At 34.0% G+C, this 72,089-nt stretch overlaps 4 protein-coding genes across 4 annotated transcripts in view; 3 read left to right on the forward strand and 1 right to left on the reverse strand.

The window, feature by feature from the left end:
- Window positions 1-7,281: 7,281 nt before the first annotated feature.
- On the reverse strand, window positions 7,282-11,933 carry LOC108982507 (aspartic proteinase-like). The gene is made up of 14 exons (XM_018953907.2): window positions 11,602-11,933; window positions 10,282-10,644; window positions 10,144-10,204; window positions 9,888-9,982; window positions 9,684-9,796; window positions 9,382-9,550; window positions 9,229-9,268; window positions 8,728-8,792; window positions 8,489-8,602; window positions 8,343-8,410; window positions 8,097-8,253; window positions 7,882-7,998; window positions 7,697-7,788; window positions 7,282-7,585 (listed from the first exon to the last, which is right to left on the reverse strand). The coding sequence occupies exons 2-14, from the start codon at window positions 10,624-10,626 to the stop codon at window positions 7,501-7,503; spliced, it is 1,521 nt and encodes a 506-aa protein (XP_018809452.1). The 5' UTR covers window positions 10,627-10,644; window positions 11,602-11,933; the 3' UTR covers window positions 7,282-7,500.
- Window positions 11,934-30,102: 18,169 nt separating this feature from the next.
- LOC108982508 (5'-nucleotidase domain-containing protein 4-like) lies at window positions 30,103-47,675 on the forward strand. The gene is made up of 17 exons (XM_018953908.2): window positions 30,103-30,642; window positions 31,177-31,274; window positions 31,955-32,074; window positions 32,544-32,633; window positions 32,753-32,868; window positions 33,289-33,388; window positions 42,776-42,850; window positions 42,932-42,979; window positions 43,103-43,180; window positions 43,263-43,382; window positions 43,721-43,826; window positions 44,939-45,102; window positions 45,385-45,519; window positions 45,857-45,987; window positions 46,921-46,983; window positions 47,120-47,198; window positions 47,319-47,675. The coding sequence occupies exons 1-17, from the start codon at window positions 30,342-30,344 to the stop codon at window positions 47,382-47,384; spliced, it is 1,890 nt and encodes a 629-aa protein (XP_018809453.2). The 5' UTR covers window positions 30,103-30,341; the 3' UTR covers window positions 47,385-47,675.
- An 870-nt stretch (window positions 47,676-48,545) lies between these two features.
- LOC108982509 (protein TRIGALACTOSYLDIACYLGLYCEROL 4, chloroplastic-like) lies at window positions 48,546-52,242 on the forward strand. Its single transcript, XM_018953909.2, has 4 exons — window positions 48,546-49,309; window positions 49,538-49,895; window positions 50,385-50,710; window positions 51,307-52,242. Exons 1-4 carry the CDS (start codon window positions 48,761-48,763, stop codon window positions 51,502-51,504), a joined length of 1,431 nt encoding a protein of 476 aa, XP_018809454.2. The 5' UTR covers window positions 48,546-48,760; the 3' UTR covers window positions 51,505-52,242.
- A 15,086-nt stretch (window positions 52,243-67,328) lies between these two features.
- The window catches only part of LOC108979896 (CBL-interacting serine/threonine-protein kinase 1-like), a 6,397-nt gene continuing 1,636 nt past the window's right edge, over window positions 67,329-72,089 (forward strand). The window contains exons 1-7 of the mRNA XM_018950668.2: window positions 67,329-67,752; window positions 67,905-67,967; window positions 70,819-70,890; window positions 71,368-71,475; window positions 71,574-71,654; window positions 71,743-71,922; window positions 72,045-72,089. The exon at window positions 72,045-72,089 is cut by the window's right edge and continues 165 nt beyond it. Coding sequence (XP_018806213.1) covers window positions 67,573-67,752; window positions 67,905-67,967; window positions 70,819-70,890; window positions 71,368-71,475; window positions 71,574-71,654; window positions 71,743-71,922; window positions 72,045-72,089 — 729 coding nt within the window. The 5' untranslated portion in view covers window positions 67,329-67,572. The remainder of the gene's footprint in view (window positions 67,753-67,904; window positions 67,968-70,818; window positions 70,891-71,367; window positions 71,476-71,573; window positions 71,655-71,742; window positions 71,923-72,044) is intronic.

The following is a 72,089-nucleotide window of genomic DNA, read 5'->3' on the forward strand; positions in this document are numbered from 1 at the left end:
AGATGAATTAAAAAAAATTATAAAAACAAACTAGGCAGAGGATAGATTTATTTTAACATGTGTCGATCGGTTGATTAGAACCCGATGATTAATAGTACTTTTTTCAATGATTCCCAAGAGAGGGTTGTTTTGACATTGACACAAAAAAATAAAAAATAAAAAATAAAATGACGCATTTATAATTAACAAGCTTTCGAATAGTTGGAGGCAAAATTTGATGTGCAACACAGCAATTATAACTTTAATAAAGTATAGATGGGACAAGATGTAAGTCTCGATCGAAGAATACAATAAAGTTATAAAAGAGATTAAATTCTCCTCCGTCTTTTTCAAGGGGAGTTTCCTCTCCCGTACAACAGATTCGTAGCTTTGAGACGGTCCGGACGGACCAAACCATCACCTAAAAAAAAGAAAAATATAAACTGGCACATCTTTTGCGTGATGTAAAAAGAAAGAGTATTGCTACAAAGTAATTATTATAATTGTGCACACATTATACGTTATGTGGCTGCTTCATGTCCTTTAACCTTCTCTTTTTTTTTTGGGATAAAATGCACCAGACCTTCTTCTCATAGATTCCCTCTCTCATCTCGGTCTCTCTCATCTGAGACTCTCTCTCTCATCAGCAACTCTTTATTTCTCATCAACTCTCAATGGCTGCTCCCGTTACGACACGTATAATTTGGATGCGGTAAACAATGGCTGCTACCAAAACTTTTTCAAAAGAAAAAAAAGTCAACCTACCGACATATCAATCGTTTCACCAAATAGACGTTGTGTCGGCTCACTATTCAATCGATATAAAAAAATATTTTTTGTGACGGTTTCAATTCCACCGTTCGATATATTATGCAAAAGTGATGACCAATATTTTTAATTCGAACGTTAGTTTACCATTAGTTCAAACGTTAAGTTCGTCCATATGCTCACTTATTTAACATTTACCATCGAGCTTTGTAAAATTCTCTACTAATTAAATTGTGACCCGATTGTGTAATCAATGTACGTACATTTTGGGAGAATACAAATAGCTCACGAAAAGAGTGGTCGGCACTAAAATCAACATTCCGCTCATCGGTTGAAGTGCATCTCAACCTAATGAAAACATAGCAAGCAAAATGTCAAACATTCATAATTTATATAAGCCTCTACTCTTAACTCTTCAGCTTGGGCTTTAGCCTACCAAAAAATCTTTCAACAAGAGACATCCAATAAAACTGCATTGGTCCACCTAGCACGACCTTTCAAGGTAAATGCACTACTAAGTGAGCCATTACAAAAAAAGTAGGTGGAAAGATATGCTTGAATTTAAATAGTATCATTGCAATATCCTCTTTCATCTTCCTCAACACATCCAAATCTAATACTCGTGAGAACAAGTTTTTGATGAACATGCATAATACAAATTTGGCAAGGGTTGAGGAAAGAACAAGAGAAAGCGTGATGCAACAGAGTTGAATTGGACAAATCAGAGTATTTTTTACAGAGATTCTTTAGAGTTATAAGAGTTATGTTAAAGAGAAGTTAGATACATCATGCTAAGTACTCATTTTGGTGATTTAATGATGTTTTGATTTTTTTCATCACATGGATGTTGATATGATTCCATATGGCTTAAATCTAAGTTATTAGCATGTTAATAAGTTCAGATACGATGTTTGGTTATAAAGAGTTCATAGAGATTATAAGCTTAAAATCACATATAGTGTAAATTAAGTTATACGCATGCCACCGGTTGGATGAATTTCTCATAATAGATATTTGATTCATGAAACTCTAAGGTCATATATGGAATAAGAATATGGATTATATGACGTTTGTGCAATTTGGTGGAATTTGGGTCCGCAATGCAAATAGCGAAAGTTTAGGGCCCAAATAGCAAATTCAGGTAAAGCTAGGGGCAATTTTGTAAATACTGATTTTAGTTTATTAAATTCTACAAATTTCATGATTCCTAACTCTAGTACGTATTTTATTTCAGTTGCGATGATTTTTAAAACCCAGGAAGTTTGTAAGTTAACTTCTAATTTACTCTTGGATAATTTATTTATGATTCTTGTATAAACATCACATCATGTTATAAATGTCATTTTGTTTATGAAATGTCATGTGATACATCATTGAGCATATGACTACTTGCATACATTACATGTGTTATGTTACTTTTGCAAAAATAATGAAAGAATACTATTCTAGCATAGTAGGTGAAAATGTCTTTTTAAGCATGAAGTACACTGCATGTTACAAAATGAACACATGTCATGAAATATTCTGTCATTAAACATAGCATGAAAACATTTTATCATGACCCAATGCTAGAATAGAGGATGTGGCGCCCTAGACCCCCATGTACGGGAACACAGGAATCAAGACACCCGGATGATGACAACACGGTCACGCATCCCAACGATAGTGCCAAGTGTGTGTACATACAACATTGTACAATAACAACACAACGAATAATTAAAGTAAGTCAACTAAGTACCAGAATTTTTAATACAAATTTACATAAGTAAAACATTTAAATAGAGTTATACAGTATCCCAAAATAAAATATAATACAAGGCTAAATACAAAATCGAGTGATCTCATATCACTTCTCGGGCAGAGCCGAATCCTCAGGCTCACCCTCAGCATCATCTGTATCAAAATCTGCGTTACCATAAAACAGTACCGTAGGTAACTATAATTCAAACAACTCACAAGAATAAAAATGCATTAATGCAACCAACGTGCATGCATATGATGAAATATGCATTATGCTTAAAACATCATTTTCCCCGAACATGAATACTTTCCAACGCATGCCAAAATCCCATTTGGCTCAAAATATTTCTATAAAAACATTTTCCGAGAAAATGTTCCAAAACAATAATCCATCATTTTCCCAGAAAATTATTCACACAAAATTCTTATCCAACACACGCTATTTTTCCAGAAAATAGTCCAATAATCCATTTTATCGTATGCACCATGATCTCCCTTAGGGACCATCCGCACATTCTGGCGCCCTTCGTCACGCGAAATAAAAAGCAATGCCCAGTTCCGCCCCCAGCGCGTACATGACTAAGCATCCTCTTGCCCCCGCCAGCAGAGGGGCCACGGAGTCGGCACGAGAGCGTTATCATCTCGTCCGATCCCGTGGTCGCCTAGCTACAACCCAATGGACGTCACTCAGTGGAACACTAAAATTAACAAATTTAAAAATCATAAAATAAACCAACTAAAAATCCAACAAATTTAAAACAAAGAGAATAAAATTTTCAATTAATAAAAATAATCTTTCAATAAAAATATACTAAAATTCGGGGTGTTACATAAGAACATCCTAGTGGAACTCCTCTGTCCACTCTGGAGTGAGTAAAAATGGAGAGTTAACCCCTGGGTTGACAACGAGCACTCAACGAGTTTCGAATGGATTCTTTTATGTAAAGAATTCCAAAGCAAAGTTGTATATGGCATCTAATGCTGGTGGGTGCATATGTTATGATTATGAAATGTTTAATATCAACACATTGAAAAATATATTTGCGCAGCTCTTATGACATAGTCTTAACTTGAGTTGTGCTATGGTCACCGACAGGTACTCTTAGTGCAAATAGAGAACTGTGATGATATGTTATACATGTCATGATAGCTCTAATAACAAGAAGTACGTTTAAGAAAAAGATATTTTCTGTAAGAAAATGTGGATCAAAGTTTTCTGAAAGATGTTAAGGAATCTAGATGAAAGGCAAATACAGTTTTGTGCATATCATGCATACATCTCATGTTTATCATCTATCATAGGGCTAAGCAAAAATTTGAAAATCCAACTAAATCTGACTCCACTCCAACTTTGACAAAACGGGGTCAGGGTTAGATTTTTTTTTTTTTTTTTTTTTGTAATTTTTCAATCAGTGTCAAAGTCAAAGGTGTTGCTGGACCAACTCCGACTTTGATCCGATTCGACTCCAACACTCCGACTCTGAATCTAATTCTGATATTGTACATATGTTATAACAATATGTATTTATCTATATATTTATCATATATACTAGTATAGTTATATAACTAGAATTTATATAATTAAATTCAATAATATACTAGTATGAGCTAATTATTATAAAATAATATATTTATACTATAATATAAATAAAGTAATGATAGTTTAGTATATGTAAACAACATAATATGACTATCATGCATAATCAAGTATAGAAATAAATTAGATATTAGTATATAAATAAGTCTAGTATAATAAATTAATAATACATATACTAATTTACTAAAGTATAATAACATGTAATTAGACACTCGAAAATCTAGTATATAATTAAGCTAGAAATAACTTAGACACTAGTATAATAACATGTAATACTAATGTATAACAATATGTAATTAGGCACTAAAAATAATATGTAATTAGACACGATGGTATAAGTCTAGTATAAAAATAAATTAGATATTAGTATAGAATTAAATTAGTAGCGAATGATTTAATTTTAGTTTTAAATTTTTTGGAAAAATTAAAATTTGAAATGTCACAATTTTTTTTAAAAAAAAAATTGGCTGAATATGTAGTTAAAAAAAAGTCCAAGACTAAAAGCTCAAATCCGACTCTGATTTGTCGAAGTTTGGATTTGAACTCCGACAAAGTCGGAGTCAGCGTCAGCGTCGGATTTAGGGGAATTTGACTCCAACTATTCGGTGCTTACCCCTAATCTATCATGTATATCTTATCTATATGCAAGTTGGTCGTTTAATTTATTGAGATTTTAAGAAATCTCACTGAGTTAGTTCCAACTAACATTCCCCACCAGAATGGTGGAAGTTGTAGCAGGACCAAACTTTGACAATCAAGATAGTGATGAACTCCAGCCTCTGGATACGAGTGATTAAGGATGAGCCCGACCCTGACCTCAAGTTGGAATTGGCTATGATATTTTTAGAGATGGTCCTGATTACCATGTAACGCCTCAAATAAATTATTTAAGTATGAAACCACTATAAAGTTGTCTGTAATAATGAAATTCTATCTCCCAATTTATGTTTGGACTTATACCTTACTATTGGGACCTCTTTTAAGTTTTAAGTAAAGTGTCATCTATCTATGGTTGATTTGAATATTGAGATGTTTAGTTCATTCTAGAGCAAAACTTTTAGAAGTCACGTTTTTCCGCTACAATTATTACATAATGCTAGTTGCATACTAAGATGCATTGCATATTATCTGTCAAGAACGGAAGTATGTAACCATGTGTTCCAAATCTCCATTCCATCCCAAGTGAACATTGGGGCGGCACATGAATGATTCTGTTTTTTTTTTTTTTTTTGTTTACTTTTTCTGTTATCGTTCACAACAAATCTTTCTTTTCAGTTTGGTAGTTGCTTTACTTATTAAGCTATGGATACACAATTTCACCTCATGTAGGCATCTCATACGACCAAAAGGCCCTATAATAGTTTTACTTAAAAGGATGTGAGGCCTTATTTCAATGCTGACCCGAGCAAATTAATATGTTGGAAGATGACGGTTAAGAATCAATAATTGCACATATGCACGTATATACAATTTTAGGATTGTTTGTTTTTGTGAAAATTATGAAAACTCGAAACTAGAGGTGTAATTAGTCCAGTCTAGTTGGTTCTTGGGGGGATTTTTGGACAGGACCAAAAATTTCAATTCTCTCATTTTGCATCTCGAGACCAAACCAATTACACTTTTAGATCGGACTGGACCATTATCTATCGGTTCAATCCGGTTGGAACCAGTGCAAAATGGGCCAACATACAAAAGAGCCCAACATTTTTCTTCTATTTTCTTTTCTTAGCAAATAAATTAAATGATAAAAATTATATAAAATAATAAAATAAAAATCAAGTGTGTTCTTTACGGTAGATTATCTAATTAACTCATTCATAAAGCTATTAGTTATAATTATATTTATGATATTACTAACTTAGTACACAATACTTAATAGTACATGTATGAATTATGATAGTTAATACATAATGGCCTATATTAAAATTTTAATATTTTAATGAATAATTGGTCCTTGGATATTTCACACTTGACTTGGGGTATGTTACAAAAAAAATGTACCTAACTATTTCATTTAAGTGTAGATACTAGGTAACTAGAGTATGTATCATTGCATATAATGTTATGATTTATCATATAATATATTAGTTAATTGTCAATAGCATATTAGTTAATATTTAATATTATATTTAATATATATAGTCAATGATTATAAATTAGATAAAAATTACATAATCAATTTATACAACTATTATATAATATACTATATAAAAATAATTAAAAGTATATATATATATGTATTTCGGTCGATCTGGTCCGATCCAAAAAAACCATAACCTAGGATTGGACTGAAAACTGAACTTTTGCAAACTAATGGACCAAAACCGGACTAACCGGAACCGTTTGGTCCAGTCGGTCTTCTAGTCCGGACAGGTTAATTTACACCCCTACTTGAAACCAATGTTCCACGTTTAATAAAAATTTATCTGCAAATTTGTTATTTGATGAATAAGGTACTTCAATATTGGATAAGGGACAAGGCCGTTATCTGCATATTTGAGGGAGAAATCGTGCCTAGCACAATGTCAACAATGTACCATGATGACCTATTTGCAGATTTTTAGAAGTGTGATTTCGAAATCAAATATATATACATATATATATATATATATTTATATGAAATACATCAACCCAAGATCTACTTAAGGAGCAATAAATTCATTTCTAGAGCAACCCAGATAGATGTTGAGTTATCATTTTAAGCCAAGAAGGAAACCAATTTTTCTATAATCGATATGTCGTAATCAAATCTCTCTTGGAGTTACCGGAAACCTCGCATATGTGATGATTAATTAGGTTGATTTGAGACCTAATTGGGTTGAAGATCATCACATAATTATTAATCATCACACTAATTAATTGGTACAACCACTAGATCAGTTACAGTGTAAGAAAGCTTAGTGAATAATGCTAGATACAATTCTAGAGTGTGCAAGTCTCGCGTATCCTTTTTAGAAAAAAGTAGAGTCCACCATTAAAAAAATAAAATTCTCACTTTCTCCAAAGGGGTGCGTGGAACTTATACATACTGGAATTGCATATATCATTTCTCATTTTTCAAATGGGGATAAATTACTTTACAAAATTGTACTTCATTTTAAACATGATTGTGAAAAGGGTTGCGGAAAGAGTTGTGTTTATCATTTTTCTTATATAAAAAAAAAAATTAAATTTCCTTCAGTTTCGAAAGTTGAATCAACATCAAAAAAGCATTGGATGTAATATTACATAAAAATTATCTACCCATCAGTACTGTTTATTAGTACTACATGAAGTACCACACGACCATGCACAAGCATCTAACCATAAAGTACATATCTAACATTCATTATTAGCCATCCATCATTCAATGACAGCCTACCATACATACCTCCCTCCATCTCAGTAATATCACTGTCTTATTTGTTGGAGGATCACTAAGCAGCTTCTGCAAATCCTACTCGATGATAGCCAAAATCAAACACTGTGTGATATGCTTCCATGAAGATTCCTCCAAGAATCCTGCTTGAAGACACTTTGTTTAATGTGTGCATAGATAATATGAAAGAAACCATTAAGATTTCATATCAGTACTGCATAAAGAGACACCTCATGTATTAGATGAGAACATACCAGAGCGGATCTCGTCGAGGAGGCCGAGAATCTAAAGGAATAAAGCCACTGATGCAGAAGGAAGAAAATCCTTGTATAACCTTCAGGACATACTGCATCAAATAACACAGATAAATGGAATGAGAAATTAAACTATCTCAAACACTTGTAGAATCTTAAGGGGAAAGGTTGCAACAAACCCATACTTGTTCAGGTGTCAGGTGGAAGGATCTATTCCCAAGGATGAATGAAATGTGTGGCATGTTTCGAATGTTGTCACAATTGACAGCTGATTCTCCCACTGGATTCAAGTTGTCACACAGCTTCAACAAAGGAAAATGTGTGCAGATCAGAAACATTAGTCCCATTATGCAAAAAGAAAAATTGGTGACATAAAGAAGAGGACATATGGGAAAATAACCTTGTTTAAATATTCAAATATTTTGACTTTGGTCTTGTTTTGTCTGAGAAGGGTTTGGATCCATATAGCAGTCATCTCACAGGCAGCACATTGAAGATCCTCACGAATTGCCAATCCCTTCCCACTCTTATGTAAAACCTTTGTTTCAATAATCTTGCTGCATAAATTCAAATTTTGATTTAGTTCAAGGCCATGTCTGATGATACAGAATTCATTTTAAGAAAGGAAGGAAATGGAATTAATAACCTCAGTACATGCCGAGACCCATTATTATAACACAGTCCAATACTTGAACACACTTTGTCGGGCTGTAGCTGTAGATAAGGGAAGAAAAGTGTAAGACATATACCCTATATAATGAGCATAAAATACAGTCATTAGAACAAACAGACCCCTGACAGCAAGAGATTCCACATCATATCTCCATATTGGGAAAGAACTTTTTTACATTCCATGCTCTTGAATCTTTTTGCTCCCATGGCATGGTTGATTTTAGCGACCATAGCCTGAAGTTGAATAAACAAAGAGAAAAATCATCTTTTTTAATAGGATTAAGTAAAAAAAAACTTGGTACAATGCATCTGTTAGAACTTTCTGGGCACAAAAAGTGCCATATAGTACTAGCACATACTTTCGGTCCAGCAATGAAGGATGTGCCTGAATCCATTATGGCAGCACAGCCAACCACACACAAACCTGAAATTTTGAACTTCTCAATCTTAGGAATTCAATGGAGCTTGTTATGTCAAGTGAATCTCATACAATAGGCAATTTTATGTACTTCAGAAATTAAACACTAAGAAATACTAGGATATTATATTTTGATCTTTAAGGACTATGAAATGAAAAATATGTGCATGGAGAAATGATTTGTGTAACGCAGCAGACAAACCGCCTCTAAATAAAGGCTTTTATCAGTATTTCACTTTAAATAGTGACAGTAAAGGATCATTCTTTCTTGAAGGGAGGATGCTTTTTCAAGTAGGATGTGCTTGTTTCTAAAATATCTTACGAAGTCATTGCTTGTGTTATCTTAAGAATCATATTTTAAGACAAAGATGTTTTCTTGGTCAAAGAAATGTTAATATTCATCACAAACGCTGAAGTGGGTACAAGTATGCGATCTCATCACCTGTTGAATGGTTTGCAATAAGAAAATCTTCCAACCCAATCTAGAAGATGAAAGTCAAAACAAAACATATCACTTTACTATACTGCTATAAAAGATAAAATAACTGTTAAGAGTGTTGTATAACGACAACTAGGTAGAACATAAGAACTGCACCTGCCAGTGACCCTTTTGAGTAACCGGAACATAGGTATGTTCACCCTTGAAGTGCTTGTGATCAACACCACCAAAGATGATCTCACCTCCCTCAGTTTTCTCTGGATGCTGATTCAACCACAAGGAAAAGATTTTCTGGCTTAATAGACCTTGTTCTACCATGTTGTGCCTGTGCCAAGGAGCATGAAAGGTTGTACAATGCAACAGAAGTTATGAAACATAGTACGTGAGGAGAAAAATTCTTTCAACATGAGGAGGTATAACAATGAATATATTTTTGAAAAGTATGCCCAAGTCTTTACCAAACTGGCATAGCATTCCCTGCAGAATTTTCTGGAAACCCAAGTCCAAGTATCCCATCAAACTTTGTCTGTACCCTAGGAACACCTCGCTCATTCGTAGCCTCAATGAGTACCTCAAGGATGATAAAAATGTCTTAACATCATATGAAACCAGCAAGCAAACATAACATCACCCTAGTACATCTCAAGCTGGAAATCACTTACTTGATCTTTGACAGCAAGGTCTCCAACTTGTACATTATCTTTGCTAAGAAGACCCGAAATTGATCCAAAACCATAATGGATGTTACAATTTTTACCTATGCAAAAGACAATAAGAAATGAAGGTCTGATTTTCAAAACCTCTCTCTTCATCACCCTCCTCCCAAAAAGAAAAAGTTCATTTCACTAGACTACAACAAAACTTTTTTCTGCCAATATATTTCATGATATTTGTAGGAGCATTCAACTGAAAACTTACCAATCTCCATATGTGTACTGGATTGGCAAGCATTGTACCTAGAATGGACAAAGCTATCCATCTGCATGATGAAATTATTTCTAAGAAAATAACATGGGGACTATGAAACCAAAAGCACATAATTACAAAGAGACTCACTAAAAGGTTATGGTATGAAGATGGAACCCAAAGGTTTGAACTGCCCGTATCAAAGATGACATTGAACTTTTGTGGTGGTGAACCAATTCCAATCTCTCCATAATACTGAGCATCCAAACAGTTCTTCAATGACACAACATCTGTTGCTGAACCACCTAAATTATGCAAATCGCTGTGTGTAGCATATTTTCCCTGTTTCCCAGTTATTCTGGCCGCTTTTATATTATTAAGATTCAAACGTTCTTTCTTTAATGGGATTCTCACTAATCCATTGGAGGAAGAAGGAATAGCCAAGGAGCATATTGAAGCCAATATGCAGAGAACCGTCAAGAACTTAATAGCCATGGTACGAAATATCCAACTCTGAAAAACAATGTAACTTATTCATTAACATTGAGAGAAAGCAATGGCAACAACTCTGCAAAAACTAATCTAAGCCCCCCAAGTTCTTGACTCCATTAAACTCTACAATAAGATTAAGAAGACCTTACGAGACATCAATAACAAATCATTCTACAGACATTTAAATTGAAAAAAGTAGAATGGCATACGTTACTGTTCTAACCATGTTTTAGACAAACAACTTTACTCTTAACAATGTTTAAAGTTCTAAATAAAATATAAAATACTAAATTAAAAACCTGGAGTCCAAAATCTAACAAAACAATGGCAATGAACTTGTTGGTCATTCTCAGAGCATTTACTCTGTTTCTTGCAAAGGGAAATGAATTATGAACCACTAATGTTCACCTCCCACTTCTACATTGTTTTTCAGGTTCATGAAAACGAAGAAAGAAGCTAGAGAGTTAAGCTGATCTCAAATCTGGACTTAGTTTCATTTTCAGAGTACTGCCAACACATAAAGTCGGAAAGCAAACTTAAGATGGTCAAATTAAAAGACAATACAAGAATATAAATCCGTTTATCTATGCAGATTTAAAACTATGTGATATATCATATGACCATTGAACTATGAAACATGTATTGTAGTTAGTTTTCAATGTCATTGAGAGCTGACTCTGTTTTAAGGTATCTATGCATTCCACGTGGAGAAGCATATAGCAGTCTAATTCAAATGCTGTGGCAAACAGTTTCTGAAATAACGCAAGACCAAAAGATTTATTGCAGCAAAGACAAATTCCTAGAGAGACAGTGAATTAGTGAAAGAAGTAAACCCAAAGTTGTTATCAATCAACACATAATTACAAGAAGATATTCTATGGGAAGTGGATAGTGAGGCTTATGGTAATGAATAACGTAACAAGCATCATTTGGAATTATTTTCAAACAATTAAGAGGAACACCGAGAAGAAAACTTACCAGAGTAACTTCGAGCAGAGAGGGAGGATGAGGAGGAAAAAAGCAAAGATGGGTAGGCTTCTCGACCGAGTATGATCCACTGAATGGAGCTCTTTTAATGCTACTACTTGTCTTTCCAGAATAAATAAAGCCAAGTTAGACGTACATGCCGCATGTCAGGATCTGAAAGAGACAAAACCAGTCTACTGGCACGAAGTTTCTCCATGCAGACGTGGTACGACACAAACTGTTCATGTAGAATATAGCCAGTGGGAAGGAAATCGCTAGTACATATAAGACAGATAGCAAGCCAAGGAGGCAAAGTAAAAAATGGTAATGGTGTTTCACGTTCTGAACAGGGCGAGTGGGGATGTAACCCTATACATTTTTAGTTTCTGTTTGAATTGAAAGTGAAATAGGCATCTGGAACTTTTCAAGTTTGAGAAGTAATATTTTTAATTTTTATAAAAATATTAGATATATTTTATAATAAAAAAAAATACAATATGATATTTCATATCAAAACATGTTAATAAATATATCAAAACATGTTAATCTATAAATTTATTTTTCTAAACTTTATGTATAGATAAAATATTCTCTTAAGAATTACGTGCCTTTTAAGTACTCGAGTAAGGGATCGATGGAAAAATATACATAGAGGATATTATGCCGCGTTAAGGCTTAAATATATAGAACAATATACACGGGAATCAAAATATTTCAATTATATTGCTTAGAGTAATACTAGTTAGGCTTAAATATATAAATTTTTCACAGGTCAATCTTTGTAAAATAGGAGATTAACTCAAACCAAGAAAAAAATGACTACGTGTTATTGGATTTTTTTTCCCTGAAAGTCGTCACATCCATAGTGATAAGAGTGCAAATACAAAGCCAAAACTCAAACCAAGAGGAAAAAAAAAAAAAAAAAAAAAAAAAAAAAAAAAAAAAAAAAAAAGAGGAAACGTGTAACCCTCCAAAGAATTGAAAGGATAATCTCACTTTGAGGGTAAGGACCTCCAGAAAGAAGAGAAAGATAGAAGAAGAAAATGAAATTTCTTTTACTTTTTACATAAGTTTTTTCGGAGCAAAGTTGCTCAGTACATATAACCAACGTAATGGACCTGGGCCAAAAGCAACAACAAGATAATAAAACCACAATCTGGAGGGCGTTGCTCAGTACATATAACCAACGTAATGGACCTGGGCCAAAAGCAACAACAAGATAATAAAACCACAATCTGCAAACTAATTTACACTAGGGGCGTAAACCCACTGATTAATACAACTTAAAATCCAATAACTAATATAGAGGTTAAGATACAAAATTAAAAAGACAACTACAGCACATGGGCCACAGGGTCTGAACACTTCAAGCGGGTTTGTTACATTGTCGTCCCCTTCAAAAACCTTGTCCTCAAGGTTTAGATCACTAGCTAGTCTCCTAAATAACTTGGTATAGGACTCCTTTCTTTCAAACCCCATTCCTAATTCAAAGATTGACACTTCTCGGAACAGATAATGCCTTCTCTAGGTATTGCCCTTGGTTGACTCATGGCATACTCCTCGACCTCTTCCTTTGCCTTTAATGCTTGGAGCTATAGACTAGTTCTCTCTAATGCTCCACCTAAACCACAAAAGTCCTTGGAAACTAGTGGTTCAGCTGTTCTAAGTTGTAGAAGATTCTTAGTTGCAACAAGTGCCTGCTCATTTTCTAACTGATACTCTTTCTGATCGCCCACAAGAGAGATGGCTTCCCTGTGCATTCCAACATCAATGCTTGAATTGCTCAGAATGGCCTGGAACATCATATATCTAGCATATAATGCTTGGATGGACTCTTCTAACAAACTAGATTTTACAATCTTCATTAGCTTTGCCAATGCCCCAAGTTCCAAGACCCGCTCCCAAACACCTGCATTATTCTGACTGTCTTTAAGTTCCTCCTTCAGTTTCGTAACAACTTGAACTTCATACTTCAAATTACAAATTGACTCAAAATGCAGTAACACAAGGTCATTCATCCAATAGTCTAGTCATTTTCCTCTATCAAAAGGCCAATGAATTGGTACTAGAAGGATTTGAGTTACCAGGTGCTTACCCCTACAGTTCTCAAAAAGGAGGTAGATATTTATGTTGGAGTCATCTCCACCATGGACAACAAGCCCATCCAATTCAAGCTTCACTTATATTCCTTCCACTTGCTCAATATGTACCTTCTCATTCCCCTCACCACCAATAATTGTAGCTTGAACATCATCACCATAAGAACAATCTACCAAGTGAAGAGCTTGCAAAAGCTTACAACCCTTTCAAACTTCAAGAAGGGCATTATGGCCTATATTTTGGTAGAATAACAACACTAACTTTGTGAGGTGTGGGCAAAAATTTCCCTTGGATTCCAGTCCCCTAGTTCCAAGATTATGGCACCCATTAACTTTGATATGTGTAAGTTTCTTGCCACCAATTGCAATTGATTCCAAGCCCCTGTAATCCAGGAAATAACAATCACTCAGGGTATGATTCCTTAACTTCTTACAACTATTGTCAATAGCATGTAGACCCCTTTCAGTAAGTCTCTACCAACTGAATAGAGCCAGCAACTCCAGCCATGAACAAGAAGTGCCAATAGTTGCCAAAGCCTCATCAGTAACATTAACACATTGTATTTTCAAAACTTTCAAAAGAGAACTTTCCTTGGCCGTAGCAAGTAGCCTTTTGTGGCTTAGGCACTCTAAATCCAACAACCCACACTTCTGAGATATAGATATCAAACCCCTACTTGACACAACATTGCACCAAACCAAGCTCAACTTCTCTAGCATTTCATCTAACAACTTACGAGAAACAATCAAACTGATGTCTTTGGGAAAATCAAGTCCCATTGATTGTAGATGGTCCCTTAATCCAAAGTCAAGGCTACACGCCCCATCTAGAGGAGGCTTAATGGTGATAATAAACAGGTTATTATGGTGCATATAACGAGTAAGACTAACGTCTCTATTTTGATTTATTTGCTGGTGTGGACTATAATGATGCCCAGCATAACGAGCCTCCTCAGATAATTGAAGCATAGACTACGGGGGAAGAAAAAGTATGGTTAAGGAGCCAAGCACAGTATTGTGATTTGTGATTTGTCATTTTTAGGGCTTTGCATTTTTATATTCAAACTTGAGGTATGGTTAGGGAGCCAAGCACAGTCGGTATGTGTTATGGATGAAAATAAATGCAAGAGAATGTGATGGGCACCAACATAGACCTAGTCTTAAAAATCATTTACAAGTTTCAGATGTGCCAATTACAAAGTCAAAGGCCAAGAAGATCAAGGAAGTAATGCAAGAATTGGTGCAATCCACTTGGGACAAGTTTAGCAAGAGCTGGTCTAAATTCTCCATTCATTGACTTGATTTTGGCTTTCTTGGGTGAGTTTTCGAATTGATTGTGAGTTCAAGGGATTCAATTCCTGCGGGTTCATATCAGAATGGAAGAAGAAGTGCAAAAGTGCAACTGGAAATGGGAATTGAGTGGAAGGAGATTTTGTTGGTAGTTAATAAATGGGGCGTTTTGGTAGGTTAAGTGATACGCGTTTCGTTGTAAGGGAAAGAATAATATGTGTTGTAGTGAAACGATGTGTTTAATATTAGTGATGTAGTGGGTTTTGTGTATAGAAGAAGAGAATGTATGGGTTAGTGATACGGGGCATTTTATTGCATTGTTTGTATAAAAGGGAGCTCGTGTTTGTAAGAGAGATATTAGAAAGCTTGGACGAATTTTGTTACAATAGAGGTTGAGAGTTCCTCGAAAACTCTTTCCAAGAATAAAGATTAGTTCTTGGGTTTCTTGAATTCTTGATTACGATCTTTCTTTCTTCTTAGTCTTGTATTCTAGATTATTCCTAACATTGGTATCAAAGAGGAAAGATTCCTCATGGCAGAAGCGACACGGGTCACAGCTTGGAAAGCAACTTAAGAAACTACACAGAGGTAGCAGGAGGCTATGCAGCTGCAATTGGATGATCAACAACGTTCGATTCATGTTATTTCTAACAGGTTGGATCAGTTAACTGATATGATGAGAACTTTAGTTGAGAATCGTAGAGTAAAGTCTTTTGGTGAGGGAACTCAGGAGCCAAGAAGTATGTTGCCTAAAGGAGTCAGACTTGGCTTTCCTCACTTTGATGGTAGTAACCCAGTAGCATAAGTTTTCAAACTGAATCAGTATTTCGAGTTTCATCAAGTTTCCCCATTCCAGAGGCTTTTAATAGTCTCTTATCATATGGAAGGAGAAGCTTTAGTGTGGTATCAAGATGCTGTTGATGGTGGGCAGTTTGTTACATGGGAAGCCTTTGTTAAGGCTTTATTGGTCAGGTTTGGACCAACGGAGTATGATGATCTCATGGAGGCCTTGACAAGACTGAAACAAACATCTACTATGGCTATTTACAAAGCACAGTTTGAAAATCTTTCAAATAGATTGAAGGGTCTTTCTAAACAACACAAATTGAGTTTTAAATGGTCTTAAAGATGAGTGAGACTACCAGTTCGCATGCTTAATTCCAGAAGTTTGAATGCTATTGTTTGAAGTCAGGGTGGAGTAGCACTTCTCATGGTAGTACTGATAATTCAATGACTGGAAATCAAAAGAATATAGTACAAGGGAAAAAGATTTTATCTTGGCAAATGGATGAAAAAATGGTTGTTACCACTGTGAGGAGAAGTAGAACCCAAGACACGTTTGTAAGAACCCTCAAGTATATCTTTTGCAAGCTGATGTTAATGAGGTAAGGCAGGTTTGGGGGATGGGATGAGACACAAAATTCTCATCTCATCTCATCTCATCTCATCATTACACATTTTTCAAATCCTCATACAAAATATAATAAACAATTCAACTTTTTCAAATCCTAATTCAACTTTTTCAAATCCCAATACAATAATAATACTAAAACATAATATTTTAAACACTAAAACAAAATACAAAATTCTCATCTCACCCCCCAAACCTGCCCGTAGTTGATTGTGAGGGGGAAGAAGGGTCTCTAAATGACACAGGGGGAGGAGTTGACAATGAGGTTGAGGAGAATTTAGAAGTTTCAATCCATGCTATTTTGGATCTCCCTAGCCCCAATACTATGAGGTTGAAAGGAGTGATTGGTGCTCAGCCAGTAGTGATTTTGGTTGATTCTGGCAGCACACATAACTTTCTTGATGTGCAAGTTGCTAAGCTGGCTAAGGTGAGGGTTTCTGTTGGACCTCAGTTGCAGGTTAAAGCAGCTAATGGTGAGAAGCTGTTGAGCCAAGGAAGATGTGAGGAATTAAATGTAAAGATTCAGGGTCACAAATTTCCTGTTTCTCCATTTATTATCCTTAGGTGGCTGTGATTTAGTTATGGGGGTGAAGTGGTTGAGGACATTGGGGCCTATAGTTTGGGATTTTATGAAGATGTCAATGCAGTTTTAGTCTATGGGTAAAGAGGTGTTGTTGCATGGGTTGTGCAATGGAGATAATTCTGTGGAGGAAGGAAAAAAAATTCTTTAAACCATCTTCAGCAAGGCAACAAGGATGGTTTTTGCAGCTGTTGTTTGCAGAGGTAGATAGTAACAATGGCAATAACCAGAAAGAAGTTTCTGAGTTGTTGACTAAGTTTCAGAACATTTTTTAGGAGCCAAGAGGTCTACCTCCTTCAAGGTCATAAGATAGTGTTAAAAGGTGATGCTCAACTTGTTTCAGTCAAGCCTTATAGATACCCTTTCTATCATAAATCTGAGATAGAAAAAATTGTACAGGTTTTGCTTAAGTCAGGAGTGATAAGACCAAGTCAGAGCCCATATTGTGATACCCTATATGATATGGATAAGGGTAGGTGGTGAATGAGATCCTACATTACTTAGGAAAGAAAATTTATTGCTCTTTATAAGGTTTCAATGTGGCTTCAATTGTATAATTGAATAGTCCTTTTGGAGCATAGGCCATGTGATTTGGGCCTTCCATTGGGGCGTTACAAATGGTTTCAGAGCCAGGTTTTTCCTCTCCTGTTCTCTTGGTAAGAAAGGCTGATGGGAGTTGGAGGATGCGCATAGATTACAAAGCCTTGAACCAAGAAACAATCAAGGATAAGTTCCAAATTCCTATGATTGACAAACTTATTGATGAACTATTTGGAGCACAGATTTTTTTCGAAGCTTGATCTGAAATCTGGGTACCACCAGATCAAAGTGAGAGGGGAAGACATACCCAAGACTACATTCATGACTCACGAGGGTTGTTATGAATTTTTAGTTATGCCCTTTGGGCTAACTAATGCACCAACAACTTCCCAAGGTTTAATGAATGAGGTATTTAAGCCTTATTTGAGGAAGTTTGATTTGGTCTTTGTTGATGATATTCTGGTGTATAGTAGCACTTATTCTGAGCATTTGAAACATTTGAGGATAGTGTTGGAGACTTTGAAGTGTAACCAACTGTATGCAAAAATGTCCAAGTGTAAATTTGGAGTGGCTGAGGTGGATTATTTGGGGCATCTTATTTCAGGTGAGGGGGTTAAAGCTGATCTAGGCAAGATAGCTTCTATGTTGGATTGGTCCATTCCAACTTCCTTGAAGTCAACGAGAGGGTTTCTTGGTCTCACTGGCTGCTACAGAAAATTTATAAGGGGTTATGGTTTCATTGCAGCCCAAGGAGGAACCAGAAAATCTGGTTTGGGTGGGCCAAGTTAAAAAAATAATAATTTTGGAGGGGCCAAATACTAATTTTTATATATTATACTTTATAAAAACACCTTTCAAAACTTAATTTTCATCAAATTTTGAGTTTTTTTTTTTTTTGGGGAAGCCTCTTAGTAGTTCCACCCCTGATTGCAGCCCCTCTCACAATTTTGTTAAAGAAAAATGCATTTGAATGGTCACAAACAGCAGCAACAACATTTGAGGGATTAAAGAAGGTTGTTACACAGCCACCTGTTCTAAGATTGCCTGACTTCTCGAAACCTTTTACAGTAAAGTGTGATGCCAATGGAGTAGGGTTGGGGGCAGTCCTCATGCAAAAGGGACAAACAATTGCTTACTTTAGCAAGGTGCTTAAAGGCATAAGTTTGTTACTTTCAACCTATGAGAATGAATTATTGGCCCTTGTCTCTATAGTTCAAAGATGGAGATCGTACTTGTTTGGTCAAGCCTTTTAAGGTTAAAACTCACCAACAAGCATTGAAGTTTCTCTTGGAGCAGAAAATGGGGACTGAGTCTCAACAAAAATGGGTGGCAAAGTTAGTGGGGTATGACTTCACAATCGAGTACAAACAAGGCAAAGAGAATAAAGTAGCAAATGGGTTATCCAGGAAGGGTGAAGAGCATATTGCAACATTGGCTTTGATTTCTTTTCCTACCCCTTTATGGGTTGAGGAACTGAGAAGTAGCTATTCAGTATCACAAGAAGTTATGGACATTATCTCTAAGTCGCAAAATGGAGATATGTCTATGAGACATTATAGTTTACAACAAGGCTTGTTATTGAGGAAAGGGAAGCTAATAATAGTCCTTTTATCTCCTTTTAAGGAGAAAATCTTACATTGTATACATAATAACCTCAAGCAGGACATGTTGGGTATCATAAACTTTACATAAAGCTCGAATGGATTTTTTCTGGGAAGGTATGCATGGTGATATCAGGAGGTTTGTGAGGGAATGTGAGGTGTGTCAGACTGCAAAATATGAGACACTTCATCCAATTGGCTTGCTATAGCCATTGCCCATTCCAGGTTAATCTTGGACTGATATTTCAATGGACTTCATTGAAGGTTTGCCTCAATCACATGGTTCTTCTATCATTTTTTTTGTTATTGATAGATTTACCTAGTATTCACATTTTTTTTTCCATTGGCACACCCATACACTGTTGTGAAGGTAGCTCAAGTATTTTTTTAATGGAGTTTTTAAACTCCATGGTATGCCTAAGACTATAGTCTCAGACAGAGATCCCGTTTTTACAAGTTCACTTTGGAAGGAGTTGTTTTAGCTGCAGAACACTACTTTGGCCTTTAGTTCTTATTATCACCCACAGACAGATGGGCAAACTGAGGTCTTAAACAAATGTATTGAAGGGTATATGACGTGTTATGTAAGGGTCAAACCTAAGGACTGGAGTCTATGCTTTTCAATGGTTGAATGGTGTTACAACACAACCATTCATTCCGCTACTGGGTTAACTCAATTTAAGTCCTTGTATGGGTATCCAGCCCCTAAGCTTTTATCTTATGTGCAAGGAACCACTTCCAATGAGGTTGTAGATCAACAGTTGAGGACTAGAGAAGAGGTAATAGTCTTGTTGAAGGAAAACTTACAGAAATCTCAGCACATGATGAAGTATTTTGCTTATCAGAAGAGAGTAGAGAGACATTTTGATGTGGGGGATTGGGTATTTCTGAGACTACAACCATATAGACAGAATTCAGTGGCTATGCGCCAGCCACAACTTGAAGCTTGCCCCTCGTTATTATGGACCATTTCATATCACTGCTAAGTTGGGAAGTGTTGCATATAGACTCAACTTGCCAAATTCATCCAAGATACATTATGTCTTTCATGTATCTTGTTTGAAGAGGAAGTTGGGACAACATGTTACTTGTATACCTTCTTTACCTCCAATAGATATAGAAGGCAGCATTCAGCCAAAACCTGAGGTTATTTTGGATAGATGTATGAAGAAAAAGGGGATTCAAGCTATCACAGAAGCATTGGTGAAATGGACTAGAACTTCAATGGAGGACAGTACATGGGAGTCCTTGTGGAAGCTAAGGGACCTTTACCCTCAGCTCGTGGGCAAGGTCTTGTAAGGGGGAACTATGGCTCACATTTTACCAGCCTTGTGGTCAAGGCTTTTGGAAGTGGGGAGGAATTGTTATGGGTGAAAATAAATGCAAGAGAATGGAAGAAGAAGTGCAAAAGTGCAGCTAGATAGGGGAATTGAGTGGAAGGAAGGTTAGTTGGCAGTTAATAAATGGGGCATTTTGGTAGGTTAAGTGATACAGGGCATTTTGTTGTAAGGGAAAAAATAATATGTGTTGTAGTGAAACGGTGCGTTTAGTATTAGTGATGCGGTGGGTTTTGTGTATAGAAGAAGAGATTGTATGGGTTAGTGATAGGGGCGTTTTACTGCACTGTTTGTATAAAAGGGAGCTCTGTTTGTAAGAGATGTATCTGAAAGCTTAGACGAATTTTGTTACAGTGGAGGTTGAGGGTTCCTCGAAAACTCTTTCCAAGAAAAAAGATTGGGTCTTAGGTTTCTTGAATTCTTGATTGCGTTCCTTCTTTCTTCTTAGTCTTGTATTCCAGATTATCCCTAACAGTACATTGCCTGGACTCCATTATGCAAGGCCACCCCGACACGTCTGCCTTGAAGATTTGCATGGTCAAGGTCCCCTTCCTTGGTGAGATCCGTCTCGATTGTTGAAAGAGACGGTAGAAAGAGAGGGCGATCTAATAGTGGAAAGAAACTCTCTGGCTCCGTGGCTCCATTTTCATTTGTAGTTGTAATTGTATTAGATGGCGTAAAACTTGCTTCAACCTCGACTGATTCTTGAATAATATCTTCGATTGCCATAGAAATCTCTTCCCTGGTTGCATCAATGGCTGTGCCTGTTTCCTTTTTCATGGAAGCAATTTTATCTGCAACCCTTTCTAGTTGTTGCTGATACACCTCACAGCTTTCTTTCAGTTGAAGAAATAATTCCATGATTAATTCCATTGATAACATAGAAATTGGTGTCTCTCTGATACCGATTTGTAACACTCCAAAGAATTGAAAAGATAATCTCACTTCGAGAGTGAGGACCTCTAAAAAGAAAAGGAAGATAGAAGAAGAAAATGAACTTTCTTTTACTTTTTGCATAAGTTTTCATAGCAAAGTTGCTTAGTACATATAACCAACATAATGGGCCTGTGCTAAAAGCAATAACAAGATAATAAAATCACAATCTGCAAACTAACTTATGTTAGGGGCCTAAGTCCACTGATTAATACAACTTAAAGTCCAATGATTAATGTAAAGGCTGAATGCAAAATTAAAAAGATAACTACAGCACATGGGCCACAAGGTTTGAACACTTCAAGCGAGTTTGTCACAAAATGACACAAAATAAATCGTTATAATTCATATTTTAGTTCATCTTCTTTAATTGATTTTTATTTTTGTCAGTGATTTTGAAATGAAAATAGAGTGGGCTGGATGCATATGGACCTCTCAATTCCTCCTATACCTTTTTGTCACTATTTCAGTTTTGCCACTCGGGCCCAACCTATGTCTTTTGAGGATTTTCAATTAGAGTTGCTCAATCATGAGTTACTTTAGGACCTATTTGAGAACACAATTGTTATCAGATACTCTTAGACTACTTCACTATTATTCCCAAACTATTAACTATTGTTTCACTACTATTTACAGATCATTTGAGATACTCTTAAAAACTCAAACTTCCCCTCCTTCAGAAGCTACTAGTTTTTTGCCCTCCGCTCCAACAGATGGAACCATAGTGCCCTTTCTTACAAGTCTAGATCATCCAATGTTCCTCAGAGATATCAACAACCTTGATCTAAGAAATCATTTTCCTCCACAAAAGGCTTCTAAACCTTACAGTCAACCTCTTATCCTCCACGAGCTCCCTACCAAATTTGTTGTAATCATCAAGCGCTAGATTGCTATTGTCGCATGGATCATTCCTACCAAGGCCTCCATCCTCCCAAGCAACTTGCTGTCATCATTGCTAAGAAGAATTCTTCCTTGGAAGACAATTTTGGCATGCTGACAATGGAGCTAACAACCACATCACTACCTATCTTGGCAACTTGTCTCTTCAACAACCATATCAAGGGTTTGAGAATGTGACAGCTGGAAATGGATCCCCTCTCACTATTACTCACTCTAGTTCAAGTGTTCTCTACCCACAACTCTACATTTTCCTTAAATAATATTTTTTATTATCAAAAGGTGCAACCAATCTTGCTTCCATTTGAAATTTTTTCTTCAAAATTTTTTCTTAGATAATCATTGCTTTTTTGAACTCACTGCCAATGATTTTATATATATATATATATATATATATCAAGGATTGCAAGACCAGAAGGCTTCTCTATCACGGCCACAATGAAAATGGGTTGTATCCCATTCGGTTTACAAAGATATTCATCAGTAATAACAGTCACTTCATCTGTATTCTAGGCATTGCCACCTCTCCCTCCTTATAGCATTTTAGGCCAAGACATCCAACTTAACTTCTTGTTGAACATGTCATCCGCCACTTTCACTTACCTATGATCAAGATTGCTACATCAACATTCATGTGTGAACCTTGTCAACTTGCCAAAATAACATAGCAACCATTTAGTTCTATAAGAGTCGGTTTAAATCCCTAAAGAGTTAATTCATTCTGGTGCATGGCCTTCTCCTATTTCTTCCATTGGTGGTTGTAACTATTATGTCCTTTTTATAGATGATTTCTCTAAGTTTACTTGGTTGTTCCCATTGTCAAAAGAATATGAAGTTTTATCTTGCTTTTTGAAGTTTAAGGGCTTGTTTGGGAAACTCATCTCATCTCATCTCAAAATTTCTCATAATTTCTATCTCAAACATCAATAAAAAACAAACACTTTTTAATTTCAAATTTTTTAATTTTTTATATAACCATTACCTAATGATTACAACTTTTCTAAATTCTCAAGCAAAACACAAAAAATAATACTATTTTTTTAAATTTAAAAGAAAATATTAAAAAATTATATTCTAGCAATTTTATATTAATAATATTTTTGTTCAAATTTTTCTCTCTACTTTTATAAAACTCAATAAAATATTTTAACTCAAATTATTTCATTACTATGCAAGAACCATATAACTATTATTCACAAAATTCTCATTTTATCTCATTCTCCAAACATTCCCTACGTTTTGCTGAGAACATTCTCTTTACTAAAATTAAGTTCTTCCAAACAAATGGAGGTAGAGAATATTCCTCAAGTCAATTAAACAATTGTTAGATGACACTGACATAATTTACCACAAGCCTTGCCCTCGTACACCTTAACAAAATGGAGTGACTTAACGGAAACATAGACATATAACAAAAATAGTTCTTAATGTAACACCTCACCAAAACACACTAAGGCTACGTTTGGGTAGCCAACATATCTTAACACTTTCTAAGTATTCTCGTACTATTAAAAATACTTCACATGCCAAATAACTTAAAATACTCTCAATGGGACCCACAAACCCACTTCAATCTCTACTCATAACTATTCACAAATATTCTATAATATTTATCACTATTATATACAAATAAAAATAAAATCACTATAATATTTATCACTATTATATATAAATAAAAAATAATTTCACTATAATATTTCTTTATATTATATATAAATAAAAAATAAAATCACTATAATATATAAATAAAAAATAACATTACCATAATATTTATCACTATTATATATATAAAAATAAAATCATTATAATATTTATCACTATTATATATAAATTAAAAATAAAATCATTATAATATTTATCATGATTATATATAAAAATAAAATAAAATCACTACAATATTTATTAATATTAAAAAATCACTATAATAAAATCATTATAATATTTATTACTAAAACTAAAATCACTATAATATTTATCACTATTAAATATAAATAAAAAAATAAAATCACTATAATATTTATGACTATTATATATAAATAAAAAATAAAATCACTATAATATTTATCACTATTATATATAAATTAAAATTAAAATCAATAATATTTATCACTATTATATATAAATAAAAAATAATTTCACTATAATACTTCCTTATATTATATATAAATAAAAAATAAAATCACTATAATATATAAATAAAAAATAAAATCACTATAATATATAAATAAAAAATAAAATCACTATTATATATAAATAAAAAATAAAATCAATATAATATATAAATAAAAAATAAAATCACTATAATATTTATCACTATTATATATAAATAAAAAATAAAATCACTATCATATATAATAAAAAATAAAATCACTATAATATATAAATAAAAAATAAAATCACTATAATATTTATCACTATTATATATAACTAAAAAATAAAATCATTATAATATATAAATAAAAAATAAAATCATTATAATATTTATCACTATTATATATAAATAAAAAATAAAATCACTATAATATATAATAAAAAATAAAATCACTATAATATATAATAAAAAATAAAATCACTATAATATATAAATAAAAAGTAAAATTACTATAATATTTATCACTATTATATATATGAAAATAAAATCATTATAATATTTATCACTATTATTTATAAATTAAATATAAAATCATTATAATATTTATCATTATTATATATAAAAATAAAATAAAATCACTTCAATATTTATTAATATTAAAAAAATCACTATAATAAAATCACTATAATATTTATTACTAAAAATAAAATCACTATAATATTTATGGGATCCACAGTTTTTTTAACTACCTATCCAAAAGTCAACAACTCAACATACTTCACACATCCAAACAACTCAAAATACTCTCAATGGGACCCACAAACTCACTCCAATCTCTACTCATAACTATTCACAACCATTCTCAACACTTCTCAAGTATTCTCACTACCTAAACGTATCCTAAGGGGCCAAAAGAAATATTAAGGTCTTGGCAATTGTGATATGATGTTTAGGCTAAGTGAATACTTGGACTTCTAGGAGAATTGAATTTTTGACATTTGGGATTATGATTTAGTCAATTAACTTCCACCATTTCTCTAGTTAGAAAATTTTGGAATAAGATGCCAAGAGACCAATAAGAAAGTATCAAGCGGCATGGAGAGAACTTGCCACCTCAATGAGCTTGGAGATGGACCCATAGCATATTATGGATCATAGATAGGTATGAAGAGGACTCAAGCTTATTTAAATTATGGATCAAACTTTGGAAGAAAGAGGCCAAAGATGGGCCCAAGGCAAGACCCAAAGTTAAGGCCCAATTTAGTAAGCTGAAGAGACCCAAAACTAAGCCTAACAAACTAGAACCAAGGCCGAAAGGAAGGCCCAAACCGAGGCCCACAAGCAAAGCCTAACTAGAGTGAAATTTGGGGCCAAAGACCTACCAACTTGGAGATCAAGTATAGCACCTTGCTTAAGACTCTTGGCCTTGGGAATGCAACACCTAGCATCTAAAATCTTTGACATTGACCTAGCCATGTTGTGCCCCTAAAAGCTTTCTTGGTTGCCAAGTTCAACTCTTCATCATAGGTCAAGATTTTATAGCATAATGCCTTAGCAGCAAGACACATTGGCATAATACATGGTTTAGCCGATTACCCTGACTTATTCTCTGAAATTTTTCTACAACATTGGCCTTTCTTTTCTGGAATTAGATCAAACATTAGTAGACCTATGCTAGGTAGCTATGCCAGCCCATATATGCCCACATGAGACATGTCAAAGCCATGCAACCCACACAAACAAACCATTTAGTGCAATTAGATACCCTTCAATGTATGCCATTAGTTTCCTAGTCAAACTTGAGTAAAATCTCTACAACAAACAAACCCCCCCCCCCCCCCTTAAGAATCAAATCTAGAAACTCATACACATTCAAAATTGGAATAGCACACTGAAAGACTAGCAGAGCAAAATCATGAGCTTACACCATCAATAAACAAAATCAACCCTATTCACATGCCACAAGCTTTGTCCCCAAGCATGGGTTAGAGTTCCAAGATGTTCAAATTCATGCTTGACCCACACACCTTTTACTTGGCCATAAAGATTGCAGAAAAGATGAAGAAAAATGGAAGCCAAGTTGTTTTTCTCGGCCCTACTTGGACCCATAGAGCTTATTTGGCTAGCCAATTCCTTTTGGGAACTTGAGCACCTCTAAAAATATGAAGCCTTACACCCCATATACACTCAGCTAGTCTTCAACCATAGGGAGACAAAAAGGTCCTCCTAGCTGCACATGAGAAAACAAAATGAAACAAAATCATAGCACTATAGCAGATTGCATCAAGATGAACTTATCCTCTCAACTCCAGAAAAGCCATGTGATGCTTAGCCTCTTGCACAATTTTCTTCTTCTTATGAGCCCTATAAATAACACACTTCATCCATCACCTTCATTCACGCCACTTTCAAGAGTACATAAGCATTTTGTGAGAGAACCTCTATAAGCACTAAGTTAAGAGTGAAACCGAGCACCTTTTCAAGAGAGTTGCTATTAAGTGACCCACAAAGCTTTGGATTGGTAAGTGATTATGCCATGACTCTTTATTGGAAGATTGATTAACATGTTAAGCTTTGATTCATGGTATAAAATTGAGTTTTGATTTGAGTTTGGTAATGATAAGTCATTGGGAAGCATACTTGGTATGTTTTGATGTTAGGTTGAATGATCTTGTATTAGACTTGAAATATGATCATGACATGTTTTGATATGAAGTGATAAGCTTAGCTAAAGAGCTAAAGTCTTGTGATGATAATCAAGAGTTCATATGTGAAGAAAAATTGCATATCATGCTAGAATCTAAGGCAATATCTTGAGTTGATCATTATTTAAGAATTGGTTTTAAGGATTATCTTATGCTATCATAGTTCAATTGCTTTAACCATGTTTAGTGGTATTTAAAGTCATTCAAAAAATCTTATTAGCCTACTAAAAGTAAGGTAATATGATTCTTTCAAAGCTTTGAGGGTTATATACAAGATAGAAGCTATACACATCATGATGAGTTTCGGCCATACATAGTAGTCACCTTTGTGATTTTAGTAGTTTGCTGGTATGATGATGATATGTTGATAATGACATGAATTTAAGGTGGTAGCATGATAACAAGTTCTGTTTTGATGATTGATTAAGTTGTAGATTTCGACCATAGGCTTAAATCACTTATAAGAGGAATATGATATATACATGCCACAAGTTGAATAGTTTTCTCATGGTTGGTGATTGGTTCATTAAATTCTAAAACTTTAGATGGATCTAGAGTATGGAATATATGAAACTTTTATATTGTGGTGAAGTTTTGGCACCAAAATGCAAATAATAAGAATTTAGGGTTATAAGTGCAACTTTAGGTAAAGTGTGGGTAGATTTGCAAATATGGGTTTTTGTGTAGAAAACTTAGTAATTTCTAACGTGAAGTATATCTTTTGTTTCAGTCACACCATCTTTAGAACCCAAAAAGTTTATAAGTTGGCCTCTGACTTACTCTTAGATAATGTTTATATGGTTTTGTATAAACATTATATTCACGTTATAAATGTTATTTTGATCATGAAGTGTTTTATGATACATGATGAGCATTTGGTCACCAACATGACGTGTTGATTATTTGTTAATTTTGCATGAACATGTACTATTGGGAATGATATATGAAAATATGTCATTTTTGCATGAAGCATATTATATGTTATGAAAAGAAGCACGTGTCATGAAATATGTTTTATCATGAGCATAGCTTGAAAAACATTTTTGAAATATATTTTGTCATGAGCAAAGTATGAAAAACATTTTTGAAATATATTTTTTCATGAGCAAAGTATAAAAAATATTTTTGAAATATATTTTATCATGAGCATAGTATGAAAAATATTTTGTCACGACCCAATGCTAGGATAAGTAAACATCATAGTAGAACTCTTTTGTCTACTCTGGAGTGACTAAAAATGGAGTAGTAACCCTTGAATTGATAAGAACAGTTAATAAGCTTCGACCAGTTCTTCTTTAAAGGATTCCAATGCGAAGTCAAGTTATGGCATCTAATGTTGGTATGGTGCATATGTTACGAAAAGTCTTCGTTATCAACTAAAATTGTGCTATGGCCACCGACAGGTACTCACGGTACAAATGGGGAGCCGTGATGATACTACATGTTAAAGATGATTCTAAAAAAAGAGATGATATGTTTTGAAAAGATGAAGTATAAAATGTTCTCTGGAAGAAAATGTGCATAAAATATTTCCTAAAAGATGGTGAGGAATCTAGTCAGAGACAAATAAAGTTTTTTGCATATCTTGCATGCATTACATGTTCATTATCTGTTATATTTATATTATCTCTATGTATATTGATTGTTAACTTATCAAGATTTCAAGAAATCTCACTATAGTAGTCCCAACTACCATTCCTCCTGGATTGGTAAAAATTATGACAGGACCAAAATATGGTATGAATTCCAACCCTTGGCTAATGATGATTGAGGATGAGTCAGACCCTGATTGTCAACTGGAGTTAATTGTGATGTTCTTGGAAATGGTCATGTTCACCATTTAGCACATCCGAGAGATGCTTTGAAAATGATTTTGTTTTGAAACCTCTTGATGAACCCAGACTATAATAAGGAGATATAATATCCATAACAATGTTTGAACTATTGCCTTACACTTGGAAATCTACTAAGTAAGGCACTAATTATGTTTTAATTAAGCGTTGTGATATTTAGTTCATTCTAGAGCAAAATTTTTACAAGTTACCATTTCTGCTGCGAATTATTACATACTACTGGAAACATATTAGAATGCATCATGCCATGAACTGAGTAATGTAGCCTTGTATTACATGTACCGATGCTCTAAGTCTCTGTTTCATCTCAATCAGAGATTAGGGACATCACACTAATCTACTTGCTCACATTGATTTATCTCATCAATATTAGGTAGATACATTTCTTACAACGGTGCATCTCATCAATAGTCTTCCAACACCTCTTCTCCATCTTGAATCACTAAAGTTTATATGGTCATTTTTTCAAGTCATGGCTTTTAGCCTTAATGCTCTCGTATTTATAGTATAAATTAAAAGTAGCTGAAAATTTGCTAGAAAAAAGTATAGCAGTTATATTTTATCCTTAACAGGTAAATTAAAAAATTAGGCAAGTTACAAATATAAATGCAAACTTTAATATTTTGAATTCTAGATTATTTTTTTAAAAGATATGAAAAATGATATTTATTCTCTTAAACTGTGTAGGATATGCACACTCTTTTTAAAAAAATTAGATAAATTTAAAATTCACATAAAAAAATTATTTTTTAACAATAAACTACATTTAAAAAAAAAAAATAGAATGTGTAAAATTTGTATAGCGTAGGACTGTACTCGGCATTTATGGAAAAGTGCAAGCATGTAGATGAGGGGTATAATGTTCTAAAAAAATAATGCTTCTTATCACTCTTTTACTCTTTTATAGTTTATTTAAATTTTTATTATTTTATTATTTTATTTTAAATATTTTTTAACATCCTTAATCATTAAAAAAAATTTTAAAAAAATATAACTTATTAATAATAACTTAATTAATTATTAAGTAAAATAAAATTTTAAAAAAATAAAAAATAAGTGGTAGGAATATTAAACCTATCCTTATCCTTTTAAAAATATAAAATAAGTGCGGGAGAATGTTGAAGCAGCTAAGCGACAAAAGCATGTAGCTTTTAAGATATAGTGAGGAGTGAAAAGATTATCCAGAGAATAGGATTACAATTTCCTTTTCTGCGCTTTCGGTTCGAGTCATGAAGTGCAATTCGAGCATATTCTTCCTCTTTTATGTATTGTGATATATTCCGTCTTCTTCTTCTTTCTACCGAGCCTTGCTTGCATCCGCAAAAGCCCCGCTCATAGCAAAGTCCCCCCAACCTTGCTTTTGACTCGAAACTAGAACCCAGTGGCACCGCTTTCATATTCGAAAGAGACAGGCATGTATGCGGCAGAGGTTTTGGGCAAGTTCTGTGTGTACAGTGAGACCCCTCTGTCTGTCTCAATGGCCTCCACCCTTTTTCTCAGAAATCCCATATCCACTTCTCATGTTTGTACGCTTATGATCTCCGCGAGAGCTCCAATGCAGCCGATGATGATGGGGTGTCGCTGCAGCATGGACTCCAAGCACGTCGGTGGCGATCTCTTCTCGGTGACCTCGTCGAGCAAGTCCGACGTTGATTATCTGGGCCAGAGCACCAAAGGGGATTTGAATCTCAAGTCGGAGCATCTTCAATCTTTTGGTAAAAACTAATGTATATTCTTTATTGTTTAAACGGATATTTTGTTTTCTCCTGTTTTCTTGGTTTCCCTCATCGTGTCTTCAGTGTCTATTGCTACTCAATTGCAATCATTTTTGTTTTCCCTTTGTGCTCATTCATTATACTGGCAACATAACCTCACCTTCCACTTTATTCTTATTGGATTACGATTTTTCATTTAAGCTAGAGCTCATTCGATATTGTGCCACTTGAATCAAATCGTCCTTTCGTAGTAATTCTATTATCGGCTCATTGCACTTGCCAACACCAGCGTAGGCAAATTCCCGGCCTACCCACTAAATTATTTCCACCTTAATATCTGCGCCTTGGTTTTATGTCCTCTCTTCATCTTTTTTTTTGGAATGCCCAACATGCTGCACCAAAAACACGCAGGACTTTGTTGTTCCATTATTGAGTTTTCCTTCTAACCGCTGCCAATTACATGAGGCTGTGATCACATCTAAATGAGTTGTTGCATCTTTTGCTAGCCACGTGCTTTTTGGTCTTTCTATGTAGGAATTGATGGTCAGACGACCTTAGAAGGCCCAATTGAAGAAGTAGCCCGGGTGGAAGCTGAGGAAGCTAAGGATTTGCTTAGAGACTTGGGTATCCCGGTGCAATTCTTTTCCTACATTTTGGTTCCTGTAATTGTATACCAATGTACTTTTGGTTTTGCCGAGAGAATGTTTGATCTTTGGTAACTAGTGATCGTGATGACTGGATTTGAATATCGATAGGCTATTGCCAGTAGTCTTCTCTGTGCTTTTTTCATAGCTCTTCCATCTCTCAACCAAATCATCTTAACCACTTAACTGTAATTATAAATATGATACTACTTCATTTATAATGTCAAATCTGAAGCTGTCCTTAGGTATGTGAGGATAAAGCCAAAATTTTAACTCCATAACATCTACTTAAGTCTATACGTATTCCTCACTTTGTTGTTGACGTTCATTATTTTTTTCACTTTTATTTCATAGTGCTATACATACTTTCTTTTCCCTTAAGATATGACCCCTCATACTTTTAAGGAAATGTGATTCTACTTGTCTTTTATTTTTCTTGCATGAATTTGGAAATTTTGCTTGTCTTCGAAATTTGAATTGCTGGTGTCGACTAAATTCCTTCTTCTTCTCCTCCTCCTCCTCCTCCTCCTTCTTCTCTCTCTCTCTCTCTCTCTCTCTGTTGAAGTACTTGTGAAAACTGAAATATTAAACCTTTTTTTTTTCACTTTATTTGATTTGCTATTGCTTCCTTCTGTTTTTCCATTATAACTTTCCTTCTTAACATGCAGAGCCCTTATTTGTCAAGACATTCACCTCGTGGTATATTCTGCAGTCGAACTTTGAATCTCCGATCAATCAGTGCCATTGGATACGACATGGACTATACCCTGATGCATTATAATGTGATGGTAAATCAGTTTTATATCTTTATAGGTACCCATTTTGATATCACAATCAAGTGAATTTGTAAACATTTAATCCCACATGTATTTAAGTGTTTTTGCATTTTTCTTTTCATATCATGAATTATGTATCATCTTCACATTTACTTGTGCCAAATGAAGCACGATATTGTGGATAGCTTTTCTCTGATTCTCTTTTTTTTTTAATTTCTGATATTGTTTAGTTATAGCGTTGCTATCTTAGATGAAGACTGGTGGAGACTTTATTTCCTCTTTTCTGATATCATGTGCATCAATATCTCTAGATGTCTTACATAAGACACCAGCATTGGAGTTAGATGTTGCTAGGAAGTTTATTAGTAGTGGTGAAGTTATTCTTCTAACTCGTATGTCTAGAGCTTTTATTTATACAGTGCTAGTCTGCTTCCATCACCGGGCAATTGGAATTGTTTGTCATGGATCTGTTCTCTTGCAGGCTTGGGAAGGACGGGCATACGACTACTGTATGGAGAATTTAAGGAACATGGGTTTTCCTGTTGATGGACTTACATTCGACCCAGACTTGGTGACATCTTCATTTCTAAGCAATTTGAAGAGTATATAGATCATGTCATTCACTCTAGTCCTGCTATTTGAATTTTCTTTCCTGTTTCTAAGCACATATTGTTTGATTGAGTCACTTAGGTCATTAGAGGCCTTGTCATAGACAAAGAGAGAGGTAACTTGGTTAAGGCTGACCGATTTGGGTATGTTAAAAGGGCAATGCACGGCACCGAAATGCTTTCCACTCGAGCTGTAAGGTATGGTGGAAAATTATTTATTTGAAAGCTTACCTGCTCATTGCGTGAACTGTGAAGCAATAGGGAGTCTCATAGTGCACATTTCATGGTATACACCCAGTCCATTAATTAGCTAGAAAATGACTCTTCACAAAAGGTTGATACGATCCAATCTTTTTGAGCAAAATATTGGACCTTGTGTTTTGTTTCAACCATTCACCCCAGTATTGTGCCTACGTATCACTATGAAATACTAAGAAGTGCATTTCACCCCTGCACATGGATTATGTTGACTGCATTGTCTCATATACTGCCTCATTGTGTGGTACATGTATTGGCTTCTGTTTCTTCTACATTTAGTGTTTTGATGTATCATTTGTTAAAAAGAAAAAAACTGGATTATATATCTTATAGTGCAAGCTAACTTTCTATGCATGGAAGTGAGATGTATGGGAGGGAATTGGTGGATCTACGAAAAGAGAGTCGATGGGAGTTCTTGAATACACTATTCTCAGTTTCAGAAGCTGTAGCTTATATGCAGGTAGTTCTTCTTATATTCCAAGATAATCTTGAACATGTTAGTTGTCTTGTATTTATTTCTCGTTCTAAACTAGACTTATACCAGTCCATGTTGATGTTACATTATAAAATGATGATTAACACTATAAGGGGCCCCTGTTCCCATTCAATTTTCATTGTGCTGCTTGTAGAGGTCGCTTACAGTTTCATTTAATTTTATGACCCCACCCCTTGTTACATTTTTTAAAGTTAACATTAATGTTATGGTTGGAAAGGTCAACTCATCTTGATAACGATTGGCATTTTTTTCTGATCTTGTACCATTAAAAGTGCAAGAGAAAGTCATGTACTGATATAAAAGAAAGAGTTCATGACTTTTTTGCGTAATAGTTCATAATAGTAACATTGCTGGAGGAGATCTCTTGGTGACAAAAATCAAGGGTGTTATGGCTCAAGGAGGGAGACAAGTGCACTAAGTTCTTTCATAGGGTGGCTAATTCTCATAGGAGGAATAATGCTATTGATATGTTGATGGTAGATTGTGTAGTGTCCTCGGATCAATTAGTGATCAAGAATCACATCACGCAGTATTACCAACACCTCCTATCTGAACAACACACTTTGCGACCGAAGTGGATGGTTTTAACTTTTTCAGCATTAGATTAGCAGTGCGCAGGGTGGCTAGAGAGGCATTTTGAGAAGGGTGAAGTGAGTAAAGTAATTTGTGGCATGGCTAGTGACAAGGCTCCAAGCCCTGACGGTTTTACCATGGGTTTCTTCCAACCTTGTTGGGAAGTGATCAAGGGCTACCTTTTGCGGGTCTTTCATGATTTTCATACTAATGCCAGCTTAGAAAAAAGCCTTAATGCTACTTTCCTAGTACTCATTCCCAAAAAGATGGGGTTTGTGGATGTTAGAGACTCGCCCCATTAGCCCTGTGAATGGTTTTTACAAGATCCTTTCTAAAGTGCTAGCAAATCGATTGACAAATCCTTTGTCAAAGGTAGACAAATCCTAGATTCGGTCTTAATTGCAAATGAAGTTTTGAATGGACGACTCAAATCTAGAAAACCAGGTTACTTTGCAAATTAGACATAGAGAAAGCCTATGATGACATTAACTAGAAGTTCCTACTTTATTTATTTGCTAAATGTGGCTTTGAGGAGAAATGGCAGAAATGGGTAGAGTTTTGCATTTCTACAATTTAGTTCTCTATCTTGGTGAATAGCTCACTGGTGGGTTTCTTTGACTCCTCCTGTGGTTTGAAACAGGGAGACTTGCTCTCTCCTTTACTTTTTTTATTCGTTGTGGAAGCTCTTAGTAAGATTATTGTGTGTAATACTCCATATGATAAGTGAGGGTAGGTAGTGTATGGGATCCCACATTGCCTGGGAAGGAGAAGTTTTTGCTCTTTATAAGGTTCCAATGGGGTTCCAATTGTATCATTGACTAGTCCTTTTGGAGTATAGGTCATGTGGTTTAGGCTTTCTATTGGGGCGCTACATTGTGGGTCTTGTGGAAGATAGCTTTCTCTACGGTTTTTTTTTTTTGTAGGGAATGGTGATTATGGTTCCATGGATATTTCTCACCTACTTTTTGTTGACATACTCTTATTTTCTATGGAGAAAATCTCAGGCATATCCAATCTTTGAGGGCTTTACTACTTAGTTTTGAAGTTGTCTCAGGCTTGAGAGTTAATCTCTCAGAGTCTGAATTGGTGCCTATGGGGGCTGTCCCTAACGCGGAGAATTTAGCCTCTCTACTGGGATGTAAGGTATCATCTCTACCCGCGAAGTATCTTGGCTTACCATTGGGTGCTCCCTTTAAATTTGAGAGGATTTGAAATGGCGTGGTTGAAAAGGTAGAACGCAGATTGGCTTCTTGGAAGAGGTTTTATTTGTCTAAATGTGGTAGGCTCACTTTGATTAAAAGTACTCTTTCTAACTTACCCACCTATTTTATGTCCTTGCTCCCGCTCCCCACAAAGGTTGCCAACTGTATAGAGAAGCTACAACAGGACTTCTTGTGGAGTGGATTGAGGGAAGAGTTCAAATTTTACTTGGTTTATTGGTCACTTGTATGTACCCCAATTTCTGGGGGTGGATTGGGGATTCATAACTCAATGAAATTCAACAAAGCCCCGTTGGGTAATTGGTTGTGGAGGTACCAAAAACGAAATGGGGGCCCTATGGAAGTCCGTTATAGATGCACAATTTGGGGAGGCTTAAATGGTGCTTGATTGAGGTACGTGACACATATGGGGTGGATTTGTGGAAATACATCAGGAGACACTAGGAGATCTTTTGAAGACATGAACATACTATGGTACTTATAAAAAAAAAAAAAGACATGAACATACTATGGTGGGTGACGGCTCTATGACAAATGGTGGGGTGAATGAAGCCTCCAAGACACCTTCCCTGCCATTTTTGAGCTCACAAGAGAAAAGGATGCAGCGATAGCCGATCTCTTGGTCTTTTCTAGTGGCTCTGCTCAATGAAATGTAGAATTCATTAGAGCAGCCCAAGACTATGAATTGGAGACAATCACAGAGTTCTATGTGGCATTGTATTCCGTAAGTATGACAAAGGGTACCATAGATAAGATGAGCTAGAGCCCTTCCAAGAAAGGTAAATTCACGGTCAAATCGTTTTACCAAGTTCTAACGAGTCTTAGAATGACCATGTTCCCATGGAAGAGTATATGGCAGACGAAAGCTCCTTCAAAAACAACTTTTTTCGTATGGACAACATCTTTGGATAAGATTCTCACCACAGATAAGGAAACATCTGGTAATGGTGTTGGATTGGTGTTGTGTGTAAGAAGAATGATAAATCAGTAGATCATTTGTTTTTACACTGCGGGGTGGCCAAGATCATGTTGGATGATTTTTTCGCAAGAAGTGGATTGGCATGGGTCATGCCTCTTAGATCGTTGGATTCCCTTGCAATCTGGAGAGGCCTTCCAGGCAACTCACAAGTGACAGCGATTTGGAGAATGGTTCCTATATGTATGTGTCGGTGTATTTGGCGAGAGAGAAATAATAGAAACTTCGAAGACTGTGAGAAAACAATGGATGAGCTTAAATTTTTCTTTTTTAAAACTTTGTTCTTATGGGCAAGGGTCCATTGTTTGTAATGGGCTAAATGTCCATGACCTTAGACTTTCGAATGTAAACTCTAATTAGGTTATTCTCATGTATACTCCCCGTGTACTTGGGCATTGCCTACTTCTATGAATAAAACTTCTTGATTACCTATAAAAAAACGTTTAGCATTTACAAATTTATAAAAGCCTTTGACCTTCTGCAAAGACCTGATATAAAAGCCTCGTAAAAGCCCCCTTAGCTCTTCCTCAAATCCCTCACAGGACAACCCCACAAATTTGTTAGTCTTTGGCCATCTCCAAAACCCACCACGATGACTCCAATGTAGTGGAATTGACCTCTACAACAACTTCCAAGGGGCTGTAATTCAATAGTTCACAGTAGCTTGAGCCTTCCTCCACTAATAGGATCAAGTCTCCTTCATTGATGCCATTGTTGGGTTGATCTGTGAACCCTCCCACAGTCAAATCCATATTCTCTAATTCCCATGTTCCCCTGTGTTCTTCATAGCCAACTTAGCCTCCACTGAAGCCTCTACAACTTTGTCTTTTGTAGGACCGATATTTGGTAATTCACCTGAAACCTTCTGACATCTAGAGCTGCACCTACATTCTAGGTACCGGTGTCAAAAGTTCCATTGGCGAAATTGGATGATAAGACTAGGTGATGTCCTTGGCTTAGGTGTTATATCGGGTTGCCATCAGATGGTTGCTCAAGGGCTTTATTGCATAGACTCTAGAGTGTTGGCATTTGGAGCTTTGGTTGAGCCTATTTTTTTGGCATTGACATCTAGAGGCGAGATGACCATCAAATTACCTAAATGGAGGACTCAGAGCCTGATTAGTATTCAAGATTGTGCCCCAGGAAGTGGAAGCCCCAAATCCAACATGAATTCTTCGAATTGATTTGGGCTTGGGATTGGGCTAAAAATGTGGAAAATGTGGCCCGTCAACAAGGCGTTTACCCTTTTCTACTTTGGATTGGGCCCTTGCATCAAACTCATTGTTTCCAACAATCCTAGATCCGATATTGCACTTGTGCTCTTATTGCTCTAAGTCAGCTTCATACTAGCCTTCTTTTTAACATTGGCCACCTTTGTTGTGGGCTGCCCATGGGCTACATGGGTGAGATTGAGAATTAGATATGAGTCTGAGAAATGTGGGTCACCTTTCTTTTTGTTCAAAAAAGCTTTGTTTGGTAAGTAATTATTGCGCTACACTACAAAGAGAGCTACTTTCGTGAGATTGGTGATTGAAGTCAAGTATGGTAGCATTGTGGGAAGGTTGGAATTCAAATAAGGTTAACAAAGCCTTGTTGACGGGCCACATTTTCCATATTTTCCATCTCAAAAGAGCTCACGAAAGGGTGGCCCGTCAACATGAATCCAACATGAAGTCAAATGAGGTTTGAGATGGAGGTCTAGAAAATCATTCGGAGAGGGTGGGGAGAATTTTCTTGTTATATTAGATTTGAGGTGAGGGATGGATCTAAGATGTGGTTTGGGGATCAGCTTTGAAGATAGTCTTCCCAGATTTATTTAGCATTTCTTGCTGTAAGGAGACATCGATAGAGCTATGTTTGGTTGTTGAAATCATTTCAACTCTTCTCAAACCAATCATTGATGTGACCCACTAATTTTTCAACTTCCCGTAAAAAAGTTAAAACTCATTTCAACCTGCTTCATACATTTAAATACATATAACAACCTATTTACATTCAAACACATCTCAATGGGACCCACAAAATACTATTATTCATAGATCAACTCAAATCATCTCAACATCCAAACGCAGCCAAAGCTAATCCATGATTCCCTACGGTCTACGTTTGGATGTTGAGATGAGTTGAGTTGAGTTGTGAATAATAGTATTTGTGGGTCCCATTGAGATAGGTTTAACTTTTTTAGGTTGAGATAGGTTTAACCTTTTAGGTTAAAATGTATGAAGTAGGTTGAGATGCTTTTAACTTTTTTATGAGAATTTGGAAAAGTAGTAGGTCTCATCAATGATTGATTTAAGATGAGTTGAGTTTTGGTTCCACAACCATATACAACATAACTCTAGCAGATCTCTAAGGACAGATCCCTGATTGAATGGTAGTTTCATTAGAGCAATGCATTATTGGGAGGTCCAGATAGCATCTTTGTTCTTTAATTGTTTATACTCTTTCAAGTTTTTGTTTTTGTTTTTTTTATTTAAAAAGGAGGGTAGCACCTCTGAAATTTATTGAAAGATCCTCACTTTTTGGTGGAGGGAAACCGTGATTACATCAACCAAAAGAAACAAGCACAAAAGGAATAAACAATATCAAACTAGCCATTATGTCTAATATAAGGAAAACCCAACTTATACGTGTGTAGCAGGCCTTTCAAAAGATGTGGAAGATCACTAAAGGAAGTCTATCTATCTGAGCAACCATTGGAACCCATCCGAGCAAGAAAATCTGTAGGTGCATTTCCTTGTCTAAAACTATGGTGAATTGTAAATTGGAATGCCAAAGAGAATCCATAATCTCATCCCAATACTCCTCAAGATACCAAACTCCACAAGTGGTAGACTTTAGCCAATTTACCACAACCATCAAGTCCATTTCTATTTCAGCCCTTGTAATGCACATACTCTTAAGGATACGTGCACATGCAAGAGTGCCATACATTCTGCAAAATTGCTCGTGCCTTGACCAAGAGACATCGGAAAAGCCATCACCAAATTGCCTTGATCAAATCACACCACCAGCCCTAGTTTTTCCCGGATTCCCTCGGGAGCTCCCATCTACATTTAGTTTAAGCCAACCATGCTCCGGTCTCAACCACTTAACTACCTAAACGGTTTTTCTTTTTGGCGGTTTGTAGGGAATGTTCATATCCTCGAGCACCTGTACATCACATCTAGTTAAAGGTTTTTTGGTCTTTAACTTACCCGCAACTTTGGCAATCCAAAATTTGATACTACGCCAAACATCCTATGTCGATTCCACCGCATCCTCCATCCGCACTTTACATCGCTTAGTCCAAAGCTTCCATGTGATAATGGATGGGATAATACCAATAAGCTGGCCCATGGTTGAGGATTTTGCTGCCTTCGTGAACCAAAATTCAACCGTGTCCTGCCAACTCCGATTTGGGACATGCTACATTCCTACAAATGCCTCACATCTCGACCAAATGAGCTAAGCTACTTCCCCCATCACAAGCACATGACTTTGATCCTAATAAGCCTCTTGAACGCAACAATTGCACCGTGATACCACTAGAATTCTGACTTTACGAACTTTGTCATCCACACTTAAAGTGCTGTTCATAGCCTTCCACATGGTTGTCACAATATTCTTTGGTAAGCTTGAATGCCATATCCAGCCAGCCCATTTATTTTTTGGAGCTTTAACCCGAACACATTCCCATGCACTTCTCGTGGAGAAATTCCCATCATCCTTGGCAGTCCACACCAAAATGTCATCACCTTCCTTTCTTTTACTCAACAAAGCAGCTATTTCCTCGGCTTTAACTGGCCCCACTAGACTATTAAGTAGGTCTAAGTCACAACCTGAATCCAAGATGCATTCCTTCACTTGAAGCCGAGGGGAAGCAATAATCGGTAAATGCGCCCCAAGTGCATCCTCGCCTAGCCACTTATCATGCCAAAAGGACAACTCCCCATTCTTTACCTTCCATTTAGAATGTTCAATGATACCTGGAATGCACTTAAGAACCATTTTCCAAAATCTTGTACCTTTGGTCGCATTCACCAAAGGAATATGGTTTGACTTCACATATTTGGCTTTGAAAAACCGAGACCAAAGGGATTTCTCCGTTAAAATCTTCCAAGCAAATTTCATATGTAGGGCTTTCTGTATATCATTAAGACTACGAATCCCAATTCCACCTTCTTGTACCGGTTTACACATCATCTCCCAAGCTCTCCAATGTTTCTTAGGTTTGCCCTCTTTTATACCCCGAAAGAAATTCCTAAAGCATCTATTAAGAGATGCTATAACCGATTGTGGTACCTGCAAAATGGAGAGGATGTGAATAGGAATGCTGCTAAGAACATGCTTAATTAGAAGAAGTCTCGCCCCATTGGTTAGAAGCCATGCTTTCCAACCATGAATCCTCTCCCAAATCTTCCCAACAACTTCATCCAAATGTACCGCTTTTAGTCTTCCACAAATAATAGGAACACCCAAATATTTAAAAAGGAGAGAGCCCTCAGAAAAACTTGTAATACGAAGCAGAGATCTTCTCCTAGCAACAGTGATATGCTTGGAAAAAATAATAGAGGATTTTTTTTTGTTCACCTTCTGACCAGACCCTTTTTCATAGAGCACCAAAGTTTTGGAAATAGCCCGCAATGATGCTTTATTTACATTTACAAAGAGCACAATATCATCCGCATACAAGAGATGAGAGATACTCGCGGATGATAAAAAGGCATTATTTTTCCATCCTGAAATTGTTTTTTCAAGAGCCTGGACAAGACTTCTTCCACCACAATAAAGAGATAAGGAGAAGGGTGCGGTGCACGGGACTGGAGTTTACTCTGCAGGGGTGGGTCCAAAGGACCTTGCCTTGGAGAGGTTCCCCGACATATAAAAAAAAATAAAAAAAGATAAGGAGAAATAGGATCCCCTTGACGTAAGCCCCGACCTCCTTGGAAGAAACCTTTTGGAGATCCATTCATCACCACTGAGAACCATGGTGAAGAAATGGATTGTTTGAAGATGGCACTCACCTGTTCAGAAAAGCCAAAAGCAGCTAAGACATGAAGCAAGAAACTCCAATGAACACTATCATATGTTTTGGCCATATCTATTTTCAAAACCACATTTCCACCCCAGACTGGTTTGTTGATGCTATGAATCATCTCCTGAGTAAGACTTATGCTCTCAAAGATACTTCTTCCTGGGATAAATGCTCCCTGCTCAGGAGAAATCATCCTGGAAAGTAAAGGAGATAACCGTCCCACAAGAATCTTAGTGCATAGCTTATAAAAAACAGAACAAAGACTAATGAGACGAAACTTGTCAAATCCCTTCGGATTGTCCACCTTTGGAATTAAAACCAGGAAAGAAGCAGAGAAAAATTTTGGAAGGGAGGACCCTTTGAAGAAGTCATGCACTGCGCAACCTTTCAAGTTGTGGTCTTTCAAGTTGACAAGATGGAGCTGATAAGATTTGTGGGACTCCATCCAAAAGACAAACCTTTGAGGTCAAATCCTTTTACAGTGTGCACTTCCTCCAAGAAAATCCTCCTTTCCCTTGGAAGACTATTTGAAGAAATAAGGTGCCATCAAGGTTAGCTTGATTTGTCTGGATGTCTACTTCAGGAAAGATCTTAACGATGGATAACTTGAGCAAGAGGAATTTCACTTTATGTCTGGATGTCTATTTTAGGTGTAAGCACAGAAAAAGCATCAATGACTTTGTGTTTCACTGCAAGGTGGTTATGGGTCTTTGGACATCAATGTGACATCAATGTTTTGTACATTTGGGATTGAGTGGGTCATGCCCTGGTTGTTGGTGGATGTAATGACTTGCTAGCAGGCCTCTTAAAAGTTAATAGTAATTTAGAGGTTTGGAGGATGGTATGTTTTTTTTTTTTTTTTTGGCTATTGGATGGGGCTTACCAATCTTAGAAGATTGGCAGGAATGTAACGCCTGGATCTCCAAAGATTGGGAGGGGAAGGTGTAAAAGCCATTATATGTTTGAATGGCAGTGCACAAGAGCTTCCACCCCTCTTAACTTTCTAGACTTCTTGAATTATATTATTTTTATTTTATCTCCCTAGTTGAGTGTTTCCCATGTATACGTCTGTACGTGGGTTAAGCCCCTTGGGGATTTGAATAATATTACCTTAATTATCAAAATAAGATTTTTGGCATTTATAGTTCTATGAAATTATTGGAAAACTCATACAGAGAGTTGTTTAGATTTTGGAATTTATAAAATGTGCAGACAAAAAACAAGATGGGAGGAAAAAAACAAATTCCAAAAACATTGTCTCGATTACTTCCCAGTGAGTTCTATATTATTCCAAACAAATAAAACCACTGGATGGTTTGATAACAGAGACAAGTTAGAAACAGTTTGCAAGTTTTCTCTTGCATAGCAATATTTTATACAAATGGGTTACTAATTTTCCATCCATGTCATCTGTCATGATCTTGATGTCTAGTAACCTTTAGATTTTATTGTATCCATTTCTGTTTCCTTCTTATCTACAATCTCATTTAATCGATGTATGTCATTTTTTCATTTGGGTAATCAACATGTATTGGACTTCATTGAGGTCATGTGATTGTTTTCAGATGGTAGACAGATTGGACGATGAGGCAATAGCTGCTGCACAACTTGGTCCACTTGATTATAAAGGGCTTTACAAGGTAACATGCTCTCGAAAATTTTATCAGACAGTGGTATATTAGTATTCATTATACGCATTTCTTTCCTCAATCTGGTTTCAGGCAGTTGGAAAGGCACTCTTTAGGGCACATGTAGAAGGTCAACTTAAGGTATATATAACCATGGATATAGATTGTCTGGTGTTCAACTTTTTGGTTCTCAACCACCTATTAATTTGTGGTATTCATAAAGTCTAAGTGAATGTCTTTTTTTTTTTTTTTTTTTATGAGTAGAGTGAGATAATGTCCAAGCCGGAACTGTTTGTTGAGCCTGATCCAGAACTTCCTTTGGCACTTTTGGACCAAAAGGAGGTACTTTATTGTGACCTTTTGTCTTTGCATAGCATGTGAAATCATTTTAATCCTTATTTACTTGGACATTTTCACATTACAGGCTGGTAAAAAGCTTCTGCTTATTACCAACTCAGATTACCATTACACAAACAAAATGATGCAGCATTCCTTTAACAGATTTCTTCCCAACGATATGGGTTGGCGTGATCTATTTGACATTGTGAGTATACATCATATATTTTATGCTGCACGCAGCACCACTGACTAGTTAGCATTCTTTTGTGCCTTCATAAGTATTTTGCTACACCATAGTAGGATAAGTGTTGGTTAAGAATGCTTTCTGAAGTGTGGTACAAAAATGTTATCATTCTCAGTCTCATTCTTTCCCTTATCATGCCCAAAACATCAGAATCAATTTTTCTGGACAGTACCTTTCTCGCACATATTGGACTAATTGCTCCTTCCATTTTTGTGGGTAAAAATTACTGAAAAAAGGAATTTTGGCAGAGCATCAATAAGCACTAAATATGAGTTTTTTTTCCTCCTGTTTGTGTGTAGGTAATAGTCTCAGCAAGGAAGCCAGAATTCTTCCAAATGTCACAACCAATGTATGAGGTGGTGACAGGGGAGGGCCTTATGCGTCCGTGCTTCAAGACTCGTACAGGTTACTGATGTTTTGGTGCTTGTTCTTGTTGAATCATTGCAGTGTATATATAAGTTTTGAAGCAAATAATTCTAACTTTTACGTTATCATGCTCTCCCATTAGTTGCATTTGCCTTTGTTTCTATGATGCGCAAACCCAGTAATAAATAAGTGTTTGGAGGATATGATCAGAAAGATCCTACATACCAAGGAGTCAGTTATAATAGATTAATAAATAAGATACAAGGAGTTAGGCTACTCTGCCTGTATAACATGTCATAATGGGGTTATGGATTTTTTCTGTCACATTTAATGTGGGCTTTGCCTGCCCAAAAGTGCTGATAAATGGCACTGCAAGCTCATCCAAGTGTATTATTTGACAATCTGAAATTTTGGTTTAATTATGTTTTTGTTCATTGATAAGCAATAAAAAATTGGTAATAAGAGTTAAAAGAATTAATTCACAGGATGATTATAATACATCCTCTCAAGAAATTACCATAAAAAATTCGAAGGAGCAATGAAATTCAAGAAAGAGTTTGGATGGTCCCTTGTGCTTTGAATAATATTGTCTTAATTATAAAACAAAAAATAAAAAATAAATCTCCATGTATACAGCCTAAAGCACCCGACTAGACAAATAATGCGTAAAATGATGGCTTTAAGCAAGTTCACATTTGGCTCTACATCATTGGAAGTACAATTGATTGCCACATAATGCAAAGAGGAACCGCACCCCAAATCTTCCATTCTGTATTGCCTGGTTGTAGACTGTGAAAAGCTCTTTTGGCCGGTAGATAATTTGAGCCGAGGAATATAAGCATATCATGATGCAAGTTAAGTCATTGCTTATTAAGCAAGTATAAATCATTAAACTGTCATGCATCTCTTAGTAGTGAATGTGAACTACTTAATAGGCAATATGCTGATTTCCTGTGAAACTCTAAAACTTCATAGGAATGGTGATGTTCTTGAATTGTTCAAAAATTACTATTTCTCTTCTCAACCAACATTATTAAGGCTGCTGACAGATCATTTATCATTTATTTTTACTAATATATACTTTGACTTTGTCCAACTTGATTCAAAATCCTCATGCACTCATTCTACATTTCTACTACCATCGTCTACAGGGGGCTTGTATTCAGGGGGAAGTGCTCAGATGGTTGAGAATTCTTTAAATATACACGGAGATGAGATATTGTATGTTGGTGACCATATTTACACAGATGTAAGTCAATCCAAAGTCCATCTCCGGTGGAGAACGGCGTTGATTTGTCGAGAGTTGGAAGAAGAGGTTAGTGTATCTGAGATTGCTTTATATGCTATAGAAGGGAAGGGAATCATGCCTGTTTTTGGGATTTCAGATGCCTATAAAGTTGATCACTTGCAGTGATGGCATAGTATGTATGACACAAGTAGAAACTAAAACTGAATCCTAAAACATTATTGGTTTTAGCTACCAAAACATTTATGAAGTACAGATTGTAGCACACAGTTAATTTATTTGCAGTTTGAGACTTCTGATATGTTACACTAACAAGACTATTTTATGGTTAATGAAATATTGGAACTGCAGTATAGTGCTTTGATGCGAAGCGGGGGCCATAGAGCATCACTGATAGAGCTTATAAATCAAAAGGAGGCAGTAGGGGATCTTTTTAACCAACTTCGGCTTGCATTGCAGAGGCGAACAAAGGAACGTCCTGCTCAAGTAAGCTTTGTCCTGTCCTGTTATATGACCTAACATTATTTATAATTTTGGAGTTCACCCTGCCTTTGCATTGCTGTATCATTTTTGTTTTTTTGTGTGCATAATGTTCATTTTACTTCATGTGCATGTCCTTCATGAACTTGGTCTTGTGATGCTACTTACCGTATTTTCATATTGTCCTTCCTACTAGCATGCTTATGCTACTTTGCAAAATTTTTGGGTCATCCATTTTGATTTTAATAAATTGATATCCTAATCAGATAGATTTAATGATCTCAGAAATCTTTCGAGTCTGGCAATGTAGTTCTTGATAATTCATTTGTCAATGTACTTTCAGACCCTTGCTGCAACCAATATGGATCATCAAGAACTCACAGAGAGCATGCAAAAGTTGCTTATAGTCATGCAAAGACTAGATGAAAAAATTGCTCCCATGCTAGAAGCAGATGGAGAGCTCTTCAACAAAAGGTAAGAGGAGGTCGGCACACTTTTGGTTTAGAACCCATCTTCGTTATATATTTATGTCAAAATGAGGTTATAGTTATTATTCTTTTCCCTTGGATGTTGTTTATAATGTAATTGGCAGTCATTGTTAGCTCAGTTAGATCTCGACATTTGGTTTTTGTAATTCAAGTCAATTTTTTTATGCTTCTTGGCTCACCTTACTCATGAATCATGATGCTTATTATATCCAGTGTACTACTCTGATATAAGAATATCTGTTGCAAACCATATTTTAAAATTTTCTTCATTCCATTCTATTTTTTTCTGTGGATAAGTGTATTTTACGGCTACTTTATATATACAAGGAGCTTCCGCTTCAAGAATACGCTCATAGGTTCCATGAGGATATGCCATCTGCAATGCTGGAAGGGTTGAACATAAAATGAATGAAGGATTGAATATAGAATGAATTAATGGAGTTAGTAAATTGATGTAGAAGATGACTGTTTCCAGTAAATACGGTTATTTGCTAGCGTTCAAATAATTTCCTAATAGGAAAATGTTACCTAAACCTACCACTTCACCTTGCATCCCACTTCAAGATAATATTTCCAAGAATGGGCTAGCCACATCTGCATTATACTGCAAAAGAATTGGAAGTTCTTTTCATCAATTTAAGGCCCAGCTCCGCCTAGTAAACATTCCACATTCCATGTTGGACTTGCACCTTGCAATCCTCTTTCACAACTTGCCCGTCCAATGTTAGGACTTAACAATAAGGGGTGTCACATGGACCTTGTAAGACTTGCAGATTGCTCCTTCTAACTTGGATTTACTTTTGGTTTGGTGCAATTACTTGGTTTACACAACAAAAAAAATCAGATTTTTCTTGTGATGTGGCTTAGATCTAATGCATCCTGAACATAAGGCTAACATGCTGTACTTGTCCGTCATTAGGTGGGGATACCTTTCACGTGCAGGTCTGTGGGATAAAAGCCATTTAATGAGACAAATCGAGAAGTATGTTCTCTTTTCTTGACCTGCTCCACAAATGATTCAATGTATAGAATTTCTGTCATGTCTGCAACCAAAGTTGGAAGTATAAGTTTGAATATTCTCTTCCAAAGTGGTCATCTTAATTATCTTGGCAATGCAGGTATGCTGATATATATACATCTAGGGTCTCAAATTTCTTACACTACACACCCTTCATGTATTTCCGCTCTCAGGAACAGGTATTTGGAGTATCATGGCTTTCTTTAAGCATGTTTCTGAATTGGTATATTATCTCTTTTTTAGTTGGTTTGTTAGAAAGACTGATATTGATATATAATTACATGCCCCTTCTGCTGCAGACACTTGCTCATGATTCACATTCGTATTGCCATTCCCAGATTAATGGGACAGCCGTTGACAATTAACACACAAGCTTTGTGTTGTAAAGTAGTAGGATCTTTTATTGGCAATTTTGACAGTAATGCTCAAGTAGATGATCCTTTTGTGTATTTCAAGACAATGCTGACTCCAAACTGTGTTCGGTACAATGCCTAAGGGTAGAAGCAGTCTAACAGGCCAGGCATAATACTCTAGTGAAACAAAATAAATAATCTAGCTTATGCCTTTGGCATTTTCCTGCGCCAAATGTAATCTATTGATAAAAATGGATGAGAACTGTGCTATTTATAAATATTTTAGTTATCATCTTTTCATCATCTCCTTTCGTGGCATCCGTAAGTGATGAACGAATGATTCAAAGCTTATGAGTAGTAGTAGTATTTGTCAAAATAGAGAGAGACTACACGCAGGTTGTCGAGTGGTCATTACCATACAGCGGTTGGTTAGAGCAGTCACGTTAGTTTTTTAGTTTACTTTGTAGGATTTCTTTGTAATTAAAGTATTTTTCAAAAATAATTATTAGTTGCTCCATGTGGTATTGAGATCTCCTCTAATTCATTTGTTTGAATTGGATTGTCTGTCTAAATGCCCTTTGGATCCCATCCCTAACCATGGGTTCTATGGTTGAGGGTTCAACCCCACAATTACCAGGACATTAGTAGTCCCTCAAAAAATTGTCTAACAAATAAAAGAATTTGGCTTTTCTAATTCAGAAACAAAAAAATTAAATGTTATATAAAGTGGAATGCTATGCATCAATCACTATTTATTTACACATCTCATATCTATAGATTTTTTTTTTCAAAAAAAAAATTCTCATTAACTACTATTCACCACCCTTGTTTTCATATCTTATGAAAAATATCTACACACCCTATGAAAGAAAAACGATGGGTAGATGTATTTTTCATAAAGGAATGGAATATGGGATAGTGAATAATGACTAATGAAAATAATTTTTCATATATAAATAATATTAACATTATAGATTCTCACATTTTATAATCTTTTGATCCAATTTAATACTTTTTTCTTTCAATTTCTGTGTTATTTTATTTTAAATAAAAATGTATTATGTAACATAGTTTTCTTTTTAAATTGAGAAAAAAAAAATCAATAAAAAAATTGAGAGAAAACGGGAAAAAAAAAATTATTGAATTCGGTGGTTGGTAATTTAGAAGGAGAGAGGGAGGAGGCTTTGTCTGTAATTGGCCATGGGGCCTTCAAAATCCTTAAACCCCCATATCCCCCTCCCTGCCTTCGTTATCCATTTGAGAGGTGGCAAGTCAAGTGGAAAGTATTGGGACTGTTGTGCAAATCTTTCTTTAGGGTTTTAGTGCTTTAGTTTAATTTAGGTGAAGCATAGTTGCAGAAGAAATCGAATAGCTTTGAAGGGGAAGGGATGAAGAAGCTGAGATGGGCAATGGACGGAAGCTTTTGGGACCTCGACGTGTCGACGCCGAGGACCCTTGACGGGTTGGCCCGCCCTGTTCCTGGTGACCCAATTCCGCTGGGTCTATCGAGAGGCACCAGGCTCTCGAGGGCCAAGCAGCTCCACTTCATGCAGCGCTTCATGCCGGTACCGTTTGTCCCCTCTTACGCCGCCGCGTCCGACGGCTTCGCTCTCCAACGCGTCCTCACCGTTCCCTTATCTGAAAACTGGTTCTGCACTTTGTTGGGTCAGTTCAATTTTCAGAAGTTCGTGTCCTCTTTGATGAAGGAGAGTGGAGAAACATCGACACCACCACCAGCTGTCTCCACATCCTCATGGCTGCAATTGCAATTGCAGAGCATTGGGAAACACCTTCGTGACAAATCCTTGTATGCCCTCGGCTTCTCTTCCGAACTATTGTTGACACCCGATGATACCATGCTTCTTAGCGTAGATTCACATTCATTTTCGCATACTCATAAGAAGACGCCTCGGAAGAAGGCGGTCCTTCATCACAAGGTAACTCTTCAGCTTCCTTTTCAACTATTACCACATAAATTCCCTCTGTTTTTTTTTTTTTTTTTTTGGCCAAGGGTATTCTCTACCTATGTGGTGTTGTGGTACATTCTCTACTTATTCATAGCTTCTTGTTCTTGTATTGTGAGTTACGTTGTGCTATTCTGGTAAACATTTCTTCTTGATGAGGATTATGTCTTTTGGTTATGATGTATTTGCCAAATTTTGAAGTTTCCCAATCACAACTTGACGGTGGAAGCAGTTTCGCCAGCGCTTTTTGTTGACAAGTCTGGTAATTATTGGGATGTACCCTTTTCCATGGCCATCGATCTGGCTTCTCTCGCTTCTGACTCTGGTGCCAGCTATCATCTATGTTTGCACCATAACTCTGGTTCACCCACGCAATTCGGAGATGATCACACCACCCACGAAGCACCCGCTACTCTCCTCCCTGGTTTATCCCTCAAAAGTGCTTTTTCCTTCAAGCAGAATTTGGAGATTTGGAGGAGCAAAGCTCAGAAGTTGAAAATGGTGCAACCATATGACATGTTCCTTTCAACTCCTCACGTTTCAGCATCAGGGATCATAGGTAAGCAAGCTACTGTTTCTTTTGCTCACTTTAAATTCTACTGGTTGATCCAAATGGGGATGGTGAGTGCAGGGTTTGGCTCTAAGCTTTTGGTAGGCAAGTTTCACTTCAATGGAGGAATACTTGGCAGATTTGAAAAAATGAACCATCAGACCTTGGATTTTGTTAATTATCATGCAAGTTGTGCAGCTGGTGAAAGTGAAACTATTAACAGTGATCCCATGCACTTCTTTATAACTTTTAATGGATAAAGATAATTTGTCTGGTTGGCTCCTCTGTCCGACCCCTATGCTAAGATTTCTATTATGAGTAGCAAAGTTCATGACATTTTCATCATTGAAGTTTCAGCTTGGGCTCAATGCAAAAGATCTATCATTGATTTGGTCCTAACCACCACTTGATGCATCACTTGGCATTCCGTTCATTGACTGGTGGCAAATTCACGTGTAATGCATACCAATGAATAAATCTCATATGCCATTGCTGTAGGTGCTGCTTTGGCTGCCTCTGTTGGAGATTGCTCTGTTAGATCAAAGGATCAGGATCCCAACTGCTTCTCTTTTGAGGCATCTGGAGTAAAATCTGCCTTCCTAGCAGACCTGTTTGCATCAGTATCATTTACAGCTCAGCATGGAAATTACCAACGGCTATTTTTGGATCTTACCCGGTTTCATGCCCGCTTGGACTTTTCTTCTGGTTCCAGGTTTCTTTCAGGTGCAACACGTCTAACTCAAGATCTTATTAATTCTCGACAGCCAAGTCTTGAAGATTTTCAAGCCATTTGCCCCAATGCTACCCTTTCACTTCAGCAGCAGGTGCCCTCATTTTTCTCATAATCTTTCATGTTTATGTGTTTATGTTTGCACAACATACTTCTGGGCTCGACTAATTTTATTTTACAAAAGAAGAAATACAGCTCAGCAACCTCTCTCTCATGTGTGTGCATGTGAAAACAGCTGGTAGTTAAACAAATGATTGTTTCCTTCTTATATGTTGGAATCAAATAGATTTGACACCGAGGAAAGCTTTGCAGCTTCCATTCAGATATGTTTGTTCACTAAATATCTGCTACCTGTTGAATTAGACATCATATTTTGATTCTAGAATGGATTTGTAGTGTTGACAGAATATACACGATGGTTTCCCAACAATGTAGTGGCCTTGTTTGTGCTTATTCAGTAAAATGTTAAAAAAAAACTTGTTTTGATTTTGAACTTTTGAAGTTCATCTTACTAGAAACTGGTAATGTTTATGTAGCATCTAGGAGAAATGTTTAAAAGGTATATTTTCTTTTTCCTTTCATGGCATTTCATATCTTTTTGCTTTACATATTTATATAGCATCTACCTATAAAAGAAGAAATTTATGTAGCATCCAAAGAGGTCTAACAACTTCCTTGTATGTTTTTCAGATTGCTGGACCCGTCAGTATTAGAGTCGATGCAGGAGTTGCAGTTGATTTGAAGAACCGAGACTGGCCTTTACGTGTGGATGAACCTATATTTGCTATTGAGTATGCATTGCAAGTCCTTGGTTCCGCAAAGGCTGTGGCATGGTATTCGCAGAAGCACCAAGAATTAATGTTAGAGCTTCGTTTTTTTGAGACATAAATCATATTCTTTTGTATGTGTTTCTTTTTCTGTGTTTTCCTACTGTGGATCATTTGAGGGAGATACTCCCCTTACCTACCATTTTTGTCCCCATAGCCTCTCTAAACTATCTCCACTTTCCCTAAAAAAAACATCTCCTGCCCCATCCCTCCCCTCCCCTCCCCTCCCCTTATAACCCAACAAGGATCCTTGCCTTTTTCCCCTTGTATTTTTTTTCCTGGTTTTTCCTCCTTTCAGGGTAGACGAAGTCAGATCTACCAATTTTGGGCCACAGAGCATGTGCCCCTCCATTACATTCTAAGGCACACCACCCTTAAATTTCCCATTGCAATCCCTTCCATGATCCATCCAGCTATTGAGAGCTTCTCTCATTGCTACTTTCCCTAAAACTGAAAGTTGCCATACTTCACCTCTCCAAGGAAGAGGAAGTGGAGTTCTTAATGATTTCCCCCCCAACACTCTCTTATGCTGTGATTCCCTATGCTCATTTCTTGAGACCTGATCGATCAAAAAAGTTTAGAACCGGATCGGTTTACTGTCTCTATTTCCAGATTTAGCAACTGTAATTGCATACTTTTCGGGTCATCTATCCTCTCTTTTTGTAGTACCATAACATTATTGATATATCATTTGGCTATGATAGGGTGAGAATATCGCATCATCTGTACTTTGAGAGCATGTATACATTATTTTCTCACTGATGTCATGTCAAATAAAACTGATGCTTATATAAACAATTTTTAATTACATAATATGTGAGGGACGAGAGTACCACGATATATGTACTCTATAAGTACTTAATTTAAAACAAAAGTGAAAAAGAAATTGTTTTATTTGACCGTAAAAATATGTATAATGGACTTACAAAAAAAAAAAAAAAACTTCTCGATCTGAAAAATGCTATTCTTAATCTTTTTAGTATTCGCTTTTAATTTCTTTTTAAATTAAACTATATCTAGTGTAATATAAGCATTGAAAGTTATATATAAAATAATTTAAAATATGAATTTATTGGCTAGCTTATATTAAAATATAATATAAATCTATATAGTTTCGATAAGTATGCAAATAATATATTGGCCCTCATTTATCTTTAAATTTTTGTCTCAAATCTTCTTAAATACAAAGAAAATATTTTGTGTACAATTACAAATTTAGTACAAATTATCGGTTCCTCTCCCCATTTTTTCCGTTCAAATAAATATATTAAAAGAGATATATTTTATCTTTGGATTTTTCTATTATTCTTATTGGAGATAAGGATTAAAAAAATATATATATATGTTTAGTTATACCATATTTTCATACAAGGTATAAAAAATAAATAAATAAATAAATTTATTTTTCAAACACATTCTAGAAAGAAAATCATTCCGACCCGAGAATCCAGGTATCAAGTTCGGTCTAAATCGAACTAGTATTTTTTGTATCTTTAAGAAGTGTACACATGATTGGTGGCCAACAAGTTATGGAACCCATAACTGTCTAATTAATGCTGCATGGATTTTCCTTTAATTGCACGGCAAATATAAATTAGTTACTTATCATCCGCAATTTCTTTTTTTCTTTAGGAGGGGTTTTCAACCTCAGACTTTTATTATGGAGGTTGAGAGTTATGTCAATCAGGTAGCAGATCTTTGACGGCAAATTTTATGTTGTCTGAGTTTAATTAACATTAAAGAGGTTTTCCAATAACATAGACAACTCATCCACTACTTAATTATCGATAAATTCAATGTTGGAGTGTTAGTTATCAATTAAGGAATTTGAAAATTAATTTTAGAGTTGCTACCCGACTTTGGGGTATAGGATGTGAAAGAGATATAGATATATTTTATAGCATTTATAGCTATGCGAACGAATGCTCAATAAATATTATAAAAAAAATAAATATTATAAATCCGATGTTATGGGCCTATCTCTCTCCCGTTATAGATTTTAAATTTAAATTGACATTATAAAAAATCTAAATCCTTCCCGATTCTTACATTTATTGAACCTAAACCTCTCACATTGAATGAACACGACAGATCAATTGGTATCTGAACACAGACCATAAAGATACGTGATGGTAACCGTTAAGATATAAAATAAATAATAAATTTTTTTTTATTAATTTAAATTTTTAAGATAAGTGATAATTTCATATAGAACAATAAACTCGAGTCATGTAATTAATAAAAAATTTCATAAAAATAAATTTAGCAAATTGATGTAACTAAATATGATACATTAGATCTATTTAATAATAAAAAAAAGTTTTATAATTTGATATGCCACAATAAATCACATGTTATTTTTAAACCAAATAGATACGTAGCATTAATTATGCAGATAAGGATTTAGGAGTTGTTTTGTGAGATGAAATGATTTTAGATAAAAGTTGAATAAAATATTATTAGGATATTATTTTTTTTTAATATTATTATTGTTTTAAAATTTGAAAAAGTTGAATTGTTTATTATATTTTGTGTAGAAATTTCAAAAAATTTATAATGATAAAATGAGATGAGTTGACAGTATTTTTCAATCCAAATGACTCCTTAGACTTTTTCTTCTAATTAAGTTCCTAATCAAGCATGTTAAGCACGTATTAGATTTAGATTATAGTGTCCGAAAGAAGTTACAGGCAACAAATTCAACCCTAGACTTAGGGCAAAGGCTTGTATCCAGTTCAACCTAAAATCCCAACATGTTAAGCATGTGAAGCTAATCCGTTGAGGAATTTCAAGGCAATTCCGATCTATTCTTGCCACAAACAAGAAAAGTATAAACAACTTAATTTTCTTTTTTTAAAAAAATATGCAGTGAAATATTAAATTATATATGGATGATGATTACGCTACAAATTTCTTCTCCTTGTTAATCTTTTCAATTTATTTATATACTCTTTACACTAAACTAATTAAAATTTGTAACAAAATGAGAAATGGGAAAAGGAAAAATGTTTTCTCTCGATTTGTTGCGGTGTATGTTTTTTATATATAATTTTAGAGTAATGCTAGATATAGTTTTAGATCAGTGTGCAAGTCTCGTATACTATTTAAAAAAATTAGGATTTACTATTATATTAAAATAATAAATTTTCTTGTGGGTCATAAATTTACCTAAAAAAAAAGTGTGCGAAACTTATATTTCTAAGACTATAAATATTATTTCTCTTATTTTTATTAAAGTTTGAACTTAGAGATTGTCTTTTATGGATTGATCTTCTCTAGAATCCGTTTAGATACAGAAACGGTCTCATCTCATCTTATCATTACAACTTTTTTAAATTCTCACATAAATATAATAAACAATTCAATTTTTTTAAATATTAAAATAATAATAATAATATTTTATTTAACTTTAAATTTTTATTTAAAATCATCTTATCTCATCTCATCTCAGTATCTAAACAGAGCCTAAATGATAGGAGAATCAATATTATTTCTGAATTATGAAAAATCATTTTTTACATGTACAAACAAATGTTTTAGTTGAAAGTGAAAACTTTTTTTCAGAAAAATGGAGATTTTTTATTTGTTTTGGAATTATTCTTTCCTCAGGTGTGTTGGGGTTCCACATTTTGATGGATAAGTAATTCGTATGTGATGTACAAGTATGACAAAGTGGTGGGATTAAAAAAATAAAAAGAAACAAATACAACGTACGTACGTACGTGAGAAGAAGTACTCCCAAATCATGAGTAATGATATGGCCGGTGGATTATATTTTTTCCGACTCCTTTTTAGCTTTGATGGATAAAATTTATAAAGTTGTCGCCTCCATCTACAATGTTCGATTGAGAACGACTTTTAGATATATTTTTATTGAAAGATTGAAAAGTATGCGTTAATTGAATTAAGAGAAATGTTATTTATCATCTTTGTCATTTTATTTCAATATTAATATATGTGTTTAAATAGAAAGATAAAAATAATAAATCATATATTAATATATGAAATAATTTTGGCATCATCCAGTCTCCTAATGCACACTCCACACCCTACTTGGAGATCGGGTTTACTAATCCCATGAATCCGCTTCTCAATTTAGTCCCCTCCCCCCAAGGCTTGAGTCCTCAATAGCAAGAATCAGCACGTCATCTTCGACCTCAAGCCCTCAGCCCCCGACCCCAAGCACGTCATCTCAGTGATTTCTTCCCCATGACTTGAATGCCCCAAATTAATAATAGCCGACGGTTGGGTAATGCAGGGCAAACATTGTGGAAGCCCATGTACAAGTACAATCCTTGCTAAAAGTAGAATATTCTGCTAAAGAGATAGAAAGCATCATCGATTCATCAATATGGCGTCTATACAGGATCTGCAAGCACAACTTGATAATATGCTGTAAATGCTTGGGAAGCCCAATGACTTAATGCCAAATCTTTTCCTCAATACAATGACATTGATAATACAGAACAGTATTAGATTTCATATGTGGATCCTCGATGTTGCTGGTAGATAAATAGGAAACCCAAACACGGGGTGCCATGAGGAAGCGAAGGAGGTGGTCATGGTGGTTGGGTTTATAGGTGTGGTGCGAAAGAGTAAGATGGCCTTGTTTGAATTCACAAACCACCTCAACTCATCTCAACTCATCTCATCTTCATCATTACAACTTTCTCAAATTCTCATACAAAATATAATGAACAATTCAACTTTTTCAAATCCAAAAACATTTTTATTAAATACTCACACAAAATGTAATAAACAATTCAGTTTTTTCAAATCTTAAAATAATAATAATATTAAAAAATAATATTTTAAAAATATTTTATTCTACCATTCACAAATCATCTCAACTCATATCCGAATCCAAACGACTCCTTAGAAAGTCCAACGATGATGGTAGTGGGATAAAGGGGTCTAGGATCGAAGAGAATGGTGGTTGTGGTGTTTTGGAAGATAGGAGAGCTTTGGGATTGCGCCTCAAAAGCTTCTTGAAACTCATTCTTCCCCAAACATGAAAAAAAACTGGAAGAAGCTTCTTGATGTCGAGCATAAAGATGTTTAGCAGAAGAACAAAGGTGTTCAACAAGAAGAAAGGTGTCGAGTAAGAAGGAAAAAAAAATGACAACACGTCAGGTGTAGGGTGTTTGTTGATGAACAGTGGTTGATTAGTAGAAAAACTCTTAATATGTGGTATATATGATGATAAGTAGATTTTTTCTTGAATTAATGTTATTCGAAGAAATAATTTCTGTAAAAAAATTTCTTCTTTAAGTTTTATGAATATTATTTGCTTTTGTGTTATAATTTTTGCAAAATTTGTTTTGAGTTTTGTTGATTTGTTGTTTGATTACGGTTGAAACCCCACAATATGGTCGGATGATCATCTCTCTCACGCGATGGTTCGTAGTGGTGATCTGTTTAGAACTCTCATTCATGACTTGCTTAATCATAAATAACTAGAAGTAATTGAGATAAATGTTTACGTGATTCGACATTGAGACCTACGTCCACGAATCTTAGTGTAAATCTACTAGAAATCGAGTTTGTTATTGTCTCTTAATCCTCACGCTCTCTACAAGTGCTCTCATGAAGCTGTAGAGTTCTCTTTGGTCTTCGTTCTCTCTTCAAGGAAGCCAAAACTGGAACCCATTTTTTTTGTTGCCACTTCCCTCTTTTATGATCTATCTCACTGCTTTATGTTTCATCCCTTCATCTTACGTCTCATTATTACTTTATATCTGATCAACCTTTGTCTTTGTCAGATTCTTCCTTCCTCTCTCTTTTATACCTATAGATGCAAGAGTTTGATTAGGACTAGGTGATTAAGATGATAAGTTTGGATATGACTCGGTGACTAAGATGATAGATTTCATCTTATGTTGGGATTTATATTTTGGATGAATGTAAAATAATTTGAATTTATCTAAAGTTGTTTTGATCTCATCTAGAGGTTGTTAGTAAGTGTTTTAGATAAGTCAAAAGTGTAGAAGTCGAGTTCTAAGAGATATATTTTATCCAGAGAAGAGTTTGAATGTGAAACTGCAAATTCTGAAAAGATACGTATCAGGTGCTAGCAAGTTGTCGGTAGAATCTGTCAACAGAGTTTCATTATAACTTGGAAACATTTTCCAAAAATCTATTTAAACTGTCATACTAGCTGGGAACTGCAAAGATTCAATTCTGGATATTTTTTAGAGCATTTTCCAATACATATTTTGATGAGAAAATTTCTTGGAGAATTTTCATATTGTTTGTCTCAAAGAGTGTGATCATTGATCTAAGATTGAGATAGAGTGATCGTGATTCAGCCACTAGAGTTCTAGGCGAAAAGCCAATGTTTAAAAATCGTCAGAGATTCTGGCTACTACGGCGGTAGAGACAAACAGGTCGTTTGTATGGTCAAATAAAAGTATCAATTGATAAAAGTTTTGTAATTGAAATTTTCTTGTAACTAATTTTCAAATAATAAAATTGATTTTTCTAGATTTGATTGTTCCGTAGGATTTTACCTTTAAAGAATTCTTTAAAGGGTTTCTCTTCGTTATCAATCTTGGTATTATGCAATTGGTTTATTTTATGTTAATATTTTCTTATTATATAATTGCATGATTGACAGCTAATCAATTTGTTGAATAAATTAGTAGAACGTTGTATTACAATATAGAAATATTTGGATAATTTCAATACCCTTGCATACCGAGGCTTCCATCTTCCATGGGTTCTTGGGTAGACTTAACTCTTGCATTCATTTGATTACCAACAAGTTTGATGTTTTCTAAATCATAAAAATCGATGCAAATGATTGGATAAAAAATATTTTTGCATGATGGAAAATTGTTTTGATATGTACAAAATGTATCAAATTGAAGCTGAATTTTTTAAAAAGAAAAATCGGGATTTTTTTTTTAAAATTTATAAATCCTAAACAAGACAAGGGATGGATGTTGGAGTTCAACAAATACAACGAGATAACACCTTAAGTGATATGGCCGGTGGATTAAACTTTTTCCGACCCATGTTTTTGGCTATATATATACATATATTATATATATATGATGGATAAGATTTAATATAAGGTGTCGACTCCGCAGTGTTTGGACCGACAACTTGAATGGATGTCACGCAGGAACATTATATAATATAAACTAGTCTTAGGTTGATCATAAATTAAGAGGAGATTACCTTTAAAATGCTGACGGCCTTGGGAAATTCCATTTGGGAACCAGACAATATTGGCAACCACTTTTCCATCAACTAAAGCAAAAGCAAATTTTCAAATACACTTAAAAAATATAGAATCAGCCTTGCGTTGAAATAAGGTTAAAGATACCAAAATATAGGATTTGGAAAGAGACAAACATAAAGTGGATGTCATAATATTTATAGTTGTTTGAGAAAATGTTAAACAAATATTTTTATATGACTATCTCTCTTGTACTCTGTTGCGTTTGGATGTTGAGTTGTGCTAAGATGAGTTGAGTTCTTAATAAATAGTAGTGAAGTGAGATGATATAGTGTATTTTGAGGCACCTACCTAAGGCTACGTTTGGAACATGAAAGCAGCTAAGCTCATCTAAGTCGAGTTCAAATTTAAGCCTAACCCAACATCCAAACACACAACTCCCAAATCATTAAACATAACTCAATTTAAAACCTTTTTACACGTGAGACCCACAACATTTTTCAACTCAACGCCTCTTTACACGCGAGACTTACAACCTTTTTCAACTTTCCATAAATATATCTAAACTCATTTTAACATCCAAACACATCAAAAATTTTAAGAGATCTTTGAAATTATCCAAGTACCCCTGTATTGGATAACCATGTTCTACCAATTCAATCAAAAAGTTGATTAGTGATCAATAATGCAATAATTTTTTATAATCAATCATATTCATAAAGTAAATAAAGTGTGTAAAGCCAAATTTGATGGGTACGAAGGGAAACTTTTTGAAGAACTCCTCAAAAGTAAAACCCTACAAGGCAACCAAATCCAGAAAAATCAATCTTATTATTTGAAAATCAGTTACAAGTAATTCTCAATTATAAAATCTTTGCTAATTGACTCTTTTACTTGATCTGAGAAATGACCTGTTTGTCTCTACGCAGTAGTAGCCAGAATCTCTAGCGATCTTCAAATAATTGACTTCTCTCCTGGAACTCCAGTGGCTGAACTCGATTAATAACATGAAGTAGACACACACTCAATGAGAGAAAAATAACTAGAAAAGACTTTCCAAAATCTCCAAGGCCGAAATCTTTACAGATTCTAACCATTAAGATCCCTTAAATAAACAATCTGATAGGAATTTGACTCGCAATAGAACTCTGCTGAAGGAACAAATCTGATAGGAGTTTGAGTCATAGTGAAACTCTGCTAATGAATTCTGCTGACGGATTTTGCTGGCGCCTGATACTTGTCTTCTCAGCATTGGCAGTTTCACATTCAAACTCTTCTCTGGATAAGATTTATTTCTTAGAACTTGACTTTTACATTTTTGATTTATCTAAAACACTTCCTAACAATCTCTAGATAAAATCAAAATAGCATAGATAAAGTCAAAGTATTTTACATTCATCCAAATTACAAAACTAAAGATAAGATAAACTCTATCGTCTTATTCACTTAGTCATATCCAAATTTATCGACTTAGTTAGTCACCTAGTCCTAGCCAAACTTTTGCATCTATAATCTTAATCCTAAATTCTAAACAATAATTCTTGTTAGAGTGAACACAATGTGAGAAATAAAATAAAAATGAAAAATGAAATCGAATGAACGTCCAACATATATATCATCAAAAGAGACTATTTGATGTATCTATATGGATTATGGAGAGAGGTCTTACTGAAATTTATAGACGAAATGTAAACTCACTTTTTAGGATAAGTTAAGGAAGATAATGGAAAATGATTTCTATATAAATAGGCCAACCCTACATATTATCAATACACATTAAAGTTTAGAGTTTTTCCACATACAGTCTTTTACCGTATCTAACATGAGAGAGGAAATAATATAAAAGATGGATAATGATGCACCTATAACTTTTTTACAATTCAAAAATTTTATATATAGTTGTTTCTACGTATTCCACTAATGTGATTGGCTGTATTATTTTTTTAATATAAAATAACCGTTTTGATCAATTATATCAACGGAGTGTGCAATAAATATATAAAAATTACTATATGTAACATAACTCATTACCATTCATTTTAAATAGAGTTATAAAATACTTGTAAACGAGTTGCATGTTTTTCATTTTTCTTTCAATAATTTTATCAGAGACTCTAGTATTAATTAATGGAGTAATAAAAGAGACACAATTCTTACCACTCTATTTTAAGCTAATTGTATTTTTGTAAGGCAATGATACTTTTACAAAAATAACTCCGAAATTGAAATAGGATTGTATAATAATTGTATAAAAAAGTTGTATTTTTATCAATTACCTAATTAATACATATCCAATGAACATGAAATAATATTTCGAAAGTTAAACTTTTGGGTTAATTATATTTTGCTCTCTTAAAGTTTTACTCAATTCACAATATATCTCTGAAACTAATAATTGCATTAAAGTGGACCCTCGAACTTTCAAAACTTCTCAATCTCCCATTCCGTCTACCAACAGCGTCAAATCTAACGAAAATTTACTGTAAAGATATAATTGTCATCTAATTTATTATCATTGACCATATGAAATATAAAATAATATATGCTATCAATTAAAAATAAATCTTTAACCATATATAAAATTATTTTATACATACGTTGCAAGCAAGTATGAATAACCTATGTACACAATAAAATTATTTGATATTCATTAACCATATATAAATTAATAAAAAATTATTTAATTATTTATGATTTATTATTAATTGATAGCATATATTATTTTATATTTTATATGATCAATGATAATAAATTAAATGAAAATTATATCTTTATAATGAATATTATGCACGTAAGCAGCACGCGCAAAGAGTTTTCGTTAAATTTAATGGGTAGATGAAAGGGAGGATTGGAAAGTTTTAAAAATTTGAGGGTCCACTTTGATACAATTATTAATTTTAAAAATAAATTATAAATAATAAAAATTCGAGGAGATAAAATATAATTAACTCTTAAACTTTATAATCCATTATTGAGCTTTTGTTAATTCCAGGGAGGCATACACAAGAAAATTAATGCTCGTACCCCTGACCCCTACACACATATACGCGAGCGCGCGTTTATATATATATATATATATATATATATATATATATATATATATAGTAGATGAAAGTAAACATTTACTTAGTTTATATTTAAATTTTTTTTGTTGAGAATTAATTTTTTATTAATAAAAATGTAATATTTTCGGTTAATTAAATAACAATATAATGTTTATGTAATTTATAAATAATTACACGTTATGATACTTAAAAAAAGTCTAATTAGATCTTTAATTACAATCATTAACATGTAATTTTAAGTTTGGGAGGGCATATTCTGCCAACTTGTAGGAAATAATTCTGACATGTACATCAGATAGTTTTAAAAAAGTCTAATTGGAGCTTTAATTAAAATTACTAACAGATACTTCAGATAGTTCTTACGAACGTATGTACATTTCTTCTAGGATAGATAGATAGAATTTAATTGGATACGAAATTCATTATGATTATATACATTCATACATGTATATACGTGTGATGAGTTGCAGTTTGATTTTTTTGAGGCACAAAAATTAAACTTGGATTCCTAGTCCTAGTTATAATGATTATCTCCGCAGCTCACTTTTCTTGACCTATATAATTAATTACTGCACTTTAATTATATACCTATAGACAAATGGCATTAACTTTAACAGAAAAATAATAAAAAATCGTTAAAACAAGATTTTCTGTTAGATGGTCACTTATTTATCTAGGAAAAGGAAATACAAGGTTAAAAAAAGTCTAAATTTCAGCAAAGTAATAAACAAATCAAATATTGTACGTACAATATATAAATATTGATAATATATACATGATATATAGTTCTTTTATTATTATTTCTTTTCTTCATAATTTGAGCATTATTAATTAAGTATATAATATATATACATATATAAGATCATCAGTCATAAACAAATCAAATAATGTACGTACAATATATAAATATTGACAATATATACATGATATATAGTTATTTTATTATTTTTTTTCCTTCATAATTTGAGCATTATTAATTAAGTATATAAGACTATTAATGTTCATGCAAATCAGTATTAAAAATTTATCTTAAGGGGTTGTTGGGCATATAATAATAATAATAATAATAATAATAATAATAATAATAATAATAAAATTGGAAATAATATTTAGATGACTATGTACTTATCCCTAAAACCTCAATTAATACGTGGGGCCGGATATTAAAACAAAATTTATTGGCTGCAGGCATTTTTAGTAGGCCAAACGGTGTTAATTTTAACAGAAAAATAATTAAAACCGTTAAAACAAGAATTTTCATTAGATAACCACTTTATATATATAAAGAGATATATATGTATATTATATACTAGCAGTGAGTAATGTGCAATACACATTTTTCTAGTGACTAATATCCATAAAATGTCAAAATATTATGTTTTTTTAAATAAAATTAATTAGTCAATAATTTAATGTACAGAGTAGAAAAATAAATTTTAACAAGCATCATAATGATAACAAAATGTTACAATAATATGAAAATTAAAATATTTTGGATATTCTAGCAATAATTTTGTTAACAAAATATATAAATTGTAGAATTTAACAACACTACTCAATGACTCAGGGAGCACTAAAAAAATCATTTTATCTAAATAATTTTAGTTAATTAAGAATATTATGAGATTTAAATTATATTAAAAATTTTAATTATTTATATGATTTTATTCTCTTAAAAATATTTAACAAAACTCTATTTTTTATTTAATGATAAAAGATTAATATTTTAAATTAAAGTTGAATTTATATTTTAATTATCTATTTTAAATTTGTTTACTTTTAATGTTTTAATATCTACTGTTGAATCAATTTTAAAGATTCAAGATGAAGGATTGAGATTTAAAATCTCAAATTTTAATTTTTCCAATACTGTTCAATACTTTTGGCTTTTAACGTGAATAATAATAACTGTTTATTACTGTTCATGTTATACATATTTTTAAGATATAGGAAGATATATTATTTATTTACGTAAGTTACTTTCGCTTTGTTAGTTGAAAAATGATAAACCTAGGCTCCTAGCTACAATTAATCTATAACTATTTGACAACTCTACTTAAAATCAAAATTAATTATATAAAATTAATTTTTTTTTTAATGAAGTGACATAATTATATTGGTTGATTTAAAATAAGTTATAAAAGAGTTATATATGTATTGTTATTTATGTTAGTTTATATTACAACTCTAGTATTAAAGATTGCATAAAACCATTTGACTTTGATGTTAAACTCCACTCTCGCGAATCTTGAGGTTTGGTGTATAACAATAAAGGGAAATGCTACAGCCAAAATTAGATATCACAGAAATAAATCTATATGATTTCATATAATATATTATATATATTTTACAATAAAAATAATTTTATAATTTAACATATCACGTCAAAATTAATGTTCATTAATTAAGTCCTCGATGACAAGTCTCAAGGGAGCACCAAGAAATCTAAGTTAGTTAGGTCCCTTCCAACAAGTAAAATATGATTCTGAGTTAAGAAATATGTCATAGTCAATTCTATTTTGAAAATTCAATTTGTGAACTGGCGTAAAACATACGTCTTTTATACTATTTATATGATATGATTTGATTTATAAGATAAATTTTAAATATTAAATTATGCAAATCAAATCATGTTACGTCAATAGTGTAGATGATATGTCTTTCATATATACCGACGTATAATAAAATGATTATTAAGTTTGTATCACCATATTATGTCGTTCCATTCGGCAATCTCAATAGCGTATTAGGTATGTACATTGTCTACTAGTATTTATTATTTTTATTTCATATAATGTTGTCGAATATATTTGATAATTTTTTTCTTAAATAACACTAATTAATAACATTTACCATGTTGCCCTCGTTGTAACACGGACCTCAAGAATATTGAATGCGATGCTCTCCATTTAAACAACCAGTAGAAAGTAGAAACGGTTGGCTAGCTAGCTTTGATCCGATTTGTTGGGAATCCCCTTTTATTGCAGCGAGTCTCGTGACTTTCCGTGTCACGAAAAGTACTATGCGTTTGTCATATTCAAAGTTCACACTTCCTGTCAAATAATAATAAAAAAATATTAAGAACACGGTAGTAAGATCTCACAAATTGATATGACATACTATTATCACATATTGTTAATATTTTTTTTTCTTCATTTCTCTCAACTCTCAACCCTAGTCTCCCTCCTCCCAGTACCGAGCCTAGAGAGAGAGAGATGTGTACCTGCCAGAGGGATAAAGAAGATAATTGGACTCGCGCCCGTGAGGGGAGGGGGGAATAAATAAATTAACATGGCACGTCAGCTCGTGAGATCCATTTGTATCTCTAATAACACTCAAGAGAAAATATATTTTTTAATTGAAAAAATAAGAGAAAATAAATGATATATTTTAGGAAAAATAAAGACGTTGGTTGAAAGGTGCTATTTTGCTTATGGGTGTAATATGAAGATTTATAATTTTGTTATGTTATTTATTCAATAAATTAATAATTTTGCGTGAAAATTAGAAAACAAAAATCCATGCTCTAAATATTTGAGTAGCCATGAAGATGTGGGGGAGAAGACAACGTAATAACTCATAAGCTAACTCGACATGTGAGAATGATAAAGATTGTTATTAATGTTTTGGGTGGTAACTTTAGCTATTTTGAATCTCAAATAAAATTACTCTGCCCTCCACTTTTGATCGCTCAATTTAATGGCTGGTTAAAATTGTTTTTTATTTAATAATTAAATAATTAATTTTAAGTGTATTAATATTTTTTTATTTTTTAAAAATATTTAAATTATTAAAAAAAATTTACTAAACGATACATTCTACGATAGAGTAATGATACACCCATAACATTTTGTACAACACATTATTTAGTAAAATTACATAGAATGTATATAAAAATTTATTAAAATAAGATGATTTTATAAATATACTCTTCATTTAACACATTGTTATACAATATGTTGTACAATGTATTGTAGATAAATCATTTTCCTTCTATGATAAGAGTGGAGCCCAACTCTTTAAATCTTCTTGCTTGCGTGTGAACATAGACAATAGCAGAACCACAGAAAGCGGCGGAACCACATGCAGGGAGGGCGATGATCATGATCCCATCCATGGACACATGACAAGTGGCACCACCAAAGAAACTTTAAAAATTAAGCCTTTTCTTTTCAATAGAATTTAAAAAAATCCTTTATGATTTCTAAAAATATGTAAAACTCCTCTTATATTTTTATCATGAATTTAATGTTTCTTTTCCAAACTATATATTGCTCTGAAAAAGGGATAGGTCCAATGAATTATATCATAACTCAGCCAACAAAATCGCCTTATTATGAGTTGAGAAATTATAATATTATATGACTGAAATTGTTAAGTGTTTTTTTTAATAATTGTATTGTAAAATTTGTTTCACATATTCCACATCTTGGATTCCCATCCACTCCTCTTATTATAATTTTGGAAAATGGTACTTAACCCACTCAAATTTAATATTTTAATTTTTTTTTCTTAATAGTTAAAGAAGCGGCTATTATATAGGGATGAAAAACAAACCGGTGAACCGGACCAAACCGACTGAACCGGTCCAGTTCTAAATCGGTTCAATCCAGTATCGATTCTATTTTTTTCAAAATCGGTCGAAATTGATTCAGTTCTGATTTTTTCTTTTTTAATACCAGACCGGACCAGTTCATATAAATATATATTTAATTTTTTATATGATTTTTTATATTATATATAATTTTGATATCTAATATATATATTTATATAAAATAATATTGTATTATATGCTAAATTACTAATTAAAATAACATTAAAATTTAAAATCCTATATAAATAGTTATATATTATCACTATAGTCTATAGTGTTAGTAGTTATACTAATATAATATCACTATATATTATAATATACTATAATATATCACTATATTATATATTATAATATATCTATATAATCTATAATACAATTATAATATATATTATAATTTATTATAATATATTATCACTATATTATTATATACTATAATATATATATATAACATATTATATATGCTATATATATAATATATTTAAAAAATCAGACTAAACCGGATGAAAACTGATAAAAATCGAAAGTACTGATTTAGATGTGTAAGCAGTATTGATTGTTCAAATATCAAAACCGGTTATGTATACCGGTTCGGTTCTAAAATATGTCTAAAATTAAATCAAATCGGACCAGTTACACTCCTACTATTATATATATTGATGTGTAAATATTTGTATTTAAATAAAAAAATAAAAATAACAAATTACATATATAATGCAGAGAATAGAGATAATGAAAAATAAATAAAGAAAAAGGAAAACAATGCGCGGGACAACATGGTAAAACAAGTGGGCACGTACGAACGGGGAGCCATTGTCGCGTGACGGAGGTAGACTGGTAGATAGATATACAGGGAAACCTGTAAGGATGACGCGGGAAAGATACATGAGTGCCTTCCTCTCCACATATTATCATGAACTAATTACGATTATGGGCATTGGATAATAACTAATAATATCCTTTTAAAAAAACAAACAAAACTGAGAACACATCACTCTATATATATATATATATATATATATACACGCACTTGGATTAGTTAAGAATACAGTTGGGTTTAAAGCAAAACAAAAAAACAGAAGTGGGAGATAAAAAGGCTGTTGCTTCGGCCATGTTGGATTAACACAACAAGATCAAGAAGCAGCAGCAGAATTTCCTTCCTTGGCTTTTACCTCCTGCTCTAGCGCGCGTTTGCTCAACTTTCAGTGCCTTTCATCGGTTTCAATCTCCAATACTATTCATTAGACACGTAGAGAGAGAGAAGAGAGAGAGGCAGAAGGCTAGCTTTAAATGGTGAGAAAGGGGCTGGAAAGAGAGGGAATGCGACTGGGGAAGTACGAACTGGGAAGGACTCTGGGAGAAGGCAATTTCGGAAAGGTCAAATTGGCCAAGAACATCGAAACTGGCCAGCCTTTTGCTGTTAAGATTCTGGAGAAGAACAAGATTATTGACCTCAAGATTACTGATCAGGTTTCTCTCCCTTTAATTGTTAATGGGTTCCCTTTCTTTTCTGGGTTAATTCCTTTTTTACTGTTCATCATTTCGTGAAGATTATATATGTACTCCGAATCATCGGTGATCGAGTTTGTTCATCAATGACGTTGTTGTATATGGTGTTGCAGATAAAGAGGGAGATTGCTACCTTGAAGCTCCTCAAACATCCTAACGTCGTCAGATTACATGAGGTATATAACTTTACATTAACATCATGTTCATCATATGCTTTTGCTTTGCCTGATCTTCCTTTCTGGATATTGCATACCCTTTTTCTCTTTTTCTTTTTTACCTTGATTCTGTACCATAATGTTCCAATTGCTGGATGCTTTGCCTCTTCCTTTCCTTTACTGTTCCCCTATTCTTAACCCTTTCGTCTTCTACAAGAACACGATAGTATCTTCAACCGAAAATAGAAATACTTTTTTTTTTTCTTTATGCCATCAGAAAATAAAGATATGATATTGGCATAAGTTGCAGCACCAATCCTGCGGACGTTTAGAGCATTCAATTGGCTTGTTCAAAGTTTAATGATAGTTAAATTTTAATCAATATGTATTAAAAAATCATCACATTAAATTAGACATTTTTATAATTTTAAATTAGTAGAATTATAAAATGTGATACAAATAAATTAAATAAATAAATTATTAAATTAATAATATTTTATTATTATAAAGAGAGTAAATAGCTAATCTAATATGGAGATTAAATTTAAATAGAATAGATAAATATAAAAAAATATAATATTGATGAAATTTTAAAGATAAATTTAACCAAACTAATAAAAATGTTTTTATAGTGTTATTCCAGATTTAAATTTTAATTAATTTATTTTTTCTGGTAGTATAATTTTAATCATTTATCCCTAAATTTTCTCGTCCTTTCGGAGGGAAAAAAAAATATACACAAGGATTTTAGAGAGACAGATGGCTCTCGGTCCCCAACTTTAAGGGCAGGTTTGGGGCACAAATAAAATACAAAATTCTCATCTCATCTCATCTCATCATTACACATTTTTCAAATCTCCATACAAAATATAATAAATAATTCAACTTTTTCAAATCTCAATACACCTTTTTCAAATTCCAAAATAATAATAATATTAAAACATAATATTTTAAACACTAAAACAAAACATAAAATTCTCATCTCACCCTCCAAATCTACCCAGGCCATGGATACTGGTTTATTTTATTTAATTATTATAATTATTTTAAATTTTTAAATAAAATAAAATAAATAATTTATTTTTTAAAATATTAAAATAATAATAATATTAAAAAATAATATTTTATTTAATTTTATCTAAAAATTATTTAATCTCACTGTCCAAACGGAACTAAACCGCTCTCGGAACGTCGCGTCCGCAAAACGTGGACCCCAGGGGTAGGCTCAGATGAAATCATGAAAGTGGCCTTGCCATAAAGGCTGGCCCCTCCCTGCTGGTTTTGAGACGACCTCGACCAGAACTAGAAGAGATGCTCATGTGGTCACAGACTGTTCTGTTCTGAAATTGGGGTCCTGAACCAACCAGACCTTTATCCATACAGTAAACAGGTTTCGCCACCCCCACCTCTACTTTCCAGTCCAAGCGGACTTTTCCTTGAAATTGGATTCATGATTGGAGGCATCTTTTTGTCTTATTTGGTTAGAGATAATTTGCAACAGTAATTTTTTTTCGAGTAATATTATATACAATTATGAAATATATAAGTACCGTAAAATTATTTTAAAAAATAATAAAATTTATTATTAAAAAATTAATTTTTGTTATGTAGGTCTCGTATTTATTTATTTTTCTCTAAGTGATTTTGTGGCACTTGCACACTCACGACTGTAATTTTATTTTATTTTTTTTTAACATACACCTAGCCTTCTTTTAAAATTAAAAAATTCTTCACATCAGTTACTATTCACCACTCAACACCTCATATCCTATAAAACAAATCTCCACACCCTATGAAAAAGTTATAGATTAGAGATCTTATAGTGAATAATGGTTGAACATTCATCTTTAAAATTACATATATATTTTTAATATAGATCTATAATTCTTTTATAATTAATTTTATAATCAATCAATACCACTCAATTAAAAATGATTTTAATATTGCAAAATGATAAAACACCAACTTGTCTACAATTTTTGTATAATCACTTGATAAAATAAGATTTTTTTTTTCAAATTTCTCTTTACTTTTACTTTAATATTATATGATTAAATTTTAAATAAATAATATTATATTGAGAAGTTGTGATTGAGGTGTAGATCATGAGTTGGCGGACTATCCTCTTATCTTAAATAGAATTGTAAGATAATTGTAAAATAGTTGTCATTTTTTTTTCTTAGGTAATTGATGGGCAACAAGAGAAGTAGTACAGTAACAACTAATTTACAACTATTTCATAATTTTATAATAAAATAATATTTTTTTAATGCTGGTGATTATTTTTTGAATAATTTTATTTGCAGCTTCTTTATTAACACTAAATATATTTCTAATGTGAAAATCTATAGCGTTATCTTATATAAAAATATATACATATATATATATATTAGTACTTTTAAAAATTTTTCATGAATATAATTAGTCTCAAAACACTAATTGGTGTGCTATAAACCAAGCTTGTAATAGCATGACACTTATTTTGGCACCATATTTAGGACCCGTTTGGATACAGAGGTGAGCTCATCTTAACTAATAATCTCACTACTATTTACCAATCATCTCATCTCATTTCACCATCCAAATGGGTCTTTGATCATGTCTAGGGCGATTTTTATTCTCTAGCATCCCTAAATCTTGCTTATAATGATGATCACTGTGTACAACGAAGATACTAATCATACTGTACCAAATGAACATAATTGGTAATGAGTAATGGATTGCTGATGCTAAATCTTTTATGGTACTGCACACAAAAAGATACTTATATTCTCATCAGTGTTTAGTGTTTTTTTAACCATTAAATAAGGACCTGGTAGGCAATGATTATGTTCTTTTGCTTATGCTTTGCATTGTCATAATTACTGTGCAGGTGTTGGCAAGCAAATCCAAGATTTATATGGTCTTAGAATATGTGACTGGCGGGGAATTGTTTGACAGAATTGTAAACAGCTTCAGCTATGCATTATATTTAAGGGGTTCTTTTTCAAGATATCCCTTTTTCAGGAAAAATTATTCTCATCAGTCACTATTTATCACCCCACACTTCACACCCTATGAAAAATACCTCCACACCCAATGAAAAAGCTATAAGTGTGGGGTGTGAGAGTAAATAGTGATTGATGCATAGTAAATCTCTTTTCCAGAAAAAAATTATTCTCATCAGTCACTATTCACCATCCTACACCAAATGAAAAACACTCCCATACCCAATGAAAAACACCCCCACATCCTATGAAAAAGCTATAGGTGTGGGATTTTCATAAGATGTGGAGTGTGAGAGTGAATAGTGGCTGATGCATAATAAATCTCTTTTTCCAGAGAACAAAAATTATTTTATTTTTCACTTTTGTGTGTGTCACAGCTTGTGTCTTGATGCAGAATTTTGATTTCATGGTACTAAAGAAGTGATTTATTACAGGCTTCAAAGGGGAAACTTAAAGAAAATGAAGGCAGGAAGCTCTTCCAGCAGTTAGTTGACGGAGTGAGCTACTGCCATACTAAAGGTGTTTTTCACAGAGATCTTAAGGTTATTTCAAAGAACTTTTCAAGATACCACAGGCCAGAAAAATTATCACACTTCAGCGCTTGTCATTCTGATACAACTATTTCACTTCTGAATTGCAGCTAGAAAATGTTCTTGTTGATGCTAGAGGGAACTTAAGGATATCTGATTTTGGCCTCAGCGCCTTACCTCAACATTTTCGGGTACAGATCCATCCCAAACCAAACTTTCACGGGCAATTTTTTTATTTTTTCGTTCCATCACTATCCATTAATCATTGAAAAATATCAGGGTGACGGCTTATTGCATACAACCTGTGGAAGTCCCAATTATGTTGCTCCCGAGATTCTTGCAAACAGAGGTTATGATGGTGCCACCTCGGATATATGGTCGTGTGGAGTTATCTTGTATGTAATTCTCACCGGATATCTTCCTTTTGATGATAGAAATCTCGCAGTTCTTTATCAGAAGGTATGGAGAATTTGGTCGGTTATCCTTTGGATACCCCCTTACATGTGACCCTATGACTGAAGCCTTTTAGTACTAAAATTTCCTTAAATTCTGATGTTTCTATTCTTCTTTTGGGATTCCAGATCGTCAAGGGAGATGCTCAGATGCCCAAATGGCTGTCACTGGGC

This window comes from Juglans regia, chromosome 12 (assembly GCF_001411555.2).
Source record: "Juglans regia cultivar Chandler chromosome 12, Walnut 2.0, whole genome shotgun sequence".
In the NCBI taxonomy this organism is placed as follows: Eukaryota; Viridiplantae; Streptophyta; class Magnoliopsida; order Fagales; family Juglandaceae; genus Juglans; species Juglans regia.

What these genes read in the sequence shown, in the direction of transcription:
- LOC108982507 (XM_018953907.2), bottom strand. Translation starts at nt 10,626, where the DNA reads ATGGCTATTAAGTTCTTGACGGTTCTCTGCATATTGGCTTCAATATGC. An exon ending in GGGTCTCGGCATGTACTGAG is followed by an intron (nt 8,254 to 8,342) that starts GTTATTAATTCC and finishes GAATTTATGCAG; the next exon opens with CAAGATTATTGAAACAAAGG. An exon ending in TCCACCTGACACCTGAACAA is followed by an intron (nt 7,789 to 7,881) that starts GTATGGGTTTGT and finishes TATTTGATGCAG; the next exon opens with TATGTCCTGAAGGTTATACA.
- LOC108982508 (XM_018953908.2), top strand. Translation starts at nt 30,342, where the DNA reads ATGTATGCGGCAGAGGTTTTGGGCAAGTTCTGTGTGTACAGTGAGACC. An exon ending in ATGTAGAAGGTCAACTTAAG is followed by an intron (nt 42,980 to 43,102) that starts GTATATATAACC and finishes TTTTATGAGTAG; the next exon opens with AGTGAGATAATGTCCAAGCC. An exon ending in GTCGAGAGTTGGAAGAAGAG is followed by an intron (nt 45,103 to 45,384) that starts GTTAGTGTATCT and finishes TTGGAACTGCAG; the next exon opens with TATAGTGCTTTGATGCGAAG.
- LOC108982509 (XM_018953909.2), top strand. Translation starts at nt 48,761, where the DNA reads ATGAAGAAGCTGAGATGGGCAATGGACGGAAGCTTTTGGGACCTCGAC. An exon ending in AGGCGGTCCTTCATCACAAG is followed by an intron (nt 49,310 to 49,537) that starts GTAACTCTTCAG and finishes CAAATTTTGAAG; the next exon opens with TTTCCCAATCACAACTTGAC. An exon ending in TTCAGCATCAGGGATCATAG is followed by an intron (nt 49,896 to 50,384) that starts GTAAGCAAGCTA and finishes CCATTGCTGTAG; the next exon opens with GTGCTGCTTTGGCTGCCTCT.